Here is a 72,089-nt window from a genome sequence, read left to right as displayed (position 1 = left end):
TCATCTTGGAATATATCCGTGCCATCGGGGAAGAAAAAATCCATTGATGGAATAACCTGGTCATTCAGTATATTCAGGTAGTCAACTGACCTCATTCTTTGGGCACATGCAGTAACTATCCAATAGGATAGTTACTGCATGCTTAGTTTAGTTAATTGCTTAGTTAATTCCAAGCTTCGTAGCTTTATTAATTCAATTAATTGTCTAGAAGTTCATAGGCAATCTATAAAAATTATGTTTCTTGCAACAGCACTGCTTAAATACCTATTGAGTTGCTGTCTAAAATATTATGATCTAAAGTAAGATATATATTGCATTGCCTTTGAGGGTATTACAATGTCATAACAACAAAAACAAATGATATCACAACTAGCACCAGGATAATAACCTCTGTAGTCTTCTTTATTGATCAGAACTAAAATATACTATATATATATCAGTTTTGTATCACTTGGGTGTAATAACTTGCCTTGTAAATTACAAAACTACATGAACAGAAATAATACAATGAAAAAAATAATGTAAAACACTACACTCTAACTACATTTTTTGTATTCAGTTATGGAAATATACTCATTAAGCCTATTATTAGAAGCACTATACTAATACTAGGTAGGGCCTTTCTTCGTTCTTAAAACAACCTCTTTTTAGCATTGATTCAACATTCCACAAACATTCATTTGAGATTATGGTCCATGTTGACATGATTGTATCAAGAAAATTCTGCAGATTTGTTAGCTGCACATTAATGCTACGTATCTCTCATTCTATCACCTGCAAAAGGTGTTCTTTTAAATTCAGATCCAGTAAATGGCCTACCATCTGTGTGCTTCAGTAGAAACAGAGATTCATCAGACCAGATTACATTTTTCCAGTCTTCAACTGTCTGGTTTAGGTGATCCTGTGCCCACTTCAATTTCAGCTTTCTGTTTGTGGATGATGGGAGTGGAACCAGGGGAGGACTGGGCCAGGGGGCAGGGGGGAAATTGCCCCCTGGGCCTCTCTGATGTCCTGTAAAAAGGCTGCACAGACAAGCCTAAAGGATTCCTGATGAAGAGAAGTAAAAGGTCTCTGCCACTGACCTACTGAGTGCAGGATGAAGACAAGGACAGAGTGTAGGCCTCCCTCCCTAGCATGGATGGTGTAAACTGTGTCTGAGCAGAGGCCGGTTCCATGCCCCACTTGAGACTTTCCTCCCCTGGCCAACCCCAACCGAGCTGTCCCAGCTCCCCTCAATCGTCCCCTGCTGGCCAGGTAGGGAACCCGGATTCAGCTGATGAGTAGAGAGTACCTGGAGCAGGGCTTAAGCCTGGAATGGGGGTCAAGAGGAGCACGGGAAGAGGGAGAGTGGGGCTGTGTCGCTACACCATGGGCCTCTGGTTTGTACTTGCCCCCTGGGCTGAAAGTTTCCAGTCTGCCCCTGAGTGGAACTCAACATGGTCTTCTGGTGCTGTAGTCCATCTGTAGTCCATCTGCCTCTGGTTTGATGTGTTGTGCAATCTAAGATGCTTTTCTGCTCACCACAGCTGTAAAGCATGGCTATCTGAGTTCCCACAGCCTTTTTGCTAGCTCACACCCGCCTAGCCATTCTTCTCTCACCTTTGTCATTAACAGGTCATTTTCTTTAGGAGAAGTACTTCTCATTGGATGTATCATTCTGAATAAAATCTAGAGACTGTTGTGCGTAAGATAACATTTTTCCCATTCTGATGTCTGATGTGAATTTTAACTCAAGCTTTTGACATGTATCTAGCTGCTGGCACATGATTGGCAGATTAGATAATTGCACGGATAAATAGATGTACAGGTTTCTAATAAATTGCTTAGTCAATGTATCTTCCCAGTATAAAGGCCTCTTCTACCACAATGCAGCTTCAACCTTGGCTGCAATTAGGTTTCTATGATTGGAGCCACTTTGTACTGAAAAAGATCATACAGCACCAATCACTCAAGCAGTATCAAAGCTTCTTTGTTAAAAAGTAGTACAATCCAAACTAATCTTAAGTTATTCACAAGTAAAGAGACTCCCACTGAACTGGGGAAAAAATGGTACACCCAATTAAGTAACTGATCTTGAGTATATTTCTTGTTTTAGCCAGTTTAAACCTGTTGACATTAGTAAAAGTGTGCTGAAAGCCAAAAATGTGTGTTTCTCCAAGAGGAAAATTCAGTTAAATGGACAAAACATATATGGACTTGTCTTAGGATGTTGTGTACTAAACTAAAGAGCCTTAGCTACCTAGGTAATGTATATGTTGTCCAGTTTCCAGCTGGGATATGCTTTTTAATGTAATCTGTAATTCAACAAAAATGGTTAACTCTTAAGTAATATTTTCAAAATTTGTACTGTAATGGAATATTACATTTAAAATCAAACAAATCAGAGATGTGTGAGCTTGTAAACTCACTAGGTGCAAACCAATCTAATTAATATGCTGTAAGGTACTTAAAATTAGCACATTTTACAAACTGCTGCTGCTGCAAAAAAAAAAAACAAACTCTAAGCCACTAATGACAAGAAATAATGTCTTGTTTTAACTTAGAAAACTAACTACAATCTGTTGATAGTTTGCAAAGAACTACAGCAGAATTTGGTTGAAACTCTCATAAAATTTAAAACTCTAAACAGAAATAATGCAACAAAGATGGTTTCATAAGCACCTTTGTCATTTAAAGTGGAACTCCATGCATAATATCTTCAATCCCTCCCAGACAGCAATCAAATGATTTTTAGGAAAACGAGGAAGGTCTAAAATGTATTTCAGGACTAAAGTGCCATTTTTGTCTGTACTGGAAGGTTAAAACAAAGGATAAGGACTGCGCTTTAAAATCTAGTGATTTGCACATATAAGTATTTTTAAATTTTAACTTCATATATATATATATACATAAACTCCTCCTTTAAATATCAATACACCACACAAAAGAGTGATAAATGTGAAAACAATTTGTGAAAAGAATTTTGTGAAAAAAGTCCATAAATGGCAATTTCTCCTGACAGTGGATCAACCCCCGACATTGTGGAATGGATGTATCCTCCACTGATATCCTCATGCACACACTGCTTACCAAATAAATTTGACCCCCATTACAGGTAGTCAAAATAGGCACCAAATCAATTTTAAAATGATTATCCTTAGAATTCCCCCTCAAAGGTCCAAAGATCAAGGCCAGCGATCAATGAAGTTGTTCATTAAATTAAATAGGGGAGATAAAGAAGCTTCTCATGGTGTAGTATGTTAAAAATATAAATTTATTAAAAACGTAGTAACTTACAGTTAAAACTCCTTCATTTAGCCGGCTGGCTAAGCTGAAATTCAATTACATACAGGGGACATCGTTCCGTGTTCCACCTGTGTTCCAAGTACCGGAAGTGACATATTACATTCCCAGTCCCGATGCGGAAGGTTCCCTCTTCCTCCCACCTGTTACAGTGGTCACCAAGGCCAAATAGGGACCAAGAAAATAACTGGATACATGACAGGGATTTTAACATTTCCCAACTTTATCCAAAAAAAGAGTTTTGGCTCTAGAAATAAAGATGAAATAACAACAATGAAGTGTTGAACTGCTGATGGCACATAGCAGAACATGACGTGTTAAATATAGATGTCTCTTCCATATGGCCTCAGTAAATATACAAAATCAGAATCAAGAACATGCAACCAAATATTCTTGTAGCCTTACTTGGCTGACAACCTTCCATTATTCAGCTTTTCTGTTACCTCAAACAGATACCCTCAAACCCCCATCAATATTGATACGTTTTTTAAACTCCTAGAATGTACTTGAAACTGAAACAACTAGCTATGTGTATAATAGTTATTCCATCTCAAATATCCAAATTGTCATACTTTGCTTTCTTACCAAAATAACAAGATGAAGAGCATACTGTTTCAAAACACAAAGAGGTCCCTGTTCTTCCACCCTCCCTTTTTCTAAGCATTACAAACTTTAAAAGGAAAGAGGACCTTTTTTCATGTTTAGCCTCTACAGCAAACCTCGCGTTTTGCTAACCAACAATCAGCCATTAGTACTTAGAGACAGACACCTTGTACTCATATAATGTCCTCCGGGTTGACTAACGAAATTTAATGGAAGAAAGGAATTATGGGAGACAGCTGCTGGGGGACTAATTAAAGAAAAGTAAGTAGACTGTGATATTCAGAGTATTAGCGTAGACATTTTTGGCTAATATTACAGCAGAACAAGGATCTTTTTTTTTTTGCTTGGCTTGTATGTGCCCAACATAACTATATAATTTGTCACTGATTGATATGATTTGTGTTTGTTTGAAGAAACCCTTCTGTAATTTGTAGAAATCTTCTTTAAACTTTACTAATCTAAAGCCATCTGAATTAAAAATGTCTTCTGTCAAACAATCTACTTGTTACTAATGTGCACTAAGTAAATAAGATGTTCACTTTAATCATTCAATGATGTGCATGAAATGTTTCCTTGCACAGGACTATTTAAAGTGTGCACAGCTTTACTTAGCCATATTTACTAAGTTTAGAAAATATTCACCTTGTTAAGAACAATCTCTACTCATGTATTAAATCAGTGAATTTTAAGAGCAAGGATTTATCAGAGTACTCAGTCTGACACTTTCATGAAACAACAGGAGCTGCAAAGAAATCTTTGTCTGCTGTATTGTCTCTTAAGCTACCTTATAGTGCTATTTAAATAATTAGTTGTGTATTAAATTTGGGGTAGGGGATAAAAAAATGTCTGCAGTAAAGGCAGTATTTATTAAAGATGGCACCTGATAGTGGATTGAGGGAATGGAAAGAGTTTGCAACCAACAAGCGAACCTATGACTAGGCAATAGACATTTAAAGTGGAAGTTCAGTCCAACACTAACTAAGGCTAAACCTACTTCCACTCCCATTCTAGGCCTATTCTAGCTAACCCTGTTCAGAAAAGATCCGTATACTTACCTATTCTGTGGTCCTCAGGTCTAGTCACGTGATCTTTCCAGTGGGTTCTGTGTAGAGGAGAGATCACTGACAATGGCTACAAATGCCTGGGAGATGACATTGCCTAAAGGCTTACCATGTTGTCAGCCACCCCTCCTCTACATTAAAGTCACTGCTAACAGTTGATCACAGGACCAGATCAGAGCGGCTTTAGAATAGGTAAGTATACAGATCTTTTCTTTACATGATTAGATAGTATAGGCTTATAATGGGTGTGGGAGTAGGTTTAGCTTTAGTTAGCTTTTGTATGAACTTCCACTTTAACCACTTCACACCCGGCCTATAGACAGATGACAGCCGGCAGTGGCTTTGTTATCTCAAGTGAATGTCCTATGATGTCCTGTCAGGAAGCACCAGTTGCGTGGACGCGGGGTTGTGCAGTGGCACGACTGTCATCGGCTGATGACTGATCAGAGTACCGTCTCACTGCTGGTACCATGTGACCGTCGTGATGAATCACAGAAGGTCACATGACAGTTGTACACAATGGATGGCTTTCTTTCATGCCATCCATTGTGTACAATTGTGTTGCTAGCTGTTACATGGTTACATAGTTACATAGTAGGTGAGGTTGAATAAAGACAACAGTCCATCCAGTTCAACATGTGTAGGTGTGTGTGGCTGCAATCATCTCACATACCCCTGAATGTTCTGATCCTTGAGATGTACGTCTAATAGTCTTTTGAAAGCCACCATACTACCCGCAGAAACCACCTCTTGTGGTAGAGAATTCCACAATCTTGTAGCCCTAACCATAAAGAACCCCCCACGTTGCCTGAGGTTAAAACGCTTCTCCTCGAATCGCATTGTATGCCCCCGAGTCCTCATGCAATCCCTTCGACTGAACAGCTTTTTTTCTAAGCTGAGATCCCCATTGAGATATTTAAAAAGTGCTATCATGTCCCCCCTCAGGTCTCTCTTCTCCAGGGAGAATAAATCAAGCGATTGCAGACGCTCTTCATAATTAAGGTCCTCCAATCCCCTAATTAGTTTAGTTGCCCTTCTCTGGGCTCTCTCCAGCTCCAACACATCCCTCCTGAGGACTGGCGACCAGAACTGGACAGAATACTCCAGATGTGGTCGGACCAGAGTTTTATAAAGTGGAAGGATTATAGACTTATCTCTGGAATACATCCCTTTCTTTATGCATGCTAATATTCTGCTGGCCTTGGCAGCTGCCGCTTGACATTGCATGCTATTGCCTAATCTATCATCAACCAAGACTCCCAGATCTTTCTCCATTTTTGATTCCCCCAAGGGTTCCCCTCCTAATGTGTATTGTGCTTTTATGTTTCTAGTCCCCAAGTGCAAAACCTTACACTTCTCCACGTTAAACCTCATTTGCCAAGTCGTTGCCCACTCCGTTATTTTGTCGAGGTCATCCTGTAGGATATCTGCTTCATGCTGTGCAGTTATTGCCCTGCCCAATTTTGTGTCATCTGCAAAAACTGATATCGAACTACTGATCCCGTCCTCAATGCTGTTTATGAATAAATTGAACAGGGTTGGTCCCAGGACTGAGCCTTGGGGGACCCCGCTTACTACCTCTGACCAGTCTGGGTATGCGCTGTTTATTACCACCCTTTGGACACGCCCTTTTAGCCAGTTCCGTATCCAAGAGCAAACCCTGCTGTTGATACCTGCAGACCTTATTTTATAAATTAAGAGCTTATGGGGAACTGTATCAAACGCCTTAGCAAAATCTAAGTACACCACATCCACTGGTCTGCCCCTATCTAGCTCACAGCTCACCTCCTCATAGAATGTTAAGAGATTGGTTTGACAAGAACGCCCATTTGTAAACCCGTGCTGGTTACTGCTGATGATGCTGTTGTCTTTAGCAAACTCTACGATATAGTCCCTTATCATCCCCTCCAGAAGTTTACATACTACTGATGTCAGACTGACAGGCCTATAATTTCCCTGTATATGCCTCTGATCCTTTTTGAATATCGGAATCACGTTTGCTTTCCTCCACTCCCCTGGTACATCTCCTGTCCTAATACTGTCATCAAAGATCAGGAACAGTGGTCTAGATATAACCTTACTGAGTTCCTTGAGAACTCTCGGATGTACGCCATCCGGGACTGGTGATTTGTTTGTGTTAAGTTTATCCAGCCTTTCCCTGATTTCACCCTCTGTTAACCATAGTGGCAAGTCCTGTGTATTACTACTAACCATACAGTCATGGTCAGTGTACCCCTCCGTTTCCTGTGTAAATACTGATGAGAAAAAAGCATTCAGCACGGTTGCTTTTTCAGTGTCCTCTGTAACCATCCTCCCATCATCGTTAATCATGTGTGCAATATGCTCTGCCCTAGTTTTTTTGCTGTTGATATATTTAAAGAATTTCTTTGTTTTTTTTTTTACTATCCTCCGCTATTTGTCTCTCAAAGTTTATTTTAGCCATCTTGATTTCGTGTTTACACTTCTTATTTGCCTCCTTGTATTGGTCGAAAGCCAATACTGTGCCCTCTGATTTATATTTCCTGAAGGACAGTTTTTTACCCATAATACGTTTATTAACACTACGGTTTAGCCAGCCAGGTTTGGCTTTGTCTCTTCTAAATTTATTTCCCATAGGAATGCACTGCAAGATGCATTTGCTTAATATGTTCCTAAAGCATTCCCATTTTTCCTCTGTGGTCAGTGATCCCAAGGTTTGGTCCCAGTTAACCCTTTCCATCAATGAGTACAATTTTGGAAAGTTTGCCCTTCTGAAGTTAAGGGTTCTTATGTTCCCCACTTGCCTTGCTATATTGTTATTTACGCTAAATGTGATCATCCTGTGATCGCTAGAGCCCAGGTAGTCCTGGACTCCTACCTCCGAGATTAGGTCTGGGTCATTAGTGATCAATAGATCCAGGATTGCGTTTTCTCTAGTTGGAGAATCTACCAACTGTGACATGTAATTATCCTGTAAGGTTTCCGTGAATAGACGGGCCTTATGTGAGTGTGTAGTCCCCTCTCCCCAGTCAATGTCGGGATAAGTGAAGTCCCCCAATATGATGACTGATCCTAGCTTTGCCACTTTACCCAATAGTGCTAAAAATTCCAGCTCTACCTCCTCCCCTTGTTTAGGTGGCCTATAGCAAACCCCCACAATTACTTTTCCCTTTTCTCCTTCCCTATGGAGTTCTACCCATACGGATTCTAACTCCATACTCATCCCTTCCGTAATGTCACTCCTCTCAATCACCCTTACATTTTTCTTGACGTAGAGACATACCCCTCCCCCTCTTTTTCCTACCCTGTCCTTCCGGTACACCGAATACCCTTGGATATTTGCCAGACAGTCATGTGAGGGGTCGAACCAAGTCTCCGCTATTCCCACAAGGTCTATGTCCTCCTCATGTACTAATATTTCCAACTCATCCATTTTATTAGCTAGGCTCCTGGCATTAGCATATACCCCTCTTAGTTTTACGGAAGTTAAACGTATTTGATGGTTATGTTTATTCCTGTTTGGTCTGAGGTTCTCCCGCACAGACCTACCAATTGACGTTGTGGACCTACTGTCGCTGCTGACCCTACAACTGCCTTCAGTCCTTTGCTCCCTCCTAACTGACTCTACTTCTGAGCCCTCCCCCCGTCTCCTAGTTTAAAAGCCCCTCCAACTTGGTGGCCATCTTTCTCCCCAAAAGAGCTGTACCGTCCCCATTAAGGTGCAGCCCATCCTTACTAAAGAGCCGGTAGCCGACTGAGAAGTCAGCCCAGTTCTCCAGGAACTGTGGTCAATTTGATCACATGGTATAGACAGGGCCAATCATGTGTACCATGTTATTAGCTTTGAGGAATTACAGCTAATCGCAGCAATACAGACTGACTAAATCAGTTTCATTTAGTAAAATGCATGCTTTTAGCAAGCTAATGCACTGCTATAAGCAAACATAATGTGTAAACAAAAAAAAAAAAATGCATGATCACTTCCCCAGAGCAATACAATGTTAATATGGTAACACTATATTGCTCTGGTCACAATGTGTTCCCAAAAAAAAAAATGTAATACAAAAAAAGTTGTAGATTTTTTTTCAAACTGTCACCAGTCATGGTCCCTGATCACTGCCACGCCAGTTATATTATGGCACTGTACTGCACTGGTGACAGTATGTAAAAAAAAAAAAAAAAAACATTGTGAAAACACATTTTTTTTTTCATTTGTTTATTTTCAAAAATATTAGGACAAAAAATTACAACTTCAAAAAACACACAATGCCTCTTACTAAATACCTTAAACACAATAGGCTAGGTGGGACTTTAAGTGAGACCCCAGCAGGTAGTGCCCGGCGTCTCCATCCTTGTATCAATAAAAAAATGAGGTTGAAGGATTATAAGAGGTGCATTAGTACATCAGACTGGGGGCTGGCTGACTTTCATGCACCTCTTATAATCCTTCAACCTCATTTTTTTCTTACTAAATACCTTGGACTACTTTCCAAAAAGGGGTAATTTGGGGGGTATTTCTACTGCCTGGCTTTTTAGGGCCTCAAGAAATGAGATAGGTCATCAGTATATCAGGATTGATCAATTTTCAGATATACAGTATACCATAGTTTGTGAACTGAACTCTATAACTTTTACACAGACTAAATAATATACACGGATTTGGATTATTTTCATAAAAGAAATGTAGCAGAATACATTTTGGGCTAAATTTATGAAGAACATTTACTTATTTTCAAAATTTTAGAATACAAACAAAGAAAAATAAATATTTTTTTCACAATTTTAAAAAACAGGGCACCCCCTTCCTGCACAGGCCAATTTTCACCTTTGAGAACTGTAAAACTTTGAATGAAAATTGCGCGGTCATGCAAAACTATACCCATATGAAATGTTTAAAAAAAAAATTCACACAAATAGAGTTTTCTTTTGGTGGTATTTAATCACCACTGGGTTTTTATTTTTTGCTGAATACATTAAAAAAGACTGAAGTTTTAAGAAAAGATTTGTTTTTTCATGGTTCTGTTATAAAATTTTGCAAATAAATAATCTTTCTTCATAATTGTAGGCCAAACTGTATTTTGCTACATTTCTCTGGTGAAAAAAAGATTAAATCAAAATACCCTTTTTTGGATAGTAGATAGCCCATAGAATTTAGTAACAGGCATGAAGAGATTTTTGAAGTTGTAATTTATTGTCACAATTTTTTGGAATACTAGAAAATGTTTTTTGCACAATATCTTTTTACATACTGTCACCAGTGCAGTACGGTATCATCAAATAACTGGTGTGGTGATGATCAGGGAAATTGACAGTGACAGTATGACAGTAATTTTAATAATTTTTATCAATGTTTTTAATTATTTTTTTTTTGTATTACTTGTTTTTATGATTTTTAACACACTGTGACCACAGCAATACAGTTTTACCATAGTAACACTGTACGATTCAGCGTGTATTGTATTGCTAATAACATGGTACAGATGAGCTGTGATTGGCCTTGTCTGTACCATATAAATACTGTGACCAGCCACAGCTAGCTAGACATAAATTAAAGCCATTCATTGTTTACAATTTTCCTGTGATCTGCTGTGATTGGTCACAGAAATCGCATGGTACCGGCAGTGGGCCGGTACAGTGATCTGTCATTGGCAAAAGTTCTTCCCACAGCATGGCCATGTTCAAGGCGTGTTCTGGGTGAATGTCATATGAGGTCCAACGGGAATGACAAAGGCCCTTCCCAGCCATCATTTGACAATAGGTTGGGCAGGAAGTGGGTAAAATAAGATGGTAAAATATGATTGTTTTGATGAAAAGTTTGGAGAAATAATTTTTACTAAATAATCATTTGGCAGGTAAATCATCAAATAAATGTATAACTATGGGACAAAACTTGTTTTTTTTTTTTTGTTTTGGATAGAGTGAAGGTGGATTAGAACACCTGTCATTTTTTATTGCTGTCTGTGCCCCTGTTAGTGTCCATTCACACTACCGCGACTTGTCAGACGACTTGTCAGCCTGACAAGTCGCGGTCCGTCGCGGTCCACGCAGTGCTACAGGACCGTTCTAATAGGAGCGACACAAGTCACTCCGACTTAGAAAGAGGGTCCTGTACTACTTCGGGGCGACCTCGGAGCGACTTGCATAGACATTCATTATATGAAGACCGTGCAAGTTGCGCCGAAGTCGCAGTGCACGGGACTTCACAGGTCGCCCCTGAGTCGTGCCGCTGCAGTGTGAATGCGGGCTTAAGGAGATTCACCCTCTCTATTTGTCCTGTTTACCATTTTCATTGAAAGTGAAAGTAAAAGAATATCCCAAATTTGGGTTGTCCCCAGAAAAGTGATAGAGGGGAAATCTTCCAATGTTCCAATGGGGACACTAGTTGTGATGACCTGGGGGTCCCCATGAAATTCCTTTAATTTGCAGGGATTTCCTCTCACTTCCTGTTTGGCTATAGGACAGGAAGTGAAGAGAAATCTCTGCAATGGGATACAGATGGTGAAAAAAACCTTACAGGGGTTATAACCCTCCCCTGCCCTATTCAAAATGAAAAAAAAAAAAAAAAAAACATTTTGCCTATAGTTCCACTTTAATTAAAAACTAACGATTCACCTTAACAGAAAACCAAATGAATGGAAACCAAATTTCTTTCTTTTTTTTGTGTAAAACATTTACTTTCACTAAAAGGATTGTCTGAAATCACAGAATCTAAATTGGTCATTTATCACCAACTTCTCTTAGGGCTCTCACACTAGGAGTCTGTCAAACAGACTCAGTTTATCTCAGCGGGGGATCGATCCGCCAATCCCCCACTGAGCAGGAGGATGACAGCTGTGTCTCCGTGCTGTGTGTGGAGACACAGCTGTCAGGTCCCCATGCATCTCTATGGGGGAATTGGATGGGAACCGACCGTCTGTCCGTTCTCATCCGATCCGCTGGACGGATGGAGAATAGGGTTTCCATCCATCCAGATTTGACGGATCGGAACGTCTTCGCTAACATCCGATGCCCCATAGAGATGCATGGGGCGTCCGTTCGAATCCACCAAAAAAACAGACAGGCGGATCTGAACGGTCCGCCAGTGTGAAAGGGGCCTTAGAGTTTTATTTATGTCTATGTGCCCATTGGGAAGACTCACCGTTCTTCCTAAAAAAAGTGAAATTTTCCTTCAAACCTCAGTGGTTGTCACCAGGTCAGGAAGTAATGGGAAATTTCAGCATTGGATTCACAGAGATCTAGCAGGAAATCTTACCCTGTTCTAGCCAAATGTGTGCACTGTTCGCACCATACGTGTACGGTGACATGCAGAAAAACACTGCTCAACAGACATGTTGTGAACGAGCTAGGCATTGGGAAAAATTATAATACAACAGTTAAGCGATAGTAAGAAGAATAAACTATTTGACTAAAAGGTTACCATCAAAAGCATCCCTGGCAATGTATGCAAAGGCATGTGAAGTAAAAAAAAATGAATAAATATGCTGAATAGTACATGAAAATGTCAGAATGCTAACAAACCTGTACTTAGGAAAGCATTTTTTAGCATTTTGTGAGCATTTACTCAAACACTGAAGTACATTTTGTAAAAAACAGAATGTCGCTGAATCCCATTACTGTATTCTTTCCTGAAACTAGCATTAAGAACACTTATCTGTACTTGTGGCAAGCATTCTGTGTGGTTTGTAAGCATTACCTTTGAGAGCAATGGAAGAATAAAACTCTCGGCAGATACTGGTTGCCCTTAAAGTACAGAAATATAGGGGTGTCATTGCTGATCCACTTCCGAAAACAAAAAAACAAAAATGCAGATCAGAAAATTCTTTATCTGCATGCTTGTTGCAGATCAGTGCCTTAAATTGTTAAAAGTGAATGGATGCAGCTCCATGTGTCCATTGAGACAGGGAGCTGCCTTTCGGCCCCATCCCCTCTCTCTCCTGATAGGCTGAGTTTGATTGACAGCAGCGGGAGCCAATGGCACTGCTGCTGTGCCTCAGCCAATCAGGAGAGAGCGTCCCAGATGGCTGAGGCACTTGTGGACATTGCTGGATAGAGAGGGGGCTCAGGTAAGTATTAGGGTGGCTGAGGGGGGCTGCTACACACAGAAGGCTTTTTATCTTAATGCATAGACTGCATTAAGATAAAAAAAAACACCTTCTGCCTTTACAATCCCTTTAATACCACTTTAAAGTGCCATAAAATCCTTGTGGGAAATAAAATGGATCTATCACCACACCTTATTTACTTCCCAGCTTGCTGTCCTCTTTTTGTGTGCAGGTTGTCAATCTATAAACACAGCAATAACAATCTTTGTGTCCTCGATTTCCTGCTATAGGATGGCTTCCCTGCCTTGCATGGTCCCTTTGGAACCCCAGTGTAGCCACTCCGACACTCCTTGGCAGACACCTCCCATGGCTGCTTTCCAAGGCACCCCCTGCCCCTCCTCCAGGCTTTGATTGACAGCTTTTACCGTGCCTTTTACAGAAACATACCCAAAGCTTCCTGTGATGTTTTTACCAACTTTAGGACCGGAGGATTTTCCTGCTTTATGTCCAAGCCACTTTTTGCAACTTGGCACTGTGCGACTTTAACTGACAATTGCGCGGTCGTGCAACCCTGTACCCAAACGAAATTTACGTCCTTTTTTTCCCACAAACAGAGCTTTCTTTTGGTGGTATTTGATCACCTCTGCCCTTTTCATTTTTTGCGATATTAATAAAAAAAGAGCGACAATTTTGAAAAAAATAACAATATTTTTCTACTTTGACAGTTAAAAAATATCCAATATATTCAATTTTTGTCATATATTTAGGCCAAAATGTATTTAGCTACATTAAAAAAATGAGCGTATTTTTAACCACTTTAAGACTGGAAGATTTTACCCCATTCCTGACCAGGCCATATTTTGCGATTCGGCACTGCATTATTTTAACAGACAATTGCGCGGTCGTGCGTTGCTGTACCCAAATTACATTTATGTCATTTTTTACCCACAAATAGAGCTTTCTTTTGGTGGTATTTGATCACCTGTGCGATTTTTACTTTTTACGCTATAAACAAAAAAGAGCGACAATTTTGAAAAAATAACAATATTTTTCACATTTTTCAATGAAATTCCCCCCCAAAAAATGTAAAAATCTAAATTTTTTAACATTTTAGGCCAATTTGTTTTCTGCTACATATTTTTGGTAAAAAAAAATCACAATAAGCGTATTTTGATTGGTTTGCGCAAAAGTTATCGCAGCTACTAACTACGGGAAAGATTTATGTAATTTATGTCATTTTTATTGTTTTTTTTGTAAATGACGGTGATCTGCGATTATTTTTGTGGGACTGCGACATTGCGGCGGACAGTTTGGACCCTTGATTGACATTTTTGACACTTTTAGGGGGACCAGTGACATTACTACAGTAATCAGTGCTATAAATATGCACTGTTACTGTAATAATGACACTGGCAGGGAAGGGGTTAACTTTATTGGTGATCAAGGGGTTAAATATATGCCTTATGCTTACTGACGTGTGTGGGGGGAGGGGACTGTGTGACACAGGCACAGATCGAAGGTTCAGCTATGCTGAATCCTGTAATCTGTCCCTGCCTGTCACATAGGAGATCCACCCGCTTTGTTTACACAAGCGGGCGGATTTCCTCACTCAATCCCTGACGATCGGTGGGAAGAGCGGCGGTGATCACCACCTCTCCTCCCCTGGCCCGACTCCCGCTGTATTCAGAGTAGGGGTATATATGTGTATATACACATGTATGTATATATACACATATATAGGTGTGAAAGTAGCAGAAACCTATGCTTGCGCTAATGAAATAATTAACAGGCATATGTCTCCGCTCCTATCACACCTATATATGTGTATGTGTATAAATACATATAAGTGTGTGTGTATATATACCCCTATACAGAATTTCAGATGTTTTGCCTGCCTCCAAAGACCCACAAAAAATGCCCAAAAAAATGCCTGCGCCAAAAAAAAAATGGCCAGGTGTGTTGTTGCAGGCGATTTTTTTGGGCATTTTTTGTGGGTCTTTGGAGGCAGGCAAAACATCTGAACTTCTGTATAGGGGTATATATACACACACACTTATATGTATTTATACACATACACATATATAGGTGTTATAGCAGAGAAGCCACATGGGTGTTAATTATTTCATTAGCGCAAGCATAGGTTTCTGCTACTTTCACACCTATATGTGTGTATGTGTATATATACATACATGGGTATGTGTATATATATATACCCCTACACAAAAGTTCAGATGTTATGCCTGCCTCCAAAGACGCCCAAAAAATGCCCAAAAAAACGCCAGCTACAAAAACGTCCAGGTGTGTTTTTGCAGCAGGCATTTTTTTGGGCATTTTTTTGGGGTCTTTGGAGGCAGGCAAAACATCTGAACTTCTGTATAGGGGTATATATACACACACACCTATATGTATTTATACACATACACACATATAGGTGTGATAGCAGAGAAGCCATATGGGTGTTAATTATTTCATTAGCGCAAGCATAGGTTTCTGCTACTTTCACACCTATATGCGTGTATGTGTATATATACATACATGGGTGTGTGTATATATACCCCTACACAGAAGTTCAGATGTTATGCCTGCCTCCAAAGATGCCCAAAAAAACGCCAGCTACAAAAACGCCCAGGTGTGTTTTTGCAGCAGGCATTTTTTTTTGGGCATTTTTTTGGGGTCTTTGGAGGCAGGCATAACATCTGAACTTCTGTGTAGGGGTATATATACACACACACTTATATGCATTTATACACATACACACATATAGGTGTGATAGCAGAGAAGCCATATGGGTGTTAATTATTTCATTAGCGCAAGCATAGGTTTCTGCTACTTTCACACCTATATATGTGTATGTGTATATATACATACATGGGTGTATGTATATATACCCCTACACAGAAGTTCAGATGTCATGCCTGTCTCCAAACATGTCCTCAAAAAAGCTCTATAAACGCCTGCAGCAAAAAGCAGGGTGACAGGCGAGAAGCCATATCGCTGTTCTAAAAGTGCCCTAAGCGGAACGATCTTTTCTCTATATCGGTCACCCTGACATGGAAGGGTTTTGTCACCCTGCCATAGCAGTCAGAGTCAGTTAACCCTACACTACACTACGACCCCCTTACACTTAACACTTTCCCTACAGAAACTATATTATTAAATCTAACTATAGTGGAAATTAGTACCCTAACTACACAAGATATCCCTTTCCTCACACTAAAAATTGCTAAATGACACTTTGAAGCAGAAGTAACAGAACTGCTTCCACTCTCTTCCACGTCCCTGTATTACAATGCTAGGAATTTGGCGGGGGCTATCTTATATACTGGGGGGCGTATTCACTAATGATTGGCCGCTGGACCCCCTAGTCACTCCAATCACATTCCTAGCATTCTCCTGCCCCCTCAATTGGCTTTTACTGATGGTTCTGGTCCAATCACGGGCTTTTAAAGCCCATTTCCTGTCCCATTGCATTTTGGTCGGTTCTGGTTGCCGAATTCCGAACTTTTTCAGCAAAAAGTTCGGAATTCGGCCGAACCTTGAACAGCCAATGTTCGGGTCGAACCGATGGTCGACCCGAACCGTTTGATCATCCCTACTCTTCACGTACCTCCATCTCCATGGCAACTGGTCACCACAAAACCCAGTCAGTTTCCTCACCACCAGTAGCTCTGCTGGTCTTGTGTTTTTGGCTGCACTTTCCCTCCAGTTTGTATCTCCTCCCCTCTGCAGTTTTCCCCCACCTCTCCCACTGGCTTTTGATCTCAACTATCTTGGCCAATCCCTGCCCGCCATCAATCAGCAGCTGTCAAAGTCTGTTACGGATTCTCCTCCAGCCCTGAAAGCACAGGGAATGGGGGGGGGGATCGGGTTGTCAGCATTGTGAAGGGGGTAAATGTCAGCCAACACTTCCCATGCTCAGTGATCCTATGAACGAATATATTAAATGTTCTCTAAACATCCCACTGTATTCATTTATAAGGAAAGACATGGTAAACATCAGCCCGTTTGTGCGACATTCTGTTCTGTGAATGAACTCAATGTGACATATAGGGAACACACTTTTTCAGTACATAGCAGTACTGCAGGGGAGAGGAAATCTGAGAACTCCCTTCCCTCTAAATCTAAAGTGAAACATCTGATACTGGCCAGTTGTCAGGGGGCGGACTGAGCGGTCGGGCACTTCAGACGTGCTTCAAGGGCCTGGCCGGGAAGGAGGGCCCGCCGGGAAGGGAACACCCGCCGCCCAGTAGAATTAATTCACCCGATGTTGTCTCTTAGACAACATCGGGCTATCGTAGCCCGACGGCCGGTGCCGTTACCCCTACGTAAGTAGGAGGAGGGGAGGGGTCCGGCGCTGGGTTTCCAAGGTGTCCACTGCCCTGTGAACAAGGCGTTGCATACTGACGGATGGAGTTCCTTCTTCCTCAGCGGCTGAGCCCTGCCCTGTTTGTAATTGTGAGTAGTTCTTTTTTTTTAATGATTTAAAATATTTTTTTATTAGAACTTGTGGCAGCGACAGACGGTAAAAAAGTGTTGCAAATAGGAACTAGTAGTAATATAAAACAATATATTATAATATATATATATATATATATATTTACAGTGCCTTGCGAACGTATTCGGCCCCCTTGAACTTTTCAACCTTTTGCCACATTTCATGCTTCAAACAAAGATATAAAACTGTAATTTTTTGTGAAGAATCAACAACAAGTGGGACACAATCATGAAGTGGAATGAAATTTATTGGATATTTCAAACTTTGTTAACAAATAAAAAACTGAAAAATTGGGCGTGCAAAATTATTCAGCCCCTTTACTTTCAGTGCAGCAAACTCTCTCCAGAAGTTCAGTGAGGATCTCTGAATGATCCAATGTTGACCTAAATGACTAATGATGATAAATAGAATCCACCTGTGTGTAATCAAGTCTCCGTATAAATGCACCTGCACTGTGATAGTCTCAGAGGTCCGTTTAAAGCGCATCATGAAGAACAAGGAACACACCAGGGAGGTCCAAGATACTGTTGTGGAGAAGTTTAAAGCCGGATTTGGATAAAAAAAGATTTCCCAAGCTTTAAACATCCCAAGGAGCACTGTGCAAGCGATAATATTGAAATGGAAGGAGTATCAGACCACTGCAAATCTACGAAGACCTGGCCGTCCCTCTAAACTTTCAGCTCATACAAGGAGAAGACTGATCAGAGATGCAGCAAAGAGGCCCATGATCACTGGATGGACTGCAGAGATCTACAGCTGAGGTGGGAGACTCTGTCCATAGGACAACAATCAGTCGTATACTGCACAAATCTGGCCTTTATGGAAGAGTGGTAAGAAGAAAGCCATTTCTTAAAGATATCCATAAAAAGTATCGTTTAAAGTTTGCCACAAGCCACCTGGGAGACACACCAAACATGTGGAAGAAGGTGCTCTGGTCAGATGAAACCAAAATCAAACTTTTTGGCAACAATGCAAAACGTTATGTTTGGCGTAAAAGCAACACAGCTCATCACCCTGAACACACCATCCCCACTGTCAAACATGGTGGTGGCAGCATCATGGTTTGGGCCTGATTTTCTTCAGCAGGGACAGGGAAGATGGTTAAAATTGATGGGAAGACGGATGAAGCCAAATACAGGACCATTCTGTAAGAAAACCTGATGGAGTCTGCAAAAGACCTGAGACTGGGACGGAGATTTGTCTTCCAACAAGACAATGATCCAAAACATAAAGCAAAATCTACAATGGAATGGTTCACAAATAAACATATCCAGGTGTTAGAATGGCCAAGTCAAAGTCCAGACCTGAATCCAATCGAGAATTTGTGGAAAGAACTGAAAACTGCTGTTCACAAACGCTCTCCATCCAACCTCACTGAGTTCGAGCTGTTTTGCAAGGAGGAATGGGCAAAAATCTCAGTCTCTCGATGTGCAAAACTGATAGAGACATACCCCAAGCGACTTACAGCTGTAATCGCAGCAAAAGGTGGCGCTACAAAGTATTAACTTAAGGGGGCTGAATAATTTTGCATGCCCAATTTTTCAGTTTTTTATTTGTTAAAAAAGTTTGAAATATCCAATAAATTTCATTCCACTTCATGGTTGTGTCCCAATTCTTCACAAAAAATTACAGTTTTATATCTTTATGTTTGAAACCTGAAATATGGCAAAAGGTTGAAAAGTTCAAGGGGGGGGCAAATACTTTCGCAAGGCACTGTATATATATATATATATATATATATATATATATATATATATATATATATATAAATATAAAACAACAGATTTCCATGCAAAACAATTTACCGCTTTGACATTAAAAAATACTAACATAATCAGACCGCCATAATGCCCTCAGTGCATGTGTGTTTTTTTTTTTTAAATGCTGCTTTGTACCTCATTTCAGAGTGCCGATCGGTGCTCACGTGACCCGCCGCCTCTCTCAATCTGACAGCAAAGCGGGCAGGGCTATGAAACTCCACTGACATCAGCCAGGAGGAGGATAGATGGAGAAGAGGCAGCTGGTCATGTAAGCAACGATTGGCGCTCTGATAGAAGGCACACAGCGGCTTTTTGTTTTTTTAACACATGCATTGGGGACATTATTTTATATAGCAGAGGGGATTGTAGCAAGGTTATTGCGTTATGATAACAGCAGGCGGGGAGGGCTGGGAATTTGATGGAGCTGACAGGCAGGAAGGGGGGGGGTGACTGGAGAGAGCAGAGAGGAGAGCTGTGAATGACAGAGGCATGTAAACTGACCCTTTTGTCAGGGCTCAGCAGCCATGATAAACCTTGGTCAGTTTACAGGGAGGAGGGCATAGCCAGGCAGGATCAGCCAGGTTATTTAGGTTATACAAGGGGCCAAATTACACAGCACAAGCACTGTGCTGTTATGCATGATTTAAGGGAACAGGATCCATTTTTTTTTTTTTTTTAGGGTAAAAAACACTTTAACTGCTTTGAGTTATACAAAGGACTTCTAACTGAAGTATTCGTCTCAGTCACACCTCAAATATCCAAAATCTGAGTCATCCTTCCAACTGCGCTTTCTGGAGCCAATGTCAATGTAATGGGATATTTAAGTAAAATATCTTCATTAATATAATAAAATGACTATAGAACTTAAATAGACCCAAAAATAAACAGAGAAACTGTTAAAACGTTCACAGTTAAATATATGTGGATGTAAGTTTTCATTGAGCAGTCAAGTAGAAAAAAAAACTAAGGACAGATTGCATATACTGTATTTATAGATAAAAGCACTTGTCCACTTACATAGATACCCATGGTTTGATAATGACATAATATATGTGCTTGAGTATAAACATCTGATTATTTATGTAAAACAAATATTCTTTCAGACATCTCTATATGCTTTTCCACTCTAAGACATCTCTGTATTTCACAGCATGACACTGTACTCATCAAATTTTCCACATTAGCAAAGGGAAGATCACAGATTTCTCTGCTTACAAGATGACTACCATTTGCAGGAGCCAGAAAATGGTATAACCAGTATTTAGCATACACTAAGGTTCTCATCTTATCAATGCAAATAAATCTGACTAACTCAGTGCAGTATGAATGCATTGGGCACTCTATACTGCAGGGGGAAATGGGCATGTGTAAGGGTATATACATATTGATGCGGTTCCTATGCATCTGTAATGCATCTCGCTGCACTGTAAAGCTTGTAAATATACCGCCAATGGTTTTTATTTATCATTACCAGCATAAAAAAAATAATCAGGGCTTCTTTTATTCATTACATTAAAGTAAACCTATTTCTGGGTGAATATTATGCAACCCCAATCCAAAAATTATCCAAACATAAAGTACTGTAAATTTTGATGTCATGTATCTGACCAAGCACTGTGGGAAAATAATTTGCCTGCTGAGATTCAGTGTGTATACTAATTTGGGACATGTGTAACTAGACAGCATTGACCTTGGATCAGAAGTATGTATAAAAATTCTTCAAAGGCCTGCCAGACTCCTTTTACAGGAGTCCTACACCCAAGCCAAAAGTCTCATTGGTGTTGGTAGACAGGATGTCTGCTTTGCATAGCCAAGCATCACACCTCCTAATAACTTTCGTTATCAGCGCTGAAAAGCTTTGAAAGGCTAAATATTTTTCTGTAAGCAGAAATTAAAAGTACACTACAGTCAAAACTGGAAATCAATCCGTGATATGCCTGATTAGCATTTTACTCTTTCATTCTGGAAATGCTGTAGTGCAAATTCCATTTATATTGATGACATGGTGGTCTGGGTACCCATTTACGTAACCTTTTGTAATATAGGTGGGGTATTCCCAAACACACTGCTTGCTCTTTGCTGTTTCTCCCATACAGAAAGAGAAGTTCATGTAGCTCTTTCAAAATTAAACTCTAGGATAGCACATAAGTATTAAGAGGCCCCATAGATCTGAATCCAGCCCCTTACCTACACCACCCCTCGGGTTTTTATTGCCACCAGTGTCTCCACTTGGGACATTCATCCTCTCTGTGAGTCTTGGTTACCATTATCACCAGAACCATCAGTGAGGAAAAATCTATAGTTTTGAGGAATAAAGAAAAAATCCTTCAGCTAGGACAGTTGTCCTGCTGATTAATCTTTAAAGGGTAACTCCACTTTCATGAGGGGAAAAAATAAAGAAAAAAATATATAGCGTATACAATTGCAACACAAGTCATATTGTAATTGAATGTTATTAAAAAATATTTTCTTTTCAATTTGCAGCTCTGTAATTTTCTGAAAATGCAATGCAATATGGCTGAGAAAAATTATATAGTATTATATAATAGCTGCGCTCACCAAATTAGTGAATTAATGATTAACTCTCAAATGATAAACAGGTTAAACCTTGTGATATATCACCACAAACTAATAGCCAAGTGCATGTAGGAATGGTACATAGGATGGCATGTGCAAAGTGCAAAAATAAATAAATAAATGAATAAATCTCAAATTAATAACGGTAGCACAAAAAAATATGTCAGGTGCAATAGGTAATATTAATTCAAGTAGCACAAATACATAAATCAATCAAGTGCAATATGTATTCAAGTAGTAAAAATAATAATTGGTCCTAAGGTGCAAAGTGAATAAATAAATAAATATCCTAATATTGGGATAGAGTCTCAGATAGATCCTGTAATTGCACTTCTTATAATATCCAGCACCTCCACCAAGACACAGGACCACCCGGTGTGCACAAAAATGCATACCAGAATGAACGGACCCCTTAATTATAGGGAGTCGGTTCAGGCCGTGATTCACAGATTGTAGACAGGATATTTAGTGGGCGAGAACCAATTGTTCAGTTTCCATTAAGTGACTCCAACCAAATTTGTACCATCCACCTTGGAGTAGTCTCAAAGCCAAGAGGTGCAGCTCTCGATAGGTATCATAAAAACAACAAGGAAGACTCTCATGGTGAAGTACATAGGTAAAAGGAGTTTATTTAAAAAAGGATGCACTTACATGGTGCTTTCTTTCAACCCAGCAAACAGAAATAAGAAAGCCGTAGGGTCCAGGTAGGAACGCCGCTTCCGCGTTCCAATTTGCGTTCCACCCGGAGCCGGAAGTGGTGTAGTAACGTGATTGCGATCCAACGTCCCGGTGAGTTTCGTCAGCACGTAGCTTTCGTTATCAAGGGTCATGTGATCGCACTCACATCTTGGATATAAATACTAAACGCCCTCATTAGACAACCAATCCATGCCCACCCGGAAAAGAAGTGCCATCTTTTTGGTTGATAGAGCTTAGGAGCCCTTATGGAAGTTTATATGTATATCAATAGCGTCGGGCATATGTAGATTCATAAGTTGTGCTAAATTAGATCAAAAGTTGTAACGGGGCAAGGATAGGTTTTTTTTTTCAAATTCTTTATTAAACATAGCAATAAATACAAAGTGCGTACGGACAAAATAGGTGTACATCCAGATTTGGCAAATTGGACACAATAATACAGAACGTGAACTGACCATACAGGGCATCAAGCCCATGAGAAAGGAGTAACGCCTCCCGTGAGCTCTCCCCGCCCCCAAGTGCTGGCAAGGACAGCCCCGAGAGACTAATCATATCTAGGTGTCATGAAGAGCAGCACCGTCAGGCAACATCGAAAGGAGAATGTGGAGTAACCAAACCAATACGTGAGGCACGCACATCGCCATATTTGAATAGTTCCATGTTTTTTCAAGGAAGTAACAAAGAGGGAGAGGCGGAAAGAGCCGCAGAGGATAAGACAAAACTACCGACAAAGGAAAGGAAGGGGAAGAGACTCCAGGTAATGAGAGCAACCGGAAAGGGGATAGGGGGAGGAGGGAGAAAGGCTAAAAGCAGGGGGGGGAGTAGGAAAGGATAGGATAAGGGGTGAAAGAGAAGAGGGGGAGCAGGAGTATCCTGCGCGGGTGACCCCTCGCCCAATCATCCTATCAATCAAGCTGGGGGAGTGCCGAGAGCCTGACCTTCGTCTGAGAAAATGAACGCGTTCCAGCAGGCCCAGGTTTTAGAATACTGCTCCTTTCTGCCCTGTGCAGTGAGTACCAGGTCCTCCAAGTCATTGATCCACTTCACTCTCCGGAGCCACAGGGAGATGTTTGGCGGGGAAGTGGACTTCCAGCAAAGTTGGAGTACGGAACGTTTGTAACGTCTCGGGGAAGGATAGGTTTTAATCTATGAGGTAAAATCCCAATAGTGAAACAAAATGAAGTTAATACAATTATTTAAAATTAAAACCATATAATATCATACATTTAAATTAAGAAAATATATATAAAAATGATAAAACCATTCTTTAATGTTAGAATAAATAAAATATGACGTACTACAATAATCAAATGGAATTAGTAGAAGTTAATATACCCAAATAATTATATTGAATAAAATTATCAAAATTAAATTAAATTAATATTAATTGGAGAAATACAAAAATATGAAGTGCCTAGTTTGAAAAATGTATTAAATATGTGGTAGACAATTGTTTGATTAATTAGCATAATAAATGGATAAATAAATTAGTGAGTATTAACGTACTAATATAATCAAATGAAATTAGTAGAAGTTAATGTATCTAAATGATTATATTATCATACTTAAATTAATATTAATTGGAGAGAAAAAATGAAGTGCCTAGTTTAGAAAAAAATTATATAATTATTAGATATATGTGGTAGACTAAATATATAAATTAGTGAGTATTATTTAATAAATCAATAGTAAATAATTAATCATAATTAATGGACAACTAATAATTAGAAATAAAACAATTTAAATCAATATCAATATTTAAACCTAAGGGATGCAGGGTATTTAATCGATAGATCCACTCTGTTTCATTCATGGAAATTTTCTGTGTTAGGTTACCTCCCCTCCAATGGGGCTCTATCTTATCGATACCACACACGGTTAGGCCACGTGGGTCTCGGTTATGAAACAACCGGAAATGGTTCGATAAGCTGTATTTGGAATAGCCCTTCTTTATGTTATTGAGTTGTTCATTAATTCTAACTTTAAGTTGACAGGTAGTTCCCCCAGTGTATTGCAGCCCACACGGACATGACAGGAGGTAAGTCACATGGGTAGAGTGGCAGGATATGAACTTTTTTATGGAGTAAGTTTGGCCAGTACTGTGTGATTTGAAATGTGGTATTTTCTTGTAATTCTTGTAATTAATAGTTCTACAAACTTTGCACCTTTTACAAGGATAAAAGCCTTTTTGGTCCAGAAAGGTCACTACCTTTTTTGGGGGGTCCGGAACATTCGGAGCTAAATTGTGTCTCAAATTCTGAACTTTCAGATAGATGAAGAGAGGTTTATCTGGAAGGATGGAGTTTAGGGTCTTATCTTTTTTAAGAATAGGCCAATACTTTCGTATAATGGCTTCTACTTGCTTATAATTTCGATTGAAGTTAGTGAGAAAAGCTAATTCCCCTTTTTTGTCATTTCTCTTGTTCTTCTCACCCAACAAGTCTTTCCTTGGTATTTTCTTTACATTATCGCTTGTTTTTTCGATTACGCAGCGGTTGTACCCTTTCTCAATAAACCTATCCAAAAGTATGAGAGATAGATATTAATGTGCGCTTAGGATAAAGAATTCAGTCTATAGATCGAAGATTGGCTGCTGTCTAACTCTAAACTGTTCACCAAAGTGTTCAGTAAGGGATGAGAAAAATTGAGGAGGTAAGGCAGCGCCACTTACCTCCTCAATTTTCCTATCCAAAAGTATGTTTGACTGGATATTGTAGTCTTCATCCCTCCTACAATTGCGTCGGATGCGCATAAATTTGCCCTTTGGGGATAGCTCCCAGCCATTGTGGATGGGGGCAACTTTTTGTGGGTATGTAGCTGTTTTTGTCAGTTTTTTTGAATAAGGTTTTTGTATTGATGATATTAGCTCTTTTCGCCAGGGTTAGGTCTAGGAAGTGCACCTCCTGTTTACTCCATGTGGCAGTAAAAACTAGACCATATTGGTTATGGTTGATCTTTCTAATGAATTCTTTGAGTGAGTCTTCTGACCCACTCCAAAGAACCAGGAGATAGTCTATGTACCTCTTGTATAAATTTAGTGAGGGCTCCGGCCTGGAGAAAATCGCCTCTTCTTCCCACTCTCCTAATAGAATATTTGCCACACTAGGTGCATACTTAGCACCCATGGCTACCCCTTTATTCTGGTTGTAACATGAGCCTTGGTGCCAAAAGTAATTATTGCTCATCGCTAAATCTAACGACTCACAAATACATTTCTTTTGGGCGTTCTTAAAGGTTGTTTTTTTTTATTTAGGGCAGAAGTAGTAGTAAAGAGCACATCCTGTTGTTTCAAGCTAGTGTACAAGGACTCCACATCTATAGTAACCATAAATGTATCGTTCTGTACTGGAAGGTCTTCTAGAATGTTGATAGGATGTTTACTAACTCGTAAATGGGATGGATAAGTGGGTACAAGGGGCTGCAGAAAGAAATCAACATATTCCCCAATCCTAGAGAAGACGGATCCTATCCCGCTGATAATTGGCCTACCAGGGGGGTCGGTCTTTCTTTTGTGGATCCTAGGTAACTGATAAATGGTTGGTAACCGTGGGGCTTCAGGTACCAAGTACCGAGCTTCTTTCTTTGATAGTATTCAATTTTCTTTGGCCTTCTTAACTAGTTTTTCCAATTTAATTTTTAGCCTACTCATTGGGTTATGTTTAAGTTTTTTGTAGGTGACTATGTCACCCACCAATCTATCTACCTCCTTGAGATAATCGCTTTTTTTCAAAATAACAATTCCCCCGCCCTTATCGGCTGGCCTTATTACAATGTCTTTCCTTCGCTCCAGCTCTTCAATGCCTTTATCAAAATCTCTTCTGGTAAAGTGATGCTTAGGTTTTAGTTTTCGGATATCATCCTCAACCATATTTCTAAACACCTCTAGATGATGATTGGATGAAGCAGGGGGATTAAATGTAGAATGGTTTCTAAGACCACTATCTTCATAAGTTCTGGCTGAGTTTGTCCCAATGGGTGGTTTTTAAGTAAATAAATGTTCTGATGGATTTCAATTTCAATAAAGGTTGGAATTTATCCACACCTTTATCGGGTGTATATTTTAGGCTGAGATCCATAACTTTAAATTAATTAACTGAAAAAATAGCATCACTAAGGTTGAAAATACCACTACCTAATATTCCCGTTTTATTTTTATTTTTGATCTTTCTTCCCCCCTTGCACCCTCTTCTCGGTTTTCCGGATTTCCTTGAAAAGGTCCATTTCTCTGCGGTATTTCCCATGGTGGTTGATAAGGGTAGGCATTTTGCTTCCCACTGTGGTCTTTGGGAGTCTTGGGGATAATGAGGGGGTCTCCACCAATTCTGGGAGCCTCTCCCACGATGACCTTGGCGGCCTCTTCTTCCCCCCTGTATCCCCTTTGTGCTCTGTGTGGGTGGCCTGAACCTCTTCCTCTTGGACCTGGGGGCCACCCCACCCCCTCCTCTGAAAAACCTCCGGTTGTTGATACCCGTATGAGGATTGTGCTAGGGGTGAATAACTATTATGTGTAGGTACGTCATAATAAAATTCAGAGTTTGATCCATTATAATAAGGAGTTCCATGTGTGGTATTTGACCTAGAGACAGAAGAATCCTGTGGTCTATCCAGGTCAAATCCTGGGGAACCTCCAATTGGTGTGTAATTGGGATTAGTGAATCTTTCCAATCCAGTCACCCTAACAGGGGAGGAATGGGTGGAGTTAATAACCTGTTCTACCGGGGTGTCTTTCCCCTTATAAACCTTAGATTCATTATAGTCTTTCAGGTCTCTCTGATATTTCTTTATTTTTTTATTTCTAGTATCCCTGTCAACTTTTTCATCATTAATGCAATATGGCTACCTGGACACAGAATGTGTAAAATGTGTACTAAACACACCCTGCTTGTGTGATTGGCTCATCAATTTTCACAGAAGTCTGCCCTAAGATAGAAGTGAGATTTCAGGCATCCCCTGCAACAGAAATGTCATTTTTGGTAAGATACTTTCAATAGGAAATCACATCTAAAGGGATGCAATCCCAGCAGCTTTCCTCATTAGTGCCCTGCAGGTGCACAGCTGATTGATAATTTTGAAATTACTCCTATTAGACTCACTTACCCACATGGATACAGACAAACACACAGGGATTTCTTCAGAATAACAAAAGTTTGTTAAAACACTTGCAATGTACATAGATCACCCAGAGGGGAATGTGTTTTTCTCAACAAAGGTGGAGTCAACCGCTTCCAGAATGCCCACCGCACATTTACTGCAGCAGGGCGGCCCGGCTGCACAAACCAACGTACCTGTAAGTCGCATATTCTTCCTAGTCTGAGGCGCGTACACATGCCGCCAGCGCCCCGCTCTTGCTGTGATAGGACACAACGGGTGCGGCAGATGTGATGTCCACCAGGAGCTGCCAATTGTTACTGAGATAGGCAGAACAGCGATCTGCCCATGTAAACAAGGCAGATCGCTGTTCTGTCAGGGGAGAGGATAGAGATCTTGTGTTTCTGCTAAACAGGAACACAAATCTCTGTCTTCCCCCAGTGAGGCCATCTCCTATACAGTTAGCAAGCACCCCCTAGGGACATATTTACCCCTTTGTTTGCACCTGATGTTAACCCCTTCCGTGTCAGTGTCATTAGTATAGTAACAGTGCATATTTTTAGCACTGATCATAGTAATAATGTCACTGATCCCCAAAAAAGTGTCAAAGTGTCAGGTGTCAGATTTGTCTGCCGTAATGTAGCAATCCAGCTAAAAATCATTGATTGCCGCCATTACTAGTAAAAAAAATTAAATAAATAAAATACCAAAAAAAATTCCATAGTTTGTAGACGCAATACATTTTGCGCAAAACAGTCAACATAATATTGGCCTAAATTGATGAAGAAATGTAATTTTTAAATATTTTTTATTGGATGTGTTTTAAAGCAGAAAAAAATATTGTTTTTTTTTTTAAATTGTCGCTCTTTTTTTGTTTATAGAGCAAAAATATAAAAACCGAAGAGGTGATCAAATACCACCAAAAGAAAGCTCTATTTGTGGGGAAAAAAGGACATTCATTTTGTTTGGGTAGAACGTCGCATGACCGCACAATTGTCAGTTAAAATAACGCAGTGCCTTATTGCAAAAAATTACCTGGTCATTAAGAGTGTAAAAACCTTCTGGGGCTGAAGTGGTTAAGCTTTAAAGCCGGCCATAGATGGAGCAATTGTCTTTCCTGGAATCCCTTCTGCAAAGCCATTGTGTTCTCCAGGTAGGGGGGCGGGGGAGCTGTCCCCGCTGGGAGAACACAATGATTACTGCTAGCAGCTATAATACCCACTAGCAATAATTGCATTTTAAATCCGACAGGCTGGTTGTTCTCAAGTTGATCGATCGATCAGTTTGGGTCAATTTAGCCTTCGCATACATGGTTCTAATCTCAGCTGATCCCTGCTAAACTAGTCCATATTCTAACCGTCTATGGGCGGCTTTAGAGAGCATTTGCTTGTTGGAGAGATTTTGTTATCCACAGTGGAACACAGAGAGCAAAAATGTATTAATAAATAAATAAAAACACTGACAAGCTTTAACCATTACTACTTTTTACAAAGAGATCTTAGATTTAGATACATTTGAAGGTAAACTGAGTGAACTTTCCTACTTTCTGTACAGTTGCAGAGTTCTCTGGATAGCATTAGCAGCATTTCAGTGGTTTTCCTTTCTAGCCAATTTGTGTCCTTGATGTATTGGTCCTTCAATAGAAAAAGATAACATTACAAGAAACTGATTAAAGTTGCGTCTAAACAGAAGCAGCTCTCTAAGAAAATGCTGAGCTTTCCCTTTGAAAATAACACGGCACCAAGGAAATGGAGTTGTTGCATGTTATCCCTGGAGGTTTGATGTGATCACCGCTGGCAGCTCTACTGATAGAGAGAGATTAGACAGCACCTGTCATCTCCTCCACTTCCAAGACTTTTCCCATGTGAACATGTCACTGGATGATGTTATCTCAAATGCAGTTTATGATAATAATTATGTCCTATACCCTATCAGATGCCAGATATACTGTATATTATTTAGGGATAAAGTAATTATTGTGCTTTGTCTTGATTCTTACCACATTGACATTAAAAGTCTCTGCATAACAGTCATTTTAACTTTAGTATTTTAAAAGTATAGTAATGTACTTATTTTATAAAGCAAAGCAAAATGCCAACTAGTAGTAGGGAGTGATTTAGTAATATTTAATAAGGCAGAGTAAAATATGAAATACTAATTGGATATTACCCTTTTTTATGTAGCACTGTCCCCCTAGGGCTTGCTGTGTGATGACTTCTTGGGTCTCCCTCTGATCACCTGCAGACAGTCCATAGGGGAATATTCACACATCCATCCTTACTCCCACTTGCTCATTACTCAATAAACAGTCCAGGGTATTTGGTTTGATATTTATTGTGGAACTTGGATGGGAGAAGGGAATAGTGGGATACTCCAACTAAACTAATCACAGTCGATAAGGACAACTCTCACTTGGCCTCACAGGATTACTTGTGGAAGCAGACACACTGCTTTTGCCATACTGCCACTTGTATGGAAGAATTAGGTCATCTTGCTCCGTCTAGCAGCAAACTTGAATCAATCTCTTTATTTTCAGGATTCTCTATACATACCTCCCAACCGACCCTGATTCGCCTGGACCATCCCGGAAAATGGTCTGTATCCCGGAGTCCTGGCGAATAAGGGCTATGTCCTGGAATGCGTGTGGCGGAGGGATTGATGGAGCTGATATTCGATCAGGGGGAAGTATGGGGCTGGGATGTGTGTGGGGGATGGATGGAGTTGGGATGGGATCAGGGGGATTGATGGAGCTCCTTTGGGTGTGGTTGATGAATGGAGGCAGGATGGGTGTGGGGGATGGATGGAGCTGGTATGGGATCAGGGGGATAGATGGACATGGGATGGGTGTGGGGATGGATGGACCTGGTATGGGATCAGGGGGAAGGATGGAGCTGGGATAGGTGTGGGGGATGGATGGAGCTGGTATGGGATTGAGGGATGGAGCCACCCCCTGCATTCTGTACATTACACACTTCTGTCTCCTGCATTCTGTATATTACATACTCATGTCCCCTGTACTCTGTACAATACATACTCCTGTCCCCTGCATTCTGTACATTACATACTCCTGTCTCCTGCATTCTGTGCATTACATATCCCTGCACTTTGTACATTACATACTCCTGTCCTCTGTATTCAGTACATTACATACTCCTGTCCCCTGCATTCTGTACATTACACACTCCTGTCCCCTGCATTCTGTACATTACATACTCCTGTCCCCTCCATTCTGTACATCTCATACTCCTGTCCTCTGCATTCTTTACATTACACACTCCTGCACCCTGCATTCTGTACATTACATAGTTCTGTCCCCTGCATTCTGTACATTACATACTCCTGTCCCTTTCATTCTGTACATTTCATACTCCTGTCCTCTGCATTCTTTACATTACACACTCCTGCACCCTACATTCTGTACATTACATACTCCTCTGTACATTACATACTCCTGTACCCTGCATTCTGTACATTACATACTCCTGTCCCCTGCATTCTGTACATTACACACTCCTATCCCCTGCATTCTATACATTACATACTCCTGTCCCCTGCATTCTGTACATTACACACTCCTGTCTCCTGCACTCTGTACAATACCCACTCCTGCCTCCTGCATTCTGTGCATTTCACACTTCTGTCCCCTGCATTCTGTACATTACAAACTCCTGTCCCCTGCATTCTGTACATTACATACTCCTGTCCCCTGCATTCTGTATATTACATACTCCTGTCCCCTGCATTTTGTACATTACACACTTCTGTCCCCTGCATTCTGTACATTTTATACTGCTGTCCCCTGCACTCTGTACATTACATACTCCTGTCCCCTGCATTCTGTACATTAAAGACTCCTGTCCCCTGCATTGTGTGCATTACACACTCTTGTCCCCTGCATTTTGTGAATTATTTACTCCTGCACTATATACACAACACTGTACATTATATACTTCTCACCAAAGTCTTCATTGTCTGAACAGTTGCTGATTTCTATACAGTCCCTGTTCTTCTTTAAGGTAGGCTCAGACAAAGCATATATTTTATAGGTAAAAGGAAGCCTGGGCTTTGTTTAACCGCATAACTTAAGTCCCTCCCACTGCTAAGTAGTTAGCCACACCCACATTTTACTGCTGTGCGCTAAGTGCGCTGCAGGACTTATCCTTTTTCCAGTGTCCCTCATTCTGGAATTCAAATGTTGGGAGGTATGTTCTATAGCATCTCCTTTACTGACACCCGTCCACTGACTCTTCCACTGAAGGGATGGCCCTCACATGACAGGTCCCATGACACAGATCTGTACTTGCTGAAGGCAGAATTTGATCCTTTCCAGTGTCTCTCTTCTAGTCAGCTCTGCAGGACATCTGGGTTCAGTCCCTATCTGACTTTTAGTCCCTCAGGTCAATTACCCGAGGCGGCGTGGCAGCTTCTAAAGAGGAGGGGCAGCTGCCCCTTCCCTCCGGGACCCCGCTCTCTAGCCGAAGACCCAGAGCACATGTGCCCTTGACTAGGAGTGTTGCTAGGTAGGAAAAAGACCAGGGGCTTCAGTCCGAAGGTAAATTTTATCCCACGACACACCCATCCGACATCAGAAGGGGGTGTGAAGATCAGCGCCAGGGAGCTTTGCCCGGTGCTGAATTAAATGTGAGTGTAACACAAATTAGAGCATTTTGATGGGGCGAAACCTCTGGACCCTATAAAATTACACAGTCCCCCACCCCCACACCTCTGGACCCCTTTTGCATTACATACTCCCCACCACACCTCTGGACCTTTTTACATTACACAGCTTCCCCCCCACACCTCTGGACCCCTTTTGCATTACACAGCCCCCCACACCTATAGACCCCTTTACATTACGAAGCCCCCCTCCCACACCCCTGGACCCCTGGGACTTGGGGCTAATAATTTTGAATAAGCAATAGGAGACTCTGGGCTTTTTGGGTTAGCCACACCCAAAGCCCCTGTCAGCCCCCCCTCCTGACGCCACTGCCCTTGGCATTTATAGAGTCACTCAGCATGCACTGAGGCACTTTCCTCCTCCTTAGCCAATCACTAGGGTTGTAAAAATGCCTGTGCCCTTACTTGTCAGGTTTCCTCCCACTGTCCAATACGCCTCCCTATTGGACCAGCGTAAAACATTCAGACAAGCTGAGCTGCCCCTGAGCACCATGAGCAAACCCTACCAATGGATCCTGCTTTTTGGTAAGTAGAGAGCAATCTATGCTTGACTGGCAAAGACCCAAATATGATACTCTCTTCTAGCACCTACCCAAGAGGGTGCTACATCCACCCCCCACCAAACTAAGCCATGTCCTCATTGGCTCTGGGCCTACGGCCCTACAAATTTACTTGTACAAAAATTTACAAGGAGTATCACACAAACTTGGAAAAACTGGAAAAGGGAAATAACATACTGTATGTACAGGGTCATAGGGCATACCCCATATGTGGCCAGTAAGTACAATCATTTACGTGAACAAATATAGACATGTGCTGTACAAGAATTTACAATTTTACACAGAAGTATCCCACAAGTGCATTATATTAATGCACCCCCACCAAACAAAACTGCTTTACAGGAAATGGTTAAATATTCTGACTAACTATACTACAAATTAGAGATGGACCGATTATCGGATATATTGGGGAGCGATATGCACTTTCCCTGATATATCGCAATCGGCCTCTGAAGTTACCGATATTGCCAATATTTTTCGCGACGTCATCTCGTATGTTGCGGCATGGGTCTCCGCGCACTGGGCAGCTTCTATCTTAGGCCACCTCCCTTAGCCTCGTTACTGTTACAGTGTGTTCAGGGCCGCCATCAGGGGGGGTACAGCCCATACACATGTATGGGGCCCGACCAACCTGAGGGGCCCGCCGCCCGCTCAGCTGTTTCTTCCTTTCAGTAATGAGGGGAGAACGTAGCTCAATGGACAGACTGATCCTCTCACCTACAGCTTTCTACGCTTTGCCAGCAGGTGGGTGAGGTGCCACTGGGTCAGCACGTGACCAATGGTAGAGAGCGCGGTACACTCAAACTGAGGCTGGAAGAGAGACAGAGAGGAGAGCAGAGCATCAGCGTGCAGGCACAGCCCAGGGGCCCTATCAGTGCCGGTCGAATCTAGAGGTAAACTGCTGGCAGTGCTGGGGTGGCATGGCACACTGCACACTAACAGTAATTTTATTAGCAGCCGTGTGCACCTGCTGCCTGCAGTATTTAGGTTCTCATCATGGTCAATTACTGGTCTGGGCAGCTACCTGTCTTGGGAGTTTGTTGCTGTGCACTGTCTCTGTGCTGTATCGATCTTTTTACTCAATGTCTCATTTGCACAAAATCTGCGAGTGAGACAGGAATAGGAGTGCACAGCACATTGTGATCAACATGCCAGTCCAGTGACTCTGCTCCTCCTCTGATGTTACATCCTACCCCTGCTGTGCCTGCCCCCACCCATCCTCCACCCCTTTCTCACACACACGCACACACTGTGAAGGGGCTTGCTGTGTGTATGCAGGACAGATGCCAAACTAGAGTACACACCCACTACAGGAGGACCAACACAGTGATAGATCCTGGCTGGATAATTGGTGAGTGTCTCTAACTCGCCCCCCCCCCTTGACAATTGAAGATGCGCACCCCCTCCTCTGCTCTGTGTCTCTGATTGAGAGCTGTGGGTCAGTGGGTATATGTGGCCGTCAGGTCTATTCACTATAGCGATTGCTGCTGGATGCACTTTTCTGTGGGTAATCATTAGCTGTGCAGAGAGTCACAAATAGGTGCAGCTGCCAGCAACCTGTCATTATAGTGAACAGGGCCAGTAGCCACACTTACCTGCTGACAGCTGCTGAGAGCTGTTGCAATTAACACTGGCGCTAATCCCTGGTGTGAATGTAGCCTAATTGACACTATATACAGTGACACATGTTTTGCTGCATTGTAACATCTGTCACATCAGGGACACTCAGGAAATTGATTGCCTATGGCTGTGCTTCAGCATGCTGTAATAAGATACAGACATGCTATGCGGAATCGCACAACAATGCAGCGCATCTTACTCCTGTAAATTGCTGTGAATGAAGTGTACAATTTATACACCTAAAATAAAGTTCATTAAAAAAAAAAAAAAAAGGGGGAGCCATGTGATGCACTGCCTTTACCACAGCCAACAAAGCAGAGCTGCCGATGCTGTGAATCGTTCCAGTAGCTCTGCATTATGTGTAAATACAGCCTGAAAAAGGATGCCACTCCTCTGAAAAACAATCCACACATGGATTCCTTTTTAGAGGCATTTATCAAGCAGTGAAGAAGTGATGTCACCTCCTCACCACTTGTTTTAACTCCCAAAATGCTGCATCACCCCACCACAAGCATTGCACGCAGTTGTGGGGAAGTTGCAGCACGGACCTATCAAATCTAATAAATGAATAAAATAAGAACAGATCTATTAAATCTGTCAACTATTCATACTTTATTTTTGAGAGTAGGTTCAAAAATTGGGAAGGCTTGTATGGTCCCCAGTGCATTACTTTGCCCAGGGGCCCAAAATGCTATTAGGATGGCCCTGGTAGCGTGTGCTCAGGGACAGGGCAGCATTGATCAGTCACTGGCTGATTCGGAGCTTAGTTGGTTGGTGACACCGTGGAGGTGAAGAAGAAGGTCTGGCGTAGCTTTCGTGAACTGTGAATTGAGCTGAGGTGACATTTCTGCAGACTGGGATTATAAGTATGGGCTTGTGCTGCCAGCCTGCCTGTGACTGTCTATTTGCTGGATGGGGATATGTCTTTGCTATATTGGGCCATCAGCAGTGTTGCACTTTGAATGAAAATTGCGCAATCATGCAACGCTAAACCCAAACTTTTATCATTTTTTTCCCCACACAAATAGAGCTTTCTTTTGGTGGTATTTAATCACCACTGGGGTTTTTTAATTTTTTGCTAAATAAATGGAAAAAGTTTTAAAAAAAAATTTTTTCTTTTTTTCTTTCTTTCTGTTATAAAATTTTGCAAAGAAATAATCTTTTCTCATACATTTAGGCCAAATTGTATACTACTACATTTCTTTCGTGAAAATAACCTAAATCAGTGTATATTATGGGTTGATTTGGTGGGACGGAAAGTGGGCGAGCCCTGGGGAATGTTGGAGGTCAGGCCCAGGGGGAAAGGGGGGAGGGGCCCAGGCCTACAGCTGTGTAAGGGGCCCCAAAATTTCTGATGGCTGCCCTGAGTGTGTTTTACCCACCGCAGTGACCAGTCACACAGTGCACACGTTGTGTAACACAGCCGCCGCGGCCACCCACCACAGGTGCCTGGTGCCAGCCAGCCACCCTGCCCCACACACCCACAGGGCAGTATGTACCAGCCACAGGCCCTGCCTGAGTGTACCAGCTAGCCAGCCACCACACAGGGTGCCAGCCAGCCAGCCACCAAAGGACGCCAGCCAGCCACCAAAAGGGTGCCAGCCAGCCATTCACCAACCCACCACAGGGTGCCAGCCACCACAGGGTGCCAGCCAGCCACCCAGCACAGGGTGCCAGCCAGCCAGCAACCCACCACAGGGTGCCAGCCAGCCATCCACCCAGCACAGGGTGCCAGCCAGGCATCCACCCAGCACAGGGTGCCAGCCAGCCACCAAAGTGTGGCACCCATCCCCCAAGGGGTGCCAGCCAGCCACCCACCACAGGGTGCCAGCCAGCCAACCACCCACCCACCACAGGGTGCCAGCCCACCACCCAACCAACCCACAGGGTGCCAGCCAGCCACCCAGCACAGGGTGCCAGCCAGCCAGCCACCCACTCAGCACAAGGTGCCAGCTAGCCACCCAGCACAGGGTGCCAGCTAGCCACCCAGCACAGGGTGCCAGCCAGCCACCCAGCACAGGGTGCCAGCCAGCCACTCACCCCCCAAGGGTGCCAGCCAGCCACTCACCCACCCACCAAAGGGTGCCAGCCAGCCAGCCACCCCGCACAGGGTGCCAGCCAGCCACCCACCACAGGGTGTCAGGCACCCACCAAAGAGAGCCAGCCAGTCACCCACCCACCAAAGGGTGCCAACCAGCCAGCCAGCCACCCACCACAGGGTACCAGCCAGCCACCCACCACAGGGTGCCAGCCACTCACCCACCAAAGGGTGCCAGCCACTCACCCACCAAAGGGTGCCAGCCAGCCACCCACCACAGCACAGGGTGCCAGCCAGCCACCAAAGGGTGCCTGTCAGCCAGCCAGCCACCCACCAAAGGGTGCCAGCCACTCATCACCACAGGGTGCCAGCCAGCCAGCCATTTTGTTTAAGTCTATATTATTATTAGTGATTGTCTTTTCAAGTTTCAATGGAGATGGATGGAGATAGAAAAATTAAAAGTGTGGTCTGGGACTATTTCTCTTCTCCATCTCCAGGAAAATCAGCAGCACTGTGCAACACTTGCTAAAATAATGTAAGCATAGGATCAATAACTGCAAAAACCAAAAATACGTAAAATCTTTGGGCCCATCTAAGAGTTCATCATGTTAAATTATCTCATGCTTCACAGAAAAAAAACAAAATGAATCACAAGGTGAAACATCACTATCCCAGGCAACAATAACAGATATGTTTCAGAAAAAAAACAGGTGGCTAAAATCGGATGGAAGATCCCAACTGCTGGACAGAGTAATCACAGAGAGTATGGTCACTGATAACCAGCCATTTACAATGGTGTCTGACTTTGGATTTCAGCGGTTGATGTCCGTAGTTGAGCCAAGGTATACACTGAAGAGTGACAAATTTTATCGAACTGAAATACTGCAAAAGATTCACCAAAAGGTCATTGACAAAATAAAGACTATGCTACAACCAGCGAATCCTGTTAGCTCACTCTCATTCAGGACTGACTGCTGGTCAGGACAAACAGAATCACTAATGAGTCTTACATTCCACTTCATTGACAGCGGATGGACAAGAAGGCATTTGGTGTTGAATACAAAAGTGATGCAAGGATCTCACACTGGGGAGTACATTAGAGACATGTTTTTAGGCATGCTAGAAGAATGGGGAATCACCAAAGACCGAGTGATGCTTGTGCTTCAAAACAGCGGAGCGAACATGGTTAAAGGAATGAGACTTGCTGAAGTGTCAGACCTCAGTTGCATGGCACACACCCTCCAGCTTGTTGTAAATGATGGTCTGTCAAACCAGAAAGCTTTGCTTGACATATTAGCATGCTGAAAAGTGTGCAGGCCATTTCCACCATTCTATTCTTGCCAAGCAGCGACTGAGGTGCATTCAGGAAGACCTTGGCCTACCCAAAAACAACTTGATACAGGCTGTTCCAACACAATGGAACTCAACACTACACATGTTACAAAGGATGCTGGAGCAGAAGCGAGCTCTTACTATATATTCTGGTGAATATGGACTTGGAGGACATTTTTGTCCTACTGCTGATCATCAGTGGGACATAGTAGCCAACATTATTGAGACGCTACTACCCATTGAGGAAGTGACACTAGAGGTGAGTCATTACGACTCATCTGTGTCCTCTGTCAACCCATGTGTAAGAGTGCTGAAGATGCTTCTTCAACAGAATGAAGGACCCAACACACGTGGCATTAAAGCATGTAGGCAGGCCATGTTGTGCTTGCATGTCTTTTGGATCCTCGATACAAGAACCTTACTTTCTCTTCTGATGATGTATTGGCCAAGGCAAAACAATGGCTGATAGAATATATTCAACAGAAGGTGCAGGAGGTTCCTCCTGACGAAAAGAAAAGTCAAGAAGAGCAGGTTTCTGATGTGGAATGCAAGAGAAATATGTCCAAAAAGACAAGGAACAGAAGAGAAACTTCATTGTGGTCAAATAGATGCCATGTTCAGTGTTTTATTGGGGCCTCATGCGGAGGATTCATCAGAATCTGCAATAATGAGCCTGGATGATGAACTTCATCTCTATTTGAAGGAACCAGTAATTGACAGAAAAAGTGAACCTCTTCAGTGGTGGAAAGAAAATGAGGCACGCTACAAAAAAACTTGCTTCTCATGCTAGAAGATACCTTTCTGCTCCTCCTTCCTCAGTACCAAGGGAGCGTGTTTTTAGTGAAGTGACAGCAATTTATGAAAAGAAAAGAAGCCGTTTAACTGGTGAACATGCTGAAATGTTATGCTTTCTGCATTATAATATTGTTCTACTTAACTGCGAGAATTGAAGTGTAGTAGTAGTAGTGTCTGTCCAGTCCACTGAGTCTACTCCAATACACTGTCTAGCTTTTGTCTAGCTATTTTTCCTAGCAGTTTTACACTGACTGCGCTGCACTGCAGTGCAGTCAGTGCAAAACTGCTAGAAAAAAAGGTAGACAATGGATTGGAGTCACTCAGTGGACTACTGCTTTAGTAGTGCGCCACTCACTGCTGCAATAATTTTAATTCACGACTGCAGTAGTTCTGTAGTGATTTTAAATTATTGCAGTAAGTGAGTGCCCTACTGCAGCGGTAGTCCACTGACTCCTGTCCAATCCAATGTGTAGCTGTTGTCTAGCTTTTTTTCTAGCTGTTTTGTACTGACTGCAGTAGTTGCATTGAGTGCCATACTGCAGAGGTAGTCAACTGACTCCAGTCCAATCCACTGTCTAGCTGTTGTGTTGCCTAGCTTTTTTTTCTTGCAGTTTTGCACTGACTGCACTGCAGTAGTGAATTACAATTATTGCAGTGAGTGAGTGCACTACTGCAGCCATTTATTGTGCATTAACCACTTAAGCCCCGGAAGATTTTACCCCCTTCCTGACCAGGGGGTTTTTTGCGATTTTTACTGCGTGATTTTAACAGACAATTGCGCGGACGTGCGACGCTGTACCTAAACGAATTTCACGTCCTTTTTTTCCCACAAACAGAGCTTTCTTTTGGTGGTATTTGATCACCTGTGCAATTTTTTGATCATGCGCTATAAACAAAAAAAGAGCGTAATTTTTGCAAAAATAACAATATTTTTCACTTTTTTTATATATGAAATTCCCCCCAAAAAAAAATGTAAAAATCAAAATTTTTTTAACATTTTCGGCCAAATTGTTTTACGCTACATATGTTTGGTAAAAAAAAATCGCAAAAAGCGTATTTTGATTGGTTTGCGCAAAAGTTATCGCGTTTACTAACAAAGGGAAAGATTTTTGGTGTTTTTTTTTTTTAACGAGTAATGGCGGCGATCTGCGATTTTTTTTGCGGTACTGCGACATTGCGGCGGACAGATCGGACCCTTGACTGACATTTTTGACACTTTTGGGGGTACCAGTGACATTACTGCAGTAATCAGTGCTATATATATGCACTGTTACTGCAAAAATGACACTGGCAGGGAAGGGGTTAACTGTATTGGACAGGGAGGGGTTAAGAGTGTCCTAGGGGCGTGTTTCTAACTGTGATTGGACAGGTCTCCTAGTGTAAAAACAAAGATCAACGGTTCTACATAGTAGAACCGTCTGATCTTCATTTTTACACAGGGGAGTATGACAGGCGGCTTGTTTACATAAGCCGCTCTGTCTTTCTCCCGCTGTACCGGCGATCGTAGTGTGACCGGCGGACATCGGGTCCGCCAGTCACACTCCCGCACTCCTCCGTGAACGAGCTGAGGCGGGCGCGCGCCTCGGCGGGCGCGCGCCCACCCGCTATTGGCTCTAAAAGGAGTGACAGGCTAGTGACGTTAATTAACGTCACTCTGCCTGGCCGGGGCTGACTGCCGCAAGTGGTTAATGCACAATCAGATGATGTGAAATGTCCCAGGAATTGAAGTTTTCCTATCAGTTTTCATGCAGTTAAGGTGTGAAGAACGAGCCCTTAATGTTAAAAATGTTAATAAAATTTACATGTTCAGTAACAGATTTGTGTCGAAATTTGTGTTTATTTTGCAAAGAGCACCATTTTGAGCTAGAGACCCCTAGTGGTGGTAATATTGTACTTACCAATACTTGAGCTGGGGGAATAGCATGATAATATGACTTAATATTAAGACTCCTAAAAATTATGCATGTGTATTTAAATCATATTCACAAAAATATATATTTGTGTTAGGAGGGGGCCTACTTTCCCATTAGTCTTTAAGGGCATAGTTATAGATACATATATATATACATGTGTGAGTTGCTGCCAAAGAGCTCAGTTTTGGTCTCATTTGCCCACAAAACTTTTCACCCATTCAGATGTTCATTAGCAAACTTCAGACAGGCCTGTACATTTGCTTTCTTGAGCAGGGGGACCTTGTGGGTGCTGCAGGATTTCAGTCCTTCACAGCGTAGTGTGTTACTCATTTTTTTCTTGCTGACTATGGTCCCAGCTGCCTTGAGATCATTGACAAGATTTTCATGTGTAGTTCTGGGCTTATGCCTCACTGTTTTCATGATCATTGAAACTCCATGAGGTGAGATTTTGCATGGAGCCCCAGACCGAGGGAGATTGACAGTTATTTTGTGTTTCTTCCATTCGTGAATAATGGCACCAATGGTTGTCACCCTCTTACCAAGCTGCTAGAGGATTAAATTATTTCACTCATTACAATGCAAATCAATTTATAACTTTTTTGAAATGCGTTTTTCTGGATGTTTTTGATGTTATTCTCTCTCACTGTTAAAATAAACCTAACATTTTAATTATAGACTAATCCTTTCTTTGTCAGTGGTCAAACATACAAAATCAGCAGGGGATCAAATACTTTTTTCCCTCACTGTAGATTTATCAGTCCCTTTCTTAGCAGCCTCAACAGCACAGATTAATGAATAGGAAAAACTTTGAAACTTCCTGCTCATCCACAAACGGAAGCATACTAAACACAGTTTACTGTGATGAATGGACACAGGAGTGATTGGTACCGATCGCTCACTGTGCTATTTCAGGAAAGGATGGAGCCAGTAAATTACATATTTACCAGCCGCTTCCCCCACTCTTTATTCTAAAATATCTCCCTTTGTGCCCGCAGTAACTGTTGGCGTGAGGCGAGAGAAGCTGGATGTGCTGCGGAGGAAAGGGGCAAACGGTGGGGCCCGAACAACAGATGGAAGGGGCGCATGTTATAGGACCAATCCTCCTGCAGTGCAGCCAGAGGAAAGAGGAAGAGAAGCTGGCAGCAGTGGCTGCATTGGTTGCTGCAAAAAGACAGTACAGCCGGCCCTCCGATATATATATATATATATATATATATATATATATATACTGTATATACAGTATCTCACAACAGTGAGTACACCCCTCACATTTTTGTAAATATTCTGTTATATCTTTTCATGTGACAACACTGAAGAAATGACACTTTGCTACAATGTAAAGTAGTGAGTGCACAACTTGTATAACAGTGTAAATTTGCTGTCCCCTCAAAATAACTCAACACACAGCCATTAATGTCTAAACCACTGGCAACAAAAGTGAGTACACCCCTAAGTGAACATGTCCAAATTGGGCCCAATTAGCCAATTTCCCTCCCCGTTGTCATGTGACTCGTTAGTGTTACAAGGTCTCAGGTGTGAATGGGGAGCAGGTGTGTTAAATTTGGTGTTATCCCTCTCATTCTCTCATACTGGTCACTGGAAGTTCAACATGGCACCTCATGGCAAAGAACTCTCTGAGGATCTGAAAAAAAGAATTGTTGCTCTACACAAAGACGGCCTAGGCTATAAGAAGATCGCCAAGTCCCTGAAACTGAGCTGCAGCACAGTGGCAAAGACCATACAATGGTTTAACAGGACAGGTTCCACTCAGAACAGGCTTTCGCCATGGTCGACCAAAGAGGTTGAGTGCACATGCTCAGCATCATATCCAGAGGTTGTCTTTGGAAAATAGACATATGAGTGCTGCCAGCATTGCTGCAGAGGTTGAAGGGGGTGGGGGGTCAGCTTGTCAGTGCTCAGACCATACGCCCCACTGCATCAAATTGGTCTGTATGGTCGTCCCAGAAGGAAGCCCCCTCTAAAGGTGATGCACAAGCCCGCAAACAGTTTGCTGAAGACAAGCAAACTATGGACATGGATTACTGGAACCATGTCCTGTGGTCTGATGAGACCAAGATAAACTTATTTGGTTCAGATGGTGTCAAGCATGTGTGGTGGCAACCAGGTAAGGGCATACAAACGCAAGGGTGTCTTGCCTACAGTCAAGCATGGTGGTGGGAGTTTCATGGTCTGGGGCTGCCTGAGTGCTGCCGACACTGGGGAGCTACAGTTCATTGAGGGAACCATGAATGTCGACATGTACTGTGACATACTGAAGCAGAGCATGATCCTCCCCCCCCCCCATGGACACTGGGCCGCAGGGCAGTATTCCAACATGATAAAGACCCCAAACACAACCTCCAAAATTACCACTGCCTTGTTTAAGAAGCTGAGGGTAAAGGTAATGGACTGGCCAAGCATGTCTCTGGACTTAAACCCTATTGAGCATCTGTGGGGCATCCTCAAATGAAAGGTGGAGGAGCGCAAGGTCTCTAACATTGACCAGCTCCGTGATGTCATCATGGAGGAGTGGAAGAGGACTCCAGTGGCAACCTGTGAAGCTCTGGTGAACTCCATGCCCAAGAGGGTTAAGGCAGTGCTGGAAAATAATGGTGGCCACACAAAATATTGACACTTTGGGCCCAATTAGGACATTTTAACTTAGGGGTGTACTTACTCTTGTTTCCAGCGGTTTAGACATTAATGGCTGTGTGTTGAGTTATTTTGAGGGGACAGCAAACTTACCCTGTTATTCAAGCTGTACACTCACTACTACATTGTAGCAATGTGTTATTTCTTCAGTGTTGTCACATGAAATGATATAATAAAATATTTACAAAAATGTGAGGGGTGTACTCACTTTTGTGAGATACTGTACATATATATATATATATATATACTGTATATATCATATACAATTGTTACACAAGCCATATTGTAATTGAATGTTATTAAAAATGACTTTTCCTGCGCTGTAATTTTTTGTAAAATGCAATGCAAAATGACTACCTGGAGTTGTTCAATGCCCCCCAATAACAGCATTTCCTGCTTGTGTGATTGGCTCACTGATTTTCCCAGAAGTCTACACTAAGATACAAGCCAGATTTCAGGCATCCCCTGCAAAAAAAAAAAAAAAAATGTAATTTTTGATGAGATGCTCCCAATAGGAAATCATGTCTATAGGGATGCAGACCCTTCAAATTTCCTCATTGGAGCCCCGCATGGGGCAGCAGCTGATTGATAATTCTGAAATCACTTCCGTTAGATTCACTTTCTGCATGGACACAACAAACACACAGGGATTTCTTCAGAATAACAAAAGGTAGGAATCTGCTACAAAGTTTGTTAAAATCCTTGTAATGTACAGAGATCACCCAGAGGGGAATGTTTTTTCTCAACAAAAGTGGAGTTACGCTTTAAATTAAGAAAATTTAACTAAAAAGATACAATAATAAACATCATTTATACAAAAAAAACAAACATAAAAAGGTTAAGGTTGCATATCACTCATCTTTCCTAATTTAACCCATGGTTGTTATTATCAAATGTATAATCTATTTGATTTTAGCCTATATCTTTATGCTCATTTTTCCACCTTTCATTGAGATTAATTGAACACTCATAACAATTTGATAACATCCATAATATTGTTTCATTCTTTTGATATTTTAACCTTGAATTCACCTATAGGATGCTTTTTTCTTTTTTACTGTAATGGTTCAAGCTAAATCCCTAAGCACAGGAGGCTGAAAACAGGGCGTAATGAGAAGCACCCCCACACACTGGGATTAGTACACCAGGTTCTTCACTTCTATGCTCAGAAGGGTCATTGCAGAGATATAGCTTTAAACTTCTGTTGGAAGATTCAGCATCAATATAGCTCTGCCTGACCTCTGTGCCTCTGATAATGCTACTATGATGTCAATCAATCAAAACACTCTAATCATGCTCGATCTATCTTCTGAATTACCTTGTCATTCAAAAGGAAAATTCAAGAGATGAACGTTTACTATTGCTTGAGTGACGGTGAGGGAGTGGGGTGGACAATATGGGGCCTCTAAGTGTTGGTAGATCCTGTATACATGCACATACACATATTACACTCACCAGCCACTTAATAGGTACAACTGTTCAATTGCTTGGTAACACAAATTGCTAATCAGCCATCTAGACATGGTAAAAGCAACTTGCTGAAGTGCAAACCGAGCGTCAGACTGGGGAAGAAATGGGAATTATGTGACTTTGAACATGGCATGGTTGTTGGTGCCAAGTGGGCTGGTGTAAATATTTCAAAAATTGCTGATCTACCGAGATTTTCACGCACAACCATCTCTAGAGTTTACAGAGAATGGTCAGAAAAAGAGAAAATATTCAGTGAGTGGCTGTTGTGTGGACCAAAATGCCTTGTTGATGACAGAGGAGAATGGGTTCTAGATGATAGAAAGGCAACAGTAACTCAAATAACCACTCGTTACAACCACGGTATGCAGAATACCATCTCTGAACGCACAACACATCGAACCTTGAAGCAGATGGGCTACAGCAGCAGAAAACCACATTGGGATCCACTCCTGTCAGCTAAGAACAGAAAACCGAGGCTATAATTCACACAGGTTCACCAAAATTGGGCATTGGAAGATTGGAAAAATGTTGCTTGGTCTGGTGAGTCCTAATTTTAGCTGCGACACTCAGATGGTAGGGTCAGAATGTGGCATAAACAACATGAAAGCATGGACCCATCCAGACTTGTATCAACGGTTCAGGCTGGTGGTGGTGGTGTAATGGTGTGGTGTATATTTTCTTGGCACACTTTGGGCCCCTTAGTACCAATTGAGCATGATATAAACGCCACGGTTTACCTGAGTATTGTTGTTGAACATATCCATCCCTTTATGACTACAGTGTACCCATCTTCTGATGGCTCCTTCCAGCAGGATAATGCACCATGTCATAAAGCTCAAATCCTCTCATCACTGGATTCTTGAACATGACCATGAGGTCACTGTACTCTAATGGCCTCCACACTCACCAGATCTCAATCCAATAGAGCATCTTTGGAATGTAGTGGAACAGGAGATTTGTATCATGGATGTGCAGCCGACAAATCTGCAGCAACTGTGTGATGTTATCATGTCAACTTATCATGACCAAAATCTCTGAGGAATGTTTCCAACACCTTGTAGAATCGATGCCATGAAGAATTAGGGCAGTCCTGAAGGCACAAGGGGCTTCAACCCGGTACTAGCAAGGTGTACCTAATAAAGTGACCAGTATATTCTGAGACTAGTGCTTTTCATGTACATCAGTCAGTGAAGCACATGTCAGGGTTTTTTAACCACCAAAAACTCACACAGGGGTTTTTGGTGTCACAACAAGTGCATTGTCCAGCCTCCAGGCTATCCTGACTGTGTAGTTCCTGAGTCTGTCTCTACACAGGCTCACCATATTATCTCATTCAGCCTTGTGTCAAGCCAACTGCCTAGCCTGGGCTACACAGGCTCACCATATTATCTCATTCAACCTTGTGTCAAACCAACTGCCTAGCCTGGGCTACACAGGCTCACCATATTATCTCATTCAACCTTGTGTCAAGCCAACTGCCTAGCCTGGGCTACACAGGCTCACCATATTATCTCATTCAGCCTTGTGTCAAGCCAACTGCCTAGCCTGGGCTACACAGGCTCACCATATTATCTCATTCAACCTTGTGTCAAACCAACTGCCTAGCCTGGGCTACACAGGCTCACCATATTATCTCATTCAACCTTGTGTCAAACCAACTGCCTAGCCTGGGCTACACAGGCTCACCATATTATCTCATTCAGCCTTGTGTGAAGCCAACTGCCTAGCCTGGGCTACACAGGCTCACCATATTATCTCATTCAGCCTTGTGTCAAGCCAACTGCCCAGCCTGGGCTGCACAGGCTCTCGCCTAATTACACACAGTCTCATAGGCAACGGCCTGGTCAGATCAGATTTTCTCTCCATGAGGCCAGACAGGACACTCTGCCAGCATCTGTTCACATACGCTGCAGCAGCTTGTCTCCAGGGAAAGCGCCCTGAACCATAGACAGCCCTTATACTGGCCATACACGGTTAGAAAATTAATCAACAAAAATGGTTTAGAATTTTAAAAATCTGTCGAACGTGCATGCAATAGTGCCATCATTGTACCAATAGATGTTGCCCAATTATCGACATATTATTGATCATAAACAACGTAAACAGTAGATTTGTCATCGATCCATTACATGATCCAGGGTTGCATTTTAACATTTAGCATGCGCTGTCGATTTTTTAAACTCTTTTCGATCGATTCCACTACCACTATTTAAAAGAACAACTGTTTAGACAAGTGGTCTCCCAAACTGTGGCCTGGGGGCCAGATGTGGCCCTTTTGCTTGCTGTTATGTGGCCCTTGGGGCACAATTTCATTCACTGACACCAACAATGAGGCATAATTCCACCCCCACTGACACCAATGAACAGGCACAATTCCTCCTAATGACACCAACAATGGGGCACAATTCCTCCCAAAGACCCCAGCAGTTGGGCCTAATGACACCAACGAATGGGCACAATTCCTTCCAGTGAAACCAACAATGGGGCACCAACATAGGGTGGCACTTTACTGGCCAAAAATGCAAGGCGGCACTTTAATAAAGTAAGGTGACATTTCACTGGTCATCAGTATTAGGCAGCACTTCACTGATCAGCAACATAAGGGGCACTTTACTGACCACCAGACTAAGGCAGCACTTAAAGTGGAGTTCCACCCTAAATTTATACTTACCTCCATCTTCTCGCTCCGGGTCACCTGAAAAACAAATGGATAATCGCAATCTTTTTTTTTTTTTACTTACCTTGTAGAGAAAATATACTTACCTTACTTCCTTCTTCCTCCCCTCGGCGGCCACGGCGATTCGTCACTTCCTGGCTTTTGCAATGATTCCTGGGAACTGAACGTCATCGCTCCCAGGAATCAATGCGCCTGCACCGGCCCCGACGTCAGTTCCGGGGCGCGTGCATTATTCCCTTCTAAACAGCTTCTGGGCATGCCCAGAAGTTGTGGAGAGATGACGCGCGCGCACCGGAAGTGACGGCGGGGCCGGTGCAGTGCATCACGGGACCGAAGAAGAAGGAAGAGGACGCAGAAGAGGATTGCGCTGGCTTCAAGCTGCCCACACCTGAGATGGCAGCGCTGGAGAATACATTTTCAAGGTAAGTATTTCTCCTAAAAGGTAAGTGCGAACCGGGACAGTTCAGAGGCTAGCCATTGTGGAATCTACTAGCCCTGACTGTCCCGGGGGTATTTTTATTAAAAAAAGTATAACCAGGGTGGAACTCCGCTTTAAAGTGATTGTAAAAGGTTAATTTACAATCACCTTGTAAATGAACTTAAAAAGAAGGTGTATGAATCAAACTATCAGAACCTCTGGCTCAAAATACTTCATACACTAGCAGCGCTACAGTCCACATAAAATGAACTTATATCGTAAATGTCAGGGAAAGTCCACGCATAAAGTCCCAAATGTAACCAGAGTCTGAAGATGGTGAATTCTTGCAGGAAACCAGAAAGACCTCCACCACACCGCTGTGTGCACCCTTAAGTGGGAACACTTACCAGATAGAATCTGTATATGCGCCAAACATAACAGTCAGTGGGACCACCTGGTATCCTCCAGACACCCAATATTGGTCAGCACCTCAATCAGATAACCTTACGATATCAGACCGATGATCGCCTCACCAACATGAAGACAGTTTGCATGTAGAATAACAAAGCAACATAGTGTAATCCAGCAAAATGCGCTTTTTATTCCCAAAACATAAATCCCTCAATCATTGCACTTACAGACAAAGTAAAATAAACAGTTAATTTAATTTACATGTTAATTTAGGAAATGCCGACAGTCCTACCGCCGTTTCCCGTCCTGTTCGCCTGCCGCTCGGTACCTAGCTGCGAGCCTCGAGAAATCGGCGTGTGACGAGGGCTTCCTGCGTGATTGCGTGACCACGCCTTGACGCGTTTCGTCAGCAAGTGACTTCAACCGAGGGCGTGGTCACGCAGTAAAGTCACTAGTATTTAACTGCATTAGAGTGGGCGGCGATGGCCATTGACTGATCACATGGGCCAGTTGCCTCCCTCCCACTTCCGCCCTTTCCTTAGCACTATTCATGTATGCTGCACTTCCGCCCACACTTGGCATCACCGCTTTCACTGCCCGGATCGCGATCTGTTCACACACATAGACCAAACTATCCGGCTCCAGATCATTAGCAGATCATGTAGCCAATACTTTAACAGTATTTATTTACGTACTTACTGACTTTAGTACTCTAATTTGGCTAACTTTATAAAGTGCAAATGCTGTGCATACATATTATTATTACATCATAAATTAATCACACATAATTCATGTAATCATATTAAAACCACCAATAAAACCCTATATACATAGACTAAAATGGCAGCAGGGTGATTGTATACCCCTAAAATTTCATATAGATTACATAAAAACAAGGTATAGGTATAGAGTCAGCAGATATAAATATATATAAAACAATATATATATAAAAAATACTAGATATATATAAAAACATTTGGTATATAAAAGTATAAAAAACACAGTCGTCACAAATCAATAATTACTGATAAAACAATTAATGTCGAGATCTATATTGAGTCCTTTCGGATGCAAAGAATTAGTTTGGAAAATCCAATACGTTTCTTGTTTGGACAGATCTCTAACTCTGTTAGAACCCCTCCACACCGGATCTGCCCGTTCTATGCCCCAAAATTTCAAGTATGTGGGATCCTGGTTGTGGTACTCTTTAACCACTTGCATACTGTGCACTTAAACACCCTTCCCATCCAGGCCAATTTTCAGCTTTCAGTGCTGTCACACTTTGACTGACAATTGCGCGGTCATGCTACACTGTACCCATTTGAAATTTTTATCATTTTTTTCACACAAATAGAGCTTTCTTTTGGTGGTATTTAATCATCTCTGGGTTTTTTATTTTTTACAAAAAAAAAGAATAAAGACAGAAAATTTTGAAAAAAAAAAAAAGTTTTTCTTATTTTCTGCGAGTAAATTTTGAAAATAAATTTTTCTCCTTCACTGATGTGCGCTGATGAGGCGGCACTGATGGGCACTGATAGGCTGCACTGATGGGCACTGATGAGGTGGCACTTATGGGCACTGATGAGGTGGCACTTATGGGCACTGATGAGGAGGTACTAATATGCCGCAATGATGAGCACTGATAGGCGGCATTGATAGGCGGCACTGATAGGCGGCACTGATAGGCGGCACTGATGAGCACTGATAGGCGGCACTGCTGGACACTGAGAGGTGGCACTGCTGGGCACTGAGAGGTGGCACTGAGAGGTGGCACTGCTGGGCACTGAGAGGCGGCACTGATGGGCGGCACTGATGGGCACTGAGAGGCGGCACTGATGGGCACTGGCGGATGGCACTGATGGACACTGACGGGTGGCACTGATGAGCACTGATGGGCGGCACTGATGAGCACTGATGGGCAGCACCATCAGTGCCCACACTCAGTGCCCATAGTGCTGCCAGTCAGTGCTTATCAGTGCCTAGATGAGCAGGCACTGATGGGCACTGACTGGCAGCACTATGGGCACTGATTGTGGGCATTGATGGGGGACACTGATGGCGGGCACTGTGGGCACTGATGGCAGGCACTGTGTGTGTTTTTTTACCTTTTAGTAATCAGGGCACTGGTGATCAGTGCCCTGATTACATGTCTCTGTGTCCCCGGTGGCTGACGGCTCCCCCTCCTTCCTCACACTGCAGTCTCCGTGTGAGGAAGGAGCGCCGGCGATGAGAGATGATCTCATATGTTTACATATGAGATCATCTCTCATTGGATGGTCCGATCACGTGGTGAATGGCCGCTGTGATTGGCCATTCACCACGATCTGTGATCGGCTGTGTCCAAGGGACACGGCCGACACAGATTCTCCCCGCTGCGCGCTCGCGGGAGCGCGCGGGGGGCGTGTCACTGGGAGGCCGTTTAAAAACGGCCTCCCAGAAATTCGAGTCCGCGCTTCAGCCGTATATAGGCTGTAGCGCGGATGGGAACAAGTTAAAATGGAGGGATACATTATGGTCTTTGAACCCTTTCCTAATGTTGGCGATATGTTCTGATATCTGAATCGCCAGGGTTCTCTTGGTCCTGCCAATATAAAGAAGATATCAGATTCCCAATCATGAGTGGTTCATGATTTCACCACAAGGGCTCTCACTTACTCTCTCTGGATTTGGCTAGACCTTTCTATAATTTTTTCTTTCATACCACATTTACTCTTACCATCCACTTTATTTTGATCTCTTTACTTCATATGTATTTTTTGCAAGTAACATGTATTTTTATTTACATGCACTCTATATACCTCATTCTTTTTAGATACCATTATGTTGTTACTGCCAATACTCTTGAACCACCCAGACTCACCACGTATGTGGCATCTCTCCTTGCCTGCCTTTCCTGTGTGCCCTCAGCTCCCATGGGAGGCACTCATGGTCGTTACATTCAGTGCTGGTGCCTTGAGAACTTTTATGTAAGTTTGGGATTTTGGGGGCTTTGTCCCTCCCCCTCTCCCTTCTTCCCCTCTCCTGTTCCCTTCATCATCATAGTTGCAATTTTCTTATACTCATTTATTTTTTAGATACATATCACACATCTACTCCTGAAGAAGTGGCATACACAGTCCACGAAACGCGTCGAGTCCCATGATGTCATGATTTGTATCATAATACTTTTTACCCTTTGGAATCTTTGCCTTGTTGATTGATATGTACTTGGATCTGGGGACCACTTACCAGTTTCCTTATCATTCTGTATTCTATATTATTATACATGTATGTATGTATCAATAAATGTTTTTATTTTTTGTCCAACCCGCCTTGCAATGTCTCTCATTTAAAGTCCCAACTTCTACATTTTTTTCTTCTATTATAAAATACTATTATGCTTCCCACCTCCGGGTGGCGGCCTCCTGGTCTTCTTGGTTGGCCCCCAATCGGTGGTGGGAGATTGAGCGGGGATCGATCTATCCGGTCCATCCTTACTCTTTACTGTGGTCTCCTATCCTACATTCAGACAAGGTGTTGAAGAGCATGTGTCTTGACTCAATGGAAGTTACTATGGGGGTTTTGCATGTTGCATGTTTGCATCAGTTTTCTCTCTCTTCGCCATGCCCTCCCCTTACTACAGTCTTATTTAACCCCCTGCTCCCTGATGGTCTTCGGGTGAGCCGGTTGTGGGCTTGGACCCAACCTCCCCTCTTTCAACTACACAACTTGGTCCATCCGGTGTCTCGTACCTTTTTTTTCTTTGAGAAACTCCAAGATAAATTCGCACTACCGAAACACTCTTTTTATTTTTATCTTCAAATTCGCAATTATTTTAGAACATTGTCGCCATCACTTTCCCTGGAGAGGACCACCGCCTTTGAACTTTTATGTGCACGTGGTCCTCATCAGGGTCATTTGGTGTCCTCAATTTACAATATCCTTCATGATGCCGCACCACTGACTGAGGAGTATCACTCTTATATGCGTAAGTGGTCCGGGATACTGGATCGACCCATCACATTACCCATGTGGAATAAAATCTGGACTTCTGCTTTTAAGTCCTCTAGATGCATGGCGCAGAGAGAGACTGCTCTCAAAATCCTTTTGTTTTGGTACAGGACTCCGGTCCGCCTTCACAAGATGAACCCATCCTGCTCCGCATTGTGCTGGCGTTGTGCGGTGGAGGGGGGCACCCTCTTCCACATTTTCTGGAAATGTTCCCTTATACAGCCTTTTTGGTCCATGGTTATGGCTTTGCTCCAATCATTCACGGGTTTAGACTTGCCGCTTGATCCTGTGCATTGCTTGTTGGGCCTGCCGTTCCCTGGGATCTCCAGACCTGTGAACAAATTGGTTTCATTTATTCTGTTGGCAGCTAAGAGGGCTATCCCGCTTTGTTGGCTACAGCGTTCACCTCCTGATGAGCCTCTTTTTCTACGCTTGGTCTCGGATATTCGGGAGATGGAGTTTCTGACGGCAACTGTACATGATGAACTTAATAAATTTAATTCTGGGGTGATTGGGACTCACATGTTTCGGAGTCTACCTGATCTCTTTGTACCTCTGGTTGTATGCTCTTTTGAGTTGATGTGTTGCTGTCTACATGATGTATTGCAGTTCTGTGCTTCCTTGGATTCTGTTCTTTGAAGCTATTTTATTTCATGTTTCTTTGTTCCCTTTGGGGGCACCATTCCCTCCAATGCTTGTTTTTTGCATTGTTTATTTCCTGTAATGTGTTCTTTTATTTCAAATAAAAATATAATTTAAAAAAAAAAAAAAAGAGAACAGGCTACTTTTAATACAAGTACATGGTACAGCAGGCACATATCCGGAATATGAAGTGTTGGGGTAACAAACGCTTTAACTGACCCCCAATGTAGGGGGCCATTACACTGACCACTAATATAAGAATGCATTTCACTGACCATAAATGTAAGATGACACTTTACTGATCAGTGTAAGGGGAGGTTCTATGTCTACGTCAAGGGTGTCCAACTGGCGGTCCAAAGTCTACATGCGGCTTAAGATGGCTATAAATGTGACCCAAAACTAAATTGTAAACCTACTTAAAAATTTTATATTTTTATTTTATTTTTTATTTTTAAATGCTTACATATTTAGCAATACATGTGGCAGAGAAAAAAATTGGCAGTGTCTTATTACTGGGCTTATATGAGTTTTATCTTTCCAAAGAAAAATATATCACTCTTCACAATCATGCCTTATTCATGTCGTCGGTTTTCAGCAGCACCTTTATTTGTGAGCAATTATTTCCAAGGATGAAGCACACAAAGGGCAAAATCCAAACCAAAATATCTGATGAGCACCTTGAGCAGTGCCATTGTAGGAGCATTATAGGCCCTTCGGGGCAATGCAGTGCACTGGGGCCCTGCCTACACAATCACCCACGAGAATAAAAATGCAAATAATCAATAAGGCGATATTTATTGGTACCTCCAACAAAATCAGTGTTTAAACATTAACACAATGTTTGGACAATATAACATGAGCTTGAAAAAACTGAAAAACAAGAAAACAATATTCATTTCTGCACACAAAAAAAAAGTTAGTACTTACCCTTTCTGTCTTTCTTTCCTTTCTGCCATGCTGGCTTCCACTTTAGGCTTCTACAGCAGTGCCCCCGCCCTTGCGGCTTGTGCTGGGGCTGTCCTGGTGTGTGCCTGTCTCCCGGTGGACCTTGGAAGCAGGCAGGCACCCCTGCTGCAGTGGGCACCTCTCCATGGCCCGATTAGCCTGACAGCAGTGCCAGGCTAATGACAGCTTCCAAGTTTTGCGGCTGGGTGTAATGTTCTGGTACCTTTGGGTACCCTAATTACTCTTTCATAAGTGTATGCGCCCCACCATTCTCTTTTGGTAAGGTGCGCATACACCTTTAACCACTTTACGACCGGCGCACGACGATCTACGTCGGCACTCAGCCCCGGCCAGGCAAACTGACGTAGGCCTACGTCAGCACAATTTGCCGGCCCTGTGCGCGCTCCCGCGCGTCCCCGCCGCCGATGATGACTCGATTGGGTTCAGAACCGACCAGTCATCAGGTCCAGGCCAATCATTTTTGGTCTGGACCTGTTGATCGGTCCTGCCCAATCAGATCATCCTCTAAGCCTGTGAAATGTAAACACAGGCTTAGAGGAGATGTGCCCTCCCCCCACAACGGTCTTTTTGGATCCAGCGTGAGGAGAGCACATCTTACTGTGAGTACTGCACCAAGCTCACCCACACACAGTTAGATAGGCACATTTCACCCCCGATCGCCCCCCCAATTAACCCCTACAGCACCTGACACAACACACACTATATACAGCCAGGGCCGGCGCTACCAGTAAGGCGACTAAGGCAGCTGCCTAGGGCGCAGCTTAACAGGGGGCGCCGCCATTCTGCACCCCGAATCAGTAGTGGACCGGCCGGTGTGGCACTCCTCATGCTGTGCCGCCTGAGCGCTACAGCAAGCGAGCCCCAGGCAGCACACACCACTTGTCTAGAGCGCACATTAGAATAGTCGGGGCGCCAGAAGTGCCCTCCATAGAATCCTGGGGATCCAGCTCGGCGCTCACTGCCCTCCGGTCTCCGCCCCTCCAGCTGATTTCTGCTTGAAGAAGATCAGGAGCCGATCTCCAATCACACTCAGGGAGCTGGGCTTGTGCCTCTCCAGACGCCCCCCCCCCTCTGCTCCGTGTTCAACTTCTGGCAGAAGCAGATTGCTGGACACCGGACAGTCTCCCATCCCCCATCACATGCCGAGGACAGCATGCAAGGTGAGATGATGTGTGTCCCGTCCTCTCCCACCCCTCACACAGACAACACAGTACACTCCCCCACCCGGACACTGGCCTCACTCTTCATACATGGGGGGCTGCATTGTATGATATTGGGGGGGGGGGCTGTATTGTATGATATGGAGGGGGCTGCCTGCATTGTATCATGGGGGGGGGGGGCTGTATTGTATGATATAGAGGGGGCTGCCTGCATTGTATCATGGAGGGGGGGGGCTGTATTGTATGATATGGAGGGGGCTGCCTGCATTGTATCATGGGGGGGGCTGTATTGTATGATATGGAGGGGGCTGCCTGCATTGTATCATGGAGGGGGGGGGGCTGTATTGTATGATATGGAGGGGGCTGCCTGCATTGTATCATGGGGGGGGGCTGTATTGTATGATATAGAGGGGGCTGCCTGCATTGTATCATGGAGGGGGGGGGCTGTATTGTATGATATGGAGGGGGCTGCCTGCATTGTATCATGGGGGGGGGCTGTATTGTATGATATAGAGGGGGCTGCCTGCATTGTATCATGGAGGGGGGGGGCTGTATTGTATGATATGGAGGGGGCTGCCTGCATTGTATCATGGGGGGGGGGGCTGTATTGTATGATATAGAGGGGGCTGCCTGCATTGTATCATGGAGGGGGGGGCTGTATTGTATGATATGGAGGGGGCTGCCTGCATTGTATCATGGGGGGGGGGGGGCTGTATTGTATGATATGGAGGGGGCTGCCTGCATTGTATCATGGGGGGGGGCTGTATTGTATGATATAAAGGGGGCTGCCTGCATTGTATCATGGAGGGGGGGGGCTGTATTGTATGATATGGAGGGGGCTGCCTGCATTGTATCATGGGGGGGGGGGCTGTATTGTATGATATAGAGGGGGCTGCCTGCATTGTATCATGGGGGGGCTGTATTGTATGATATGGAGGGGCTGCCTGCATTGTATCATGGGGGGGGGGGGCTGTATTGTATGATATAGAGGGGGCTGCCTGCATTGTATCATGGGGGGGCTGTATTGTATGATATGGAGGGGGCTGCCTGCATTGTATCATGGGGGGGGGGCTGTATTGTATGATATAGAGGGGGCTGCCTGCATTGTATCATGGGGGGGGGGCTGTATTGTATGATATGGAGGGGGCTGCCTGCATTGTATCATGGGGGGGGGCTGTATTGTATGATATGGAGGGGGCTGCCTGCATTGTATCATGGGGGGGGGGGCTGTATTGTATGATATGGAGGGGGCTGCCTGCATTGTGTCATGGGGGGGGGCTGTATTGTATGATATGGAGGGGGCTGCCTGCATTGTATCATGGGGGGGGCTGTATTGTATGATATGGAGGGGGCTGCCTGCATTGTATCATGGGGGGGCTGCATTGTATCATATGGAGGGGGCTGCATTGTATCATATGGAGGGGGCTGCATTGTATCATATGGAGGGGGCTGCATTGTATCATATGGAGGGGGCTGCATTGTATCATAGCAGCCCCCTCTATATCATACAATACAGCCCCCCCCCATGATACAATGCAGCCCCCTCCATATGATACAATGCAGCCCCTTCCATATCATACAATACAGCCCCCTCCATATGATACAATGCAGCCCCTTCCATATCATACAATGCAGCCCCCTCCATATCATACAATGCAGCCCCCTCCATATCATACAATGCAGCCCCTTCCATATATCATATGGAGGGGGCTGCATTGTATCATATTGAAGGGGCTGCATTGTATCATGGGGGGGCTGTATTGTATGATATGGAGGGGCTGTATTGTATGATATGGGGAGGTTGTTTTGTGTAGGCTGTATTGTGTGATATGGGAGGTGTGCTGTATTATATGGGGGGGGGGGCTGTATTGTGTGATATGGGGGGGCTGTGTATAATGGACAGTGTCCCCGTCTACCCAAATGCTGACCTCGTCTGACTGATGGTGATCTGTGATTGGCTGTCTCCATGACCTTATTCACATGGATGGCGGTGAAGCTGCATTATTACCAACCACCAACCGGGAGGAGAAGCTGAGGTTGGTGGGGACTGTACACAGGTCACAGCAGAAATTACCCCCCATCAGTGTTCCTTTAAACTGCTTCCCACCTCACTACATCAACCACTGCGCTCACACTTGCGTAATGCAGAGATCTTCTGGCTCTTGGCTGATGTAGTGAAGGTAGGTCATATGGGGGGGGGGGGGGGGCGGCAATTTTTATTTTGCCTAGGGCGGCAAAAATCCTTGCACCGGCCCTGTATACAGCATATAGCATATACCTATATACCTGTATAAGTGTGATTTGTGAACAGGTGTAGCACTTGCGACCCCCCCTTTTCCACTCAAATTACCCCCCACCCCCCCCTAATAAAGATTTAACCCACTGATCTCCCCTGACCCCCCCCTGATCACCGCCGTTAACCCCTACACCCTCTGTCACATCAGCACTAATACAAACGCAATATACGGTGTTATTGTATTTTTGTATTAGTGTCATTGTGATCAGAATTAGCGCAGGCGACTAAGTTTCTGTCCCAAGAAGGTTTAGGGTCCCCGCCACCCGCCCAATAAAGATTTAAGCCCCTGACCCCCCCCTGATCACCCCTACACCCCCTGCCATAACACGCACCGTATACAGTATATAGCATTTTGCTATATACCCGTATAAGTGTGATTTGTGGTCAGGTTTAGCGCTTGCGACCCCCCTTTTTCCACTTGAATTACCCGCCACCCCCCCCTAATAAAGATTTAAGCCCCTGATCCCACCTGATCCCCCCCTGATCACCGCTAGTTAACCCCTACACCCTCTGTCACATCAGCACTAATACAAACGTAATATACTGTGTTTTTGTATTTTTGTATTAGTGTCATTGTGATCAGAATTAGCGCAGGCGACTAAGTTTGTGTCCCAAGGAGGTTTAGGGTCCCCGCCACCCGCCCAATAAAGATTTAATCCCCTCATCCCCTCCTGATCACCCCTACACCCCCTGCCACAACGCACACTGTATACAGTATATAGCATTTTCTATATACCCGTATAAGTGTGACTTGTGACCAGGTTTAGCGCTTGCCAACGTTCCTTTTATCCTTAGGATACCCGCCAGTCCCTTCCAATAAAGATTTAAACCCCTGATCCCCCCCTGATCACATCCCGTTAACCCCTACACCCTCTGTCACATTAGCACTAATACACACATAATATACTGTTTTTACTGTATTTTGTATTGGTGTCATTGTGACTTGAGGTTGCGCTAGCTAGCTAGTTTCTTTCCCAAAGGAGGTTTAGGGTCCCCGCCACCCCCCCCAGATCCCCAGCGCATAGTTTAGAAGTAACCCCTTGATTGCCACACACGCACGCACGCACGCACCTACACTTCCATTTCTAGTATAGTGTTTGAACAGATCAATATCTGATCTGATCAGAACTATACTAGCGCCCCCATAGTTTAGGGTTCCCAAAACGCGGTGTTTGCACGATCAGTACTGATTCCGGCCAGCACCTGCGTTTAACCCTTTCACCCAGGCAAGTGTAGTAATCAATAGATTACTGTCACTTGCAAAAAAACACAAGACACAAAACCGCTGTGTTAGCAGAGTCAGGCCTGATCCCTGCTAGCATTAGCAGTTTTTTTTTGTAGCGCTTGAAATAATCTTCGACAACCAGGTGCTTTTATTACCTGTGAGTCGCATCACTGTACGAGTAAATTTAGTTACCAAAATGACCAAACGTTCGTACAGGGATGAAGAGCTTATCAGTTTTATGCTGACCGAGTCATCTGATAGCGAAGGGGAAGCTACAATGACCGAATTAGTGTCAGTATATGAACCTGATGACGGCAGCGGCTCCCTGACAGATAGCTCCGACGACAGATGGGTCCCTGTTAGACCCAGGCGTACCCGACCCCATTCTGAAGTTGTTGTGATGCAGGAATCGCAGGGTGCTCGTATGGAGCAGAGTGTGGGTACTAGTGCCGCTCATCCTTCTGGCGACCTGGCAAGCGCCAGCGGCCTAGTACAACCTGGACCTAGTACAACCAGCACTGCAGTAAGACCTGGTGACGTGGCGAGTCCCCTAAGTGCAGTTGAAGCTGGTGCGGTGGCTAGCACAAGTAGTGGCCCGCGGCCACCGCGTATTCGAAGACAGGCCCGTAGAGCCCATAGTGCCCTCCCTGATGCGCTGGCATTTCCTAATTGGCAACCCACTGATACTACAGCGCCAGTACTTCCCCCCATTCACCGCCCAACCTGGAATCCACGTGGAGACAGCTGGTTTTACGCCCCTGAACTTTTTTGAGCTGTTCTTCACGGAAGATCTTTACAGATCTATTGTGGATCAATCAAATTTATATGCACAACAGTTCATCGCCGCCAACCCAAATTCACCCCTTGCCAGACAATTCGGCTGGAAACCTATAACGGTTTCCGAATTTAAGATCTTTCTGGGCCTTTCCCTCCACATGGGCATAACTAAACAGAGTGAATTGCGGCTATATTGGTCCACTAGCCCAGTTCACCATATGCGCATGTACTCTGCCTCTATGTCCAGGACGAGATACGAGCAAATTCTGCGATTTATGCATTTCAGCGACAATGAACTCTGTCGTCCTCGGGGAGACCCTGCATACGATCGGCTCCACAAAATTCGGCCCCTCATAGACCACTTCAATCAGCGGTTTGCAGCCTTGTTTACCCCCGAACAAGTTGTCTGCGTTAATGAGTCCCTGATTAAATTTACTGGCCGCCTTGCTATGAAACAGTACCTCCCCAGCAAGCGTGCCAAGTACGGGGTCAAACTGTATAAATTGTGTGACAGGGCCACAGGCTATACAGTTAGTTTCCGGGTCTATGAGGGAAAAGATAGCTGTGTGGAGCCCCCCAACTGCCCAGACTACATAGGGAGCAGCGGTAAGATCGTTTGGGACTTGGTGTCACCCTTATCCGGAAAGGGGTACCATTTGTACGTGGACAATTTTTATACAAGCGTGCCACTATTTAGTCACCTTCTCGATTTGCAAATTGGCGCATGTGGCACCGTGCGACCTAATCGCCGGGGCTTCCCCCAACGGCTTGTAGATTCCCGTCTTAGTCGGGGGGCGAGAGCCTGCTTGAAAACGGACAAATTACTTGCGGTGAAGTGGAAGGATACACGGGATGTTTATGTTCTGTCCTCCCTTCACCCAGACACGACGATCCAAATTCCTACGGCAACTGGCGTTATGGAGAAACCCCTCTGTGTCCACGAATATAACCTTAATATGGGAGGGGTGGACCTTAACGACCAGCTTTTGGCGCCGTATTTAGTTGCCCGTAAAGCCAGACGCTGGTACAAAAAAGTGTCTGTTTACCTATACCAATTGGCTATGCTGAACGCCTTTGTCCTATACAGGGCGTCAGGACGAACTGGATCTTTCCGGGAATTCCAGGAAGAGATCATCCTTGCCTACCTGTACCCAGGAGGCATGCCTGCCCAACTTCCCCTTCCAGATGCAGTGAGCCGGCTGCATGAGAGGCATTTTTCACATGTCCTCCCGAGTACCCCTACCCAAAGATGGCCCCAAAGAAGATGTCGTGTCTGTAGCAAGCGCGGATTTAGGCGTGACACCCGTTATTATTGTCCCAAATGTCCTGACCAACCTGGTCTCTGCATCGGGGAATGTTTCGAGCGCTACCATACACTAGTGGATTATTAGCGTAGGGTACAGCACGACACAGTGTAGGGCACATAAACACAGGGTCTCGAAGGATGTTGGATGTCCATCGACATTTTGAGAGACCCAAGCTGGAAGAGAAGATCGCAGAAGATCGCAGTCCCTCCCAAATCAAGAAGTAAAGGAACAGTTAGAAAGAAAAATAAAAGGATCCAAAAACTGTTGTGGTGTCAGTAATTTTATATGTCCTTCTACTCCTTCCTACTATACTTTTTTCAATGTCCTTTGTTTGTTTTTTCATTCTTTTGTGACCTGTTTCTCTTGCAGGTACTTGTCGGCTACCACGCATTGATTTTATATATTCTGACACAAACAGTGTTTGCGCTCAGCATATATGGATACCTTTGCTGATAGCAGCTGTGGTGATTTTCTGATTTCAGCACTGCAGTTAAAATCCTATTTTGGTATACGTGGATAGCGCCGTGTATACCCATCATTAAATTCAGTGGGTGGTTGTTTGGGCGGTTAATGATGAAGATCCAAAAACTGTTGTTGTCAGTCATTTTATATGTCCTTCTACTCCTTCCTACTATACTTTTTTTCAATGTCCTTTGTTTGTTTTTTCATTCTTTTGTGACCTGTTTCTCTTGCAGGTCCCTCGTCGGCTACCACGCATTGATTTTATATATTCTGACACAAACAGCGTTTGCGCTCAGCATATATGGATACCTTTGCTGATAGCAGCTGTGGTGATTTTCTGATTTCAGCACTGCAGTTAAAATCCTATTTTGGTATACGTGGATAGTGTCGTGTATACCCATCATTAAATTCAGTGGGTGGTTGTTTGGGCAGTTAATGATGAGTAATACTACGCATTATTCCTGTGCTGATTTCTGATAGGTTCTCTTTTTTTCCGTTCAGCCCACAGGCTGCATGAAAAAAAAAAAAACCTATATGCCAAACAAGGACCAGCAATGTACTGGTACGTTGCTGGACTTTGAGTGGTTATACCAGGATGATGCCTGCAGATTTAGGCATCATCTTGGTATCGTTTTTTACAGCCAGCGGTCGGCTTACATGTAAAAGCAATTCTAGCAGGTAATTGGCCGCTAGACTGCTTTTACATGCAGTGGGAGGGGCCTCCCCCCCCCCCCACCGCCGCCTTCCGCAGCCTTCCATGGTTTTTCTCTGGCTCTCCTGTCCCACCGGTTAACCCGAGAGTGCAGCCGGTGGTTCAATTATCTAACCATAGAGCTAATTGGAGATGAGAATGGCTCCAATCATCTCTATGGCCTAAGATGCCGGAGGCTACGAGCATTTTATGACTTCTGTTTCGCCAGAAATAAACAGGGCCATTGGGAAATTGGGAAAGTATTTTATCACACCAATTTTGGTGTGGTCAGATGCGTTAAGGTCAGAGGAGAGATCTAGAGTCTAAAAGACCCCAATTTTTTTAAAAAAGAGTACCTGTCACCACAGATTGCTATCATAGGGGATATTTAAATTCACTATGATAACAATAAAAATGATTTAAAAAAAAAAAAATTAAAGGAAAGGTGTCAAAATAACATAAAAAAGCAAAAGAAAAAAGAAAAAAGAAAAAAAAAAAATTGAGCCCCCCCCCTTACCCCCGGTGCTTGCGCGCAATGGCGCACGCAAGCGGTGGTCTAGTGTCATATGTAAACCACAATTGCAGCATGCATGTGAGGTATCGCCGCGATCGCCAGATCGAGTGCAGTAATTCTTGCAGTAGACCTCCTCTGTAAGTCTAAAGTGGTAACCTGTAGAGACTTTTAAAGGTTTTCAAAAATGTACATACGTTTTTGTCGCTGCGCAGGCATGCGCAATTTTTAAAGCATGTCATGTTAGGTGTCTATGAACTCGGCATAAGATCATCTTTTAAATTTTACCAAAAAAATTGGAATTATATAGTGTATTTGTGCAATAAATTAAAAAAAAAATGTATTTTTTTCGCAAAAATTGCGTTTGGAAAATCTGTGCGCAAATACCGTGTGACAAAAAAATTTGCAACATCCACCATTTTATTCTATAGGGCCTCTGCTTTAAAAAAATATATAATGTTTGGGGGTTCAAAGTAATTTTCTTGTAAAAAAAAAATATTTTTTCATGTAAACAAAAAGGCACAGAAAAGGCTTGGTTTTCAAGTGGTTAGAAGAGTGGGTGATGTGTGGATAAGATTGAGCATAAAATGCCGGGACTGTTCAAACACCCCCCTAATGACCCCTTTTTGAAAAGTAGACACCCAAAGCTTTTTTCTGAGAGGCATGGTGAGTCCATGGAGTATTTTATATTTTGCCACAAGTTTCGGTAAAATTATTATTTTTTTTTTTTTTGTTGTTTTTTTACAGAAAGTTGTCACTAAATGATATATTGCTCATGCATGCCATGGGAATATGTGAAATTACACCCCAAAATACATTCTTTTGCTTCTCCTGAGTACAGGGATACCACATGTGTGAGACTTTTTGGGAGCCTAGCTGTGTACGCGCCCCCGAAAACCAATCCACATCTTCAGGTTTTCTAATGGCGTCAATTGCTGATTTTACCCCTGACTACCTGTCACAGTTTCAGAGGCCCTGAAATTTCAAGATGGCACAAAACCCCCCAAATGACCCCATTTTGCAAAGTAGACACTCCAAGCTACTGGCTGAGAAGTATGGTGAGTCCATGGAATGGTTTATATTTTGCCACAAGTTTCGAGGAAAAAAAATTTTTTTATTTTTTTTTATTTTTTTACACAAAGTTGTCAGTAAATGATATATTGCTCACACAGGCCATGGGTATATGTGAAATGACACCCCAAAATACATTCTGCTGCTTCTCCTGAGTACAATGATACCCCATGTGTGAGACTTTTTGCCAGTCTAGCCGCGTACAGGACCCGGAAAACCAATGCGCACCTTTAGGCTTTCTAAGGGCGTAAATTGTTGATCTCACTCCTTACTACCTATCACACTTTTGAAGTCCATAAAAAGCCAAGATTGCACAAACCCCCCCCCCCCAAATGACCCCATTTTGCAAAGTAGACACTCCAATCTATTTGCTGAGAGGCATGGTGAGTATTTTGCAGCTCTAATTTTTTTTGGAAAATGAAGAAAAAACAGGAAAATGCATTTTTTTTCCTCTTTTTTCAATTTCCAAAACTTTGTGACAAAAAGTGAGATCTGCAAAACACTCAACATGCCTCTCTGCAAATAGCTCAGGGTGTCTACTTTCCGAAAAGGGGTCATTTGGGGGGGGGGGTTGTGCTGTCTTGGCATTTCATGGCCTCCAAAACTGTGATAGGTAGTCAGGAGTGAAATCAACAATTTACGCCCTTGGAAAGCCTGAAGGCGATGATTGGTTTTCGGGGTCCTGTACTCGGCTAGACTGCAAAAAAGTCTCACACATGGGGTATCCCTATACTCAGAAGAAGCAGCAGAATGTATTTTGGGGTGTCAGTTCACATATACCCATGGCATGTGTGAGCAATATATCATTTACTGACAACTTTGTGTAAAAAAAAAAAAATATATATATATATATATATATATATATATTTCCCGGAACTTGTGGCAAAATATAAAATATTCCATGGACTCACCATGCCTCTCAGCAAATAGCTTGGGGTGTCTACTTTCCAAAATGGGGTCATTTGGGGGGGTTTTGTGCTATCTTGGAATTTTAGGGCCTCCGAAACTGTGATAGGTAGTCAGGAGTGAAATCAACAATTTACGCCCTTGGAAAGCCTGAAAGTGGGGACTGGTTTTCGGGGACCTGTACTCGGCTAGACTGCAAAAAAGTCTCACACATGGGGTATCCCTGTACTCAGGAGAAGCAGCAGAATGTATTTTGGGGTGTCATTTCACATATACCCATGGCATGTGTGAGCAATATTTCATTTACTGACAACTTTGTGAAAAAAAAATATATATATATATATATATATATTTCCCGGAACTTGTGGCAAAATATAAAATATTCCATGGACTCACCATGCCTCTCAGCAAATAGCTTGGGGTGTCTACTTTCCAAAATGGGGTCATTTGGGGGGGTTTTGTGCTATCTTGGAATTTTAGGGCCTCCGAAACTGTGATAGGTAGTCAGGAGTGAAATCAACAATTTACGCCCTTGGAAAGCCTGAAAGCGGGGACTGGTTTTCGGGGACCTGTACTCGGCTAGACTGCAAAAAAGTCTCACACATGGGGTATCCCTGTACTCAGGAGAAGCAGCAGAATGTGTTTTGGGGTGTCATTTCACATATACCCATGGCATGTGTGAGCAATATTTCATTTACTGACAACTTTGTGAAAAAAAAAAAAATATATATATATATATATGTATTTCCCGGAACTTGTGGCAGAATATAAAATATTCCATGGACTCACCATGCCTCTCAGCAAATAGCTTGGGGTGTCTACTTTCCAAAATGGGGTCATTTGGGGGGGGGTTTGTGCTATCTTGGAATTTTAGGGCCTCCGAAACTGTGACAAGTAGTGCAGAGGTGACATGCACAATTTACGCCATTAGAAAACCTGGGAGTGTTGATTGGTTTTCGCGGTCCTGTACACAGCTAGGCTCCCAAAAAGTCTCACACATGGGGCATCCCCATACTCAGGAGAAGTGGCAGAATGTATTTTGGGGTGTAATTCCACATATACCCATGTCATGTGTGAGAATTTTATCTTTTAGTGACAACGTTGTGTAAAAAAAAAAAAAAAAAAATAGTAATATTCCCAAAACTTGTGGTAAAATATAAAATATTCCATGGACTCACCATGCCTCTTAGCAAACAGCTTGGGGTGTCTACTTTCCAAAATGGGGTCATTTGGGGGGGTTTTGTGGTATCTTGACATTTCAGGGCCTCCTAAGCCGTTAGAGGTAGTGAGAAAATGCAATGAAAAATGTATGCCCTTTGAAATTCTGATGGTGGGGATTTGTTTTTGTGGTCCCGTACACAGCTAGGCTCCCAAAAAGTCCCACATATGTGGTATCCCTGTACTCAGGAGAAGCAGCAGAATATATTTTGGGGTGTAATTACACATATACCCTTGGCATGTGTGAGCAATATATCATTTCAATGACAACTTTGTGTAAAAAAAAAAAAAAAAAAAAAATTTTAGCCATTTTTCAAACACCTGTGACAAAAAAATGAAATATTCAATGAGCTCAACATGCCTCTCAGAACATTCCTTAGGATGTCTACTTTCCAAAAAGTGGTAGTTTGGGGGGGTTTTGTACTGCCCTGCCATTTTAGCACTTCATGAAATGAGATAGGCAGTCAAAAATTAAAGCTGCGTAAATTTCTGTATTTACACCATAGTTTGTAGACGCTATAACTTTTGCGCAAACCAATAAAAATATGCTCATTGAATTTTTTTTTGTCAAAGACATGTAGCTAAATATATTTTGGCCAAAAAAAAAATACATAAATTGAGTATATTGGATATTTTTTAAAAGACAAAGTTGAAAATGTCATTTTTTTGCAAAATTTTCGCTCTTTTTTTATTAATATCGCAAAAAATAAAAAGCGCAGAGGTGATCAAATACCACCAAAAGAAAGCTCTGTTTGTGGGAAAAAAGGACGTAAATTTCGTTTGGGTACCACATTGCATGACCGCACAATTGTCAGTTAAAGTCACGCAGTGCCGAGTCGTAAAATACCCCCTGGTCGGAATGGGGGTAAAATCTTCCGGGGCTTAAGTGGTTAAGACCAGTGTTCCCTTTAAGGTGCGCGCGTGCGCGGACGCGCAGTGGAAATTACGTCCCGCGCAAGCACCTAGTTAGACGGCGCAGCCGCAGACGGAGCGGCCAGGGAGCAGAGCGTGCACCCCGAGAGCACGCCCATCGTGTGACAATAGCGAATGAAAATTCGCTATTGTCATACGGGTCCTCCTCCTGGCCAATCAGGGAGCGGGTCCTCCCGCTTCCTGATTGGCCGAAAGGCCAACTTCATGCCATTGGCCGAGGAGGAGGCACCGGGACTCGGGAGGATGGAGACGCGGGAAGCTGGAAGCCGGGGACTGAAGACAGAGTGCCGTGACCGTCCGTGAGGTAAGTGCACGGGGTCGCGGGGGGGCATTGCTGTGGCACTCTGCAATTTATTGGGGGCATTGCTGTGGCACTCTGCATTTTATTGGGGGCAATGCTGTGGCACTCTGCAGTTTATTGGGGGCATTGCTGTGGCACTCTGCAATGTATTGGGGGCATTGCTGTGGCACTCTGCAATGTATTGGGGGCATTGCTGTGGCACTCTGCAATGTATTGGGGGCAATGCTGTGGCACTCTGCATTTTATTGGGGGCAATGCTGTGGCACTCTGCATTTTATTGGGGGCAATGCTGTGGCACTCTGCATTTTATTGGGGGCAATGCTGTGGCACTCTGCATTTTATTGGGGGCATTGCTGTGGCACTCTGCATTTTATTGGGGGCATTGCTGTGGCACTCTGCAGTTTATTGGGGGCAATGCTGTGGCACTCTGCAGTTTATTGGGGGCAATGCTGTGGCACTCTGCAATGTATTGGGGGCATTGCTGTGGCACTCTGCAATGTATTGGGGGCATTGCTGTGGCACTCTGCAATGTATTGGGGGCATTGCTGTGGCACTCTGCAATGTATTGGGGGCATTGCTGTGACACTCTGCATTTTATTGGGGGCAATGCTGTGGCACTCTGCATTTTATTGGGGGCAATGCTGTGGCACTCTGCATTTTATTGGGGGCAATGCTGTGGCACTCTGCATTTTATTGGGGGCAATGCTGTGGCACTCTGCATTTTATTGGGGGCATTGCTGTGGCACTCTGCATTTTATTGGGGGCATTGCTGTGGCACTCTGCAGTTTATTGGGGGCAATGCTGTGGCACTCTGCAGTTTATTGGGGGCAATGCTGTGGCACTCTGCATTTTATTGGGGGCAATGCTGTGGCACTCTGCATTTTATTGGGGGCAATGCTGTGGCACTCTGCATTTTATTGGGGGCAATGCTGTGGCACTCTGCATTTTATTGGGGGCATTGCTGTGGCACTCTGCATTTTATTGGGGGCATTGCTGTGGCACTCTGCAGTTTATTGGGGGCAATGCTGTGGCACTCTGCAGTTTATTGGGGGCAATGCTGTGGCACTCTGCAATGTATTGGGGGCATTGCTGTGGCACTCTGCAATGTATTGGGGGCATTGCTGTGGCACTCTGCAATGTATTGGGGGCATTGCTGTGGCACTCTGCAATGTATTGGGGGCATTGCTGTGACACTCTGCAATTTATTGGGGGCATTGCTGTGGCACTCTGCAGTTTATTGGGGGCATTGCTGTGGCACTCTGCAGTTTATTGGGGGCATTGCTGTGGCACTCTGCAGTTTATTGGGGGCATTGCTGTGGCACTCTGCAGTTTATTGGGGGCATTGCTGTGGCACTCTGCAGTTTATTGGGGGCATTGCTGTGGCACTCTGCAGTTTATTGGGGGCATTGCTGTGGCACTCTGCAGTTTATTGGGGGCATTGCTGTGACACTCTGCAGTTTATTGGGGGCAATGCTGTGGCACTCTGCAGTTTATTGGGGGCAATGCTGTGGCACTCTGCAATTTATTGGGGGCAATGCTGTGACACTCTGCAGTTTATTGGGGGCAATGCTGTGGTACTCTGCAGTTTATTGGGGGCATTGATGTGGCACTCTGCAGTTTATTGGGGGCATTGATGTGGCACTCTGCAGTTTATTGGGGGCAATGCTGTGGCACTCTGCAGTTTATTGGGGGCATTGCTGTGGCACTCTGCAATGTATTGGGGGCATTGCTGTGGCACTCTGCAATGTATTGGGGGCATTGCTGTGGCACTCTGCAATGTATTGGGGGCATTGCTGTGGCACTCTGCAATGTATTGGGGGCATTGCTGTGGCACTCTGCAATGTATTGGGGGCATTGCTGTGGCACTCTGCAATGTATTGGGGGCATTGCTGTGGCACTCTGCATTTTATTGGGGGCATTGCTGTGGCACTCTGCAGTTTATTGGGGGCAATGCTGTGGCACTCTGCAGTTTATTGGGGGCAATGCTGTGGCACTCTGCAATGTATTGGGGGCATTGCTGTGGCACTCTGCATTTTATTGGGGGCAATGCTGTGGCACTCTGCATTTTATTGGGGGCAATGCTGTGGCACTCTGCATTTTATTGGGGGCAATGCTGTGGCACTCTGCATTTTATTGGGGGCATTGCTGTGGCACTCTGCATTTTATTGGGGGCATTGCTGTGGCACTCTGCAGTTTATTGGGGGCAATGCTGTGGCACTCTGCAGTTTATTGGGGGCAATGCTGTGGCACTCTGCAATGTATTGGGGGCATTGCTGTGGCACTCTGCAATGTATTGGGGGCATTGCTGTGGCACTCTGCAATGTATTGGGGGCATTGCTGTGGCACTCTGCAATGTATTGGGGGCATTGCTGTGACACTCTGCAATTTATTGGGGGCATTGCTGTGGCACTCTGCAGTTTATTGGGGGCATTGCTGTGGCACTCTGCAGTTTATTGGGGGCATTGCTGTGGCACTCTGCAGTTTATTGGGGGCATTGCTGTGGCACTCTGCAGTTTATTGGGGGCATTGCTGTGGCACTCTGCAGTTTATTGGGGGCATTGCTGTGGCACTCTGCAGTTTATTGGGGGCATTGCTGTGGCACTCTGCAGTTTATTGGGGGCATTGCTGTGACACTCTGCAGTTTATTGGGGGCAATGCTGTGGCACTCTGCAGTTTATTGGGGGCAATGCTGTGGCACTCTGCAATTTATTGGGGGCAATGCTGTGACACTCTGCAGTTTATTGGGGGCAATGCTGTGGTACTCTGCAGTTTATTGGGGGCATTGATGTGGCACTCTGCAGTTTATTGGGGGCATTGATGTGGCACTCTGCAGTTTATTGGGGGCAATGCTGTGGCACTCTGCAGTTTATTGGGGGCATTGCTGTGGCACTCTGCAATGTATTGGGGGCATTGCTGTGGCACTCTGCAATGTATTGGGGGCATTGCTGTGGCACTCTGCAATGTATTGGGGGCATTGCTGTGGCACTCTGCAATGTATTGGGGGCATTGCTGTGGCACTCTGCAATGTATTGGGGGCATTGCTGTGGCACTCTGCAATGTATTGGGGGCATTGCTGTGGCACTCTGCATTTTATTGGGGGCATTGCTGTGGCACTCTGCAGTTTATTGGGGGCAATGCTGTGGCACTCTGCAGTTTATTGGGGGCAATGCTGTGGCACTCTGCAATGTATTGGGGGCATTGCTGTGGCACTCTGCAATGTATTGGGGGCATTGCTGTGGCACTCTGCAATGTATTGGGGGCATTGCTGTGGCACTCTGCAATGTATTGGGGGCATTGCTGTGACACTCTGCAATTTATTGGGGGCATTGCTGTGGCACTCTGCAGTTTATTGGGGGCATTGCTGTGGCACTCTGCAGTTTATTGGGGGCATTGCTGTGGCACTCTGCAGTTTATTGGGGGCATTGCTGTGGCACTCTGCAGTTTATTGGGGGCATTGCTGTGGCACTCTGCAGTTTATTGGGGGCATTGCTGTGGCACTCTGCAGTTTATTGGGGGCATTGCTGTGGCACTCTGCAGTTTATTGGGGGCATTGCTGTGACACTCTGCAGTTTATTGGGGGCAATGCTGTGGCACTCTGCAGTTTATTGGGGGCAATGCTGTGGCACTCTGCAATTTATTGGGGGCAATGCTGTGACACTCTGCAGTTTATTGGGGGCAATGCTGTGGTACTCTGCAGTTTATTGGGGGCATTGATGTGGCACTCTGCAGTTTATTGGGGGCATTGATGTGGCACTCTGCAGTTTATTGGGGGCAATGCTGTGGCACTCTGCAGTTTATTGGGGGCATTGCTGTGGCACTCTGCAATGTATTGGGGGCATTGCTGTGGCACTCTGCAATGTATTGGGGGCATTGCTGTGGCACTCTGCAATGTATTGGGGGCATTGCTGTGGCACTCTGCAATGTATTGGGGGCATTGCTGTGGCACTCTGCAATGTATTGGGGGCATTGCTGTGGCACTCTGCAGTTTATTGGGGGCATTGCTGTGGCACTCTGCAGTTTATTGGGGGCATTGCTGTGGCACTCTGCAGTTTATTGGGGGCATTGCTGTGGCACTCTGCAGTTTATTGGGGGCATTGCTGTGGCACTCTGCAGTTTATTGGGGGCATTGCTGTGGCACTCTGCAGTTTATTGGGGCAAGCTGGTCACTCTGCATTGACGTCCCCCCCCCCCCCCCAATTGCTCAATCTAAAGGTTTGCGCTCAGAAATTTTTTTATTTGCTCAGCACAGTAAAAAATTAGAGGGAACATTGGTTAAGACTGATTCTGTCATCACTGAGCGCCGGACTGACGGCTATTTAGATCGCCGGCTCTCACTCACATGTGTTCGTTCAAACTGCTTTGTGCCTTGATGCTAACCTGTCTTGAAGCTCTCATGCTTGCAAGCTTACCTCTCTGTCGGAACCACGCTGCGCTGATCCCTGTATCCCGCTACCGGATCATCCGCTCTTGCCGAACCTCTCCTCTGCTACATTGCTATTAGTGATAAGTACCCCACAGGGGAAACCTCTATAACTTTCATACTAAAGCTTACACTATCTAGCTCGGCATACTAAGGACTATTACTACATCTGCATTATCTAAGATTGCTAGCTCTTGAGCCTACTACCACCTGTTCTTGCACTGGGTTGATCTCTCTTGTATGTCCACCTGCTACTCTGTCATCTGCTACCATACATGATTGCTATACCTATCTGCATCTCATCTGCTACTATCTCACTTTCAAGAACATTTCCTTTCAAGTGTCTGTCATCTACCATCTCTACCCAACCTGTCTCTTCAGCCTATCATCACTGTGTTACTATATACATAAGTCACTCTAGGAAACATCTTATTGAGTGTGTGTATTTACTTGCTGAATTGAGATCCTCCACACATGATGAGTCATTGGGAGTTGGGAATGGTATCTCAGCGTTTCTCTACATGACTACTGAAGTGGAATATTTCTGCAGCTGAAAATCCACACCATACATAAAACGCAGGAGCGTTACACTGGGTCCACTGAACACACACACGGACGGGAGTCAGACTCGACTGTCCTGTGTGTGCCTGTTCCCGTGGAGGTAGACAGGCATTCCTGCAGATGTGGGCTCCCCTTCCCCAACCCAAAGTTGCCTGACAGCAGCGCAGGGCCGACATGCGCTTGCCACCTGCTAAGTTCGGCGGCAGGATGCACACGGGAGTGGGGACTAATGCTTGGCTAGGGCTGCGTCGCTGGGCAAGTGGGGCCCCTGGGCAAAACTGTCCAGCGTGCCCATGCAGTAAGACGGCCCATTGAACCAGATAATGATGCATTAGTTTATCAAAAACACTGTCATATATATCACTAGTTTTATATTTCCCCTCTTTTAAAATATGAAGTTTTATATTTCAGGTAGGTCCATTATCTATATCAGTGATCGTTAACTTGTGATCTGCCTGACTCTTTCTGCTTATCAGTTATCCTTATTGTTAGTGTATTTTATG

Source organism: Pelophylax lessonae, assembly GCF_965119305.1.
Source record: "Pelophylax lessonae genome assembly, chromosome: 1".
Taxonomy (NCBI): domain Eukaryota; kingdom Metazoa; phylum Chordata; class Amphibia; order Anura; family Ranidae; genus Pelophylax; species Pelophylax lessonae.
This window is presented reverse-complemented; position numbering follows the sequence as displayed.